At 46.2% G+C, this 60,302-nt stretch overlaps 1 protein-coding gene and 1 long non-coding RNA gene across 2 annotated transcripts; one reads left to right on the forward strand and one right to left on the reverse strand.

The window, feature by feature from the left end:
- Positions 1-3,099: 3,099 nt before the first annotated feature.
- Positions 3,100-27,789, reverse strand: LOC115083619 (oocyte zinc finger protein XlCOF6-like). The gene is made up of 4 exons (XM_029587541.1): positions 27,559-27,789; positions 26,083-26,209; positions 19,058-19,177; positions 3,100-5,344 (listed from the first exon to the last, which is right to left on the reverse strand). Exons 1-4 carry the CDS (start codon positions 27,580-27,582, stop codon positions 3,390-3,392), a joined length of 2,226 nt encoding a protein of 741 aa, XP_029443401.1. The 5' UTR covers positions 27,583-27,789; the 3' UTR covers positions 3,100-3,389.
- A 10-nt stretch (positions 27,790-27,799) lies between these two features.
- Positions 27,800-53,610, forward strand: LOC115083620. Its single transcript, XR_003854370.1, has 3 exons — positions 27,800-28,078; positions 30,061-30,117; positions 53,265-53,610. It is a non-coding gene; the product is annotated as an uncharacterized LOC115083620 (long non-coding RNA).
- Positions 53,611-60,302: the final 6,692 nt, after the last annotated feature.

A 60,302-nucleotide genomic window follows, 5' to 3' on the forward strand; every position in this document is an offset into this window, starting at 1 on the left:
CTAGCAACGGTAACATAGAAAAGACAGTATGGCATGTTATGTCCTTAGGTTATGCGCCCGGCTCACCGCTGTGCGCACGGCTCAGTTAAGCGGACAGGAGGGGGGGAATGGTGCCCCCGACTACGCAGGCAAGATGGCGACCCCCCCGGAGGGTCTCCACATGGGAGGACCCTCGTACCGGATCGGGGTCTAGCCCGTACGGGGCTGATCAACCCGATAGGACAGACGCCGGCTGGTGATCTGTGCGGCTATCCGAGCCTCGGAGACCGGAGACTTTAAGCAAGTTTTCTACCTTACCTGGTCTCGGCGTTTCCTGGTCTCGGGCCGGGCGGTCTCCGGCTGCGGGGGAAGAGGGAAGATTACCTTCACCGCCACGCTCGGTATTGCACCCACTGTCTCTTAGCCACTCCCGTTCCTTGGGGCTAAGTCTACGCCAGGAACCAGCTACCGGTCCGAGGCAACCGCTGAGGGATCTCGGAAATCACCTCAGGAATTCTCTAGTGGGGGAGGGACCCTTAGATATCACCGCAGGAGAGCGGGGCTCATCTTGTAGAGGTAAGATCTTTTTTTCTTTCTTCTTTGGTTTGGATTTCGTCTAACGCTGTGCAAGTGTGTGTAGAGTCCCAAACTGCTAAGGAGACGGAGAAATACTGAGGAGCTGCACTTCCTGCAGGGGTATATGTACTAGGGGCTGACGTCAGATTGAAATCTGATCCGTCTCCAACTGCTAACAGGAGTACACTATACCCATTGGTCCTGAGTCCATCTGCTACACCCTAGGAAATGAGGGATTTGCTCCTGGTCAGTCGCGCAGTCTGGCATGTTGCTGGACTAACCTAGGTTGTTCCCGACTGGAACATGTATTAACGGGAGGGGCCTTCCGAGACTTCTCAGATGCATCGGAGCAATTTGATCTCTTGCCTTCAGATCAATATTTTTATCTACAACTGCGGCACTATGTTTCCCAGCCCCAGATTAAGGCTGACTTGGCGAGGGGTAAGTTGCCCTTCGAGGGCTTCTGTGATAAAGCAGAGAGATTCCCTAAGGTGATTTCAAAGAAGTATACACTATTGAATGGTGCCAAATCACATCCAGCCGAGCGCACTGTATAACCTGCACTCCCACGCAGGTTAAACAGGCGCTAATCTACCCCCTAATGCAAAAGGGGGATTGGCGCCTATTTAACCCGCGACAGACGCGGAGTGAATGCAATAGCGCTCATCACATGCAAATGAACGCAGGTAAAAGAAGTACAGAAAAGCAGAAAAAAACAGCTTTTCTGTACTTCTTTTCTTAAATTAAAAAAAAAACCCTCGGCAGACCACCGAGTTATGAAGACCGACGCAACTCGGCATCCGGTTTTTCATTACTGGCAGACGGCCGGTTATGAAAACCCGGCGTCGATCTTCATAACCGGCAGCCGCGTCGGGGGTCGTGTTAGGAAGCAGGCACCAGCAGAAAACCTCACCTCATTCACAAGTGCAGACCCTCACCTAACAAAGAATAAAGAGACCATAAAGCATAAACAGAAACATGCGGACCAAAACTGAACCGGAAACCGCAACAAGCCACAGAGACTGTAGGCAGTGTAAGAGAGAAACTTTACCAGTCCTCAAAGCAAATCAAGAAATATAAAATCAGTAGCAGTAAAGGCATACGAACCAAAAGGACAGATTTCAAAACAGCTGATGAGTGCAATATCCAATAATTGAAAACTCATATCAAAAATGTCTAGATACCAATGAAATATTTCAGAACAGCAGACCCAATAATGAAAAATAAGGATAAAAAATTGCTTTGCTCTGCATACCTGGGAATGTTTGATATCCAGGTGCCCTGAGATTGTTTTGAATTCTCACACACATGCATGCTTGTCTCTTTGTCTCACACACCTAGAGTCTCATTCACACACAGACACACATGGTCTCTCTCTCTCATTTAAACACAGGCTCTCAATCACATACTCACATGCTCTCTCACCTACACCAGCTCTCAATCATACACAGCACACATGATCTCCCTCTCACTTATACACACAGACTCTTAATCATACATACACATGATCTCTCTCACTTACACATACAGGTTCTCAGTCGTACACTCACATCCATGCTCTCTCTCTCACACTCAAAGGATCTCAATCACACACACATACTCGCTTTCACATAAACAGGTTCTCAGTCACTCACACATACAGGTTCTCAATCACTAACTTACATACATGCTCGCGCTCTCTCTCTCTCTCACACACACAGGATCGTAAACAAACATGGCTGCTCACTCTCTCTTTCCCCCCACCAAACTAGCGACAGTAGCAGCCTCCTCCACTTCTAGCCCTCGAGAAAGGACTCCCATCGACCGCAGGGGCTGACGTTGCTCTTTTGCTCCGCGCCGCTCTTCTTCGGGCCAATGCTGCACGCACCAGCACAGTCTCTTCTTCCCACGCGCACAGCCGCTGCATACCACTTCCTCTTCCAGGCCGCAGGGGGGGAGGGGGGGGGCGGGAAGAAGAGACCATGCTGGTGCCGCTGACTTCAGCTGTCCTGCTGCGTACCGCCCGGGCTCTCAGCGTTTTAAGCTTGCGCGGAGGATGAATTCCTATTTCGCTGGGGCAGGGGGAGCAGCTGGGTCAGTGGGGGACCGGGAAGTGTGGCGTCACACCTGCGTGTGCTTGGCGTCACACCGGTTGAGAACCACTGCCGTAAAGTATCTCCACCTTTTAGTCTTTAAAGTTCTGTTAAACCTCTCCACCATGGCCGCTTTCACATCACTGTTGGTCACAAAATGATACACCCCTTTGCTTTTTAACAATTTTTTCAGTGAGCTGTTTAAAAACTCTTTGCCCCTGTCAATCGGTATCTTTTTCAGTTTACTTCTGAGGCTAAATATCTTTTTAAATGCGCTCGCCACCTCACAGACATTCTTTGTTTTTAAATTCACAGCCCACGCATATTTCAACAGGATGTCTATCACTGTTAAAATATATTTGTAGTTGTTGTTGTGAATGGCTAAGGATGATTATATCCACTAAATCCACCTGCTATTGCGTGTCCACGTCTGAGACGATTGTTTTTTTTTTTTGTATTTAATCATTTTTATTGTCATGAGAAAATGTAACATGTCACCAACCAGAAGAAGCAATAAAGAGCATTATAACAACATGTGAACATGAACAGCGTATCACAAGTACGCAGAATAAACACACTGGCATGCCGCGAACAGCGAAAACGAAGGCCCTGGCGTGCCATTTCATAACCCAGGGAGATAATGAGAGCACTCAGTAGGTTTAATGCCAAACAAAAAGGAGTTACAGGAAATCACCTTGGAATATTCCTCGCTGGACGGTAATATTTCTGGTTTCTCTCCAGTGTGGATTCTTTCATGCCTTTTTAGAATTGATTTCCAACAGAAACTTTTATCACAGTGCATGGAAATAGTTTCTCTCCTGTATGCATTCTTTCATGTCTTTTCAGGCCTAATTTCCTACTGAAGCTTTTATCACACTCATTGCATATAAATGGTTTCTCCGCTTTGTGGATTACTTCATGCTTTTTCAGGTTTGATTTCCAACTGAAGCTTTTAATACACTGACTGCAGGAAAATGGTTTCTCTTCTGTGTGGATCATTTCATGATTTTTCAGGTCTGATTTCTTACTAAAGCTTTTATCACAGTTGGTGCATTTAAATAGTTGTCTTCCTCTGTGCATCATTTCATGCATTTTCAGTTCTGAATTCCTACTGAAGTTTTTATCACATTCGCTGCATGAAAATGATTTTTCTATTTTGTGAATCCTTTCATGGCTTTTCAGTTGTGATATGCTAAGAAAGCTTTTATTACACTCAGTGCACGCAAATGGTTTTTCTCCAGTGTGGATCCTTTCATGTTTTTTCAGGTCTGATTTCCTTCTGAAGCTTTTATCACATTCAGTGCATGAAAATGATTTCTCGCCAGAGTGGATAATTTCATGGCTTTTCAGTTGTGATTTACACCTGAAGCTTTTAACACACACAATGCAAATAAATGGTTTCTCTCCTGTGTGGATCCTTTCGTGGATTTTCAGCAGTGATTTACTCCTGAAGCTTTTATCACACTCAGTGCATGAACATGGTTTTGTTCCTGTGTGACTCATTTCATGCCTTTTCAGTTCAGATTTCCAAATAAAGCTTTTATCACATTCACTACATGTAAATGGTTTTTCTCCTGTGTGGCTCACTTCATGCCTTTTCAGTTGTAATTTACACCTGAAGCTTTTATCACACTTACTGCATGCAAATGGTTTCTCACCTGTGTGGATCCTTTCATGGCTTTTCAGCTCTGATTTATACTTGAAGCTTTTTTCACAATCATTGCATGTAAATTGTTTCTCTTCGGTGTGACTCCTTTCATGGATATTCAGCTCTAATTTACATCTGAAGCTTGTATCATGCTCGTTGCATATAAATGGATTTTCTCTGCTGTGTATCTTTTTATGCATTTTCAGTTTATATTTCCAACTGAAACTTTTAACACACTCAGTGCATTTAAATGGTTTTTCTACTGTATGGATCTTTTCATGCTTTTTCAGTTCAGTTTTCCAACTGAAGCTTTTATCACACTGAGTGCATGTAAATGGTCTCTCTCCAGTATGGATCCTTTGATGCATTTTCAGTCTTGTTTTTCTACTGAAGCTTTTATCACACTCAGTACAACCAAATGGTTTCTCTCCTGTACGAATAATTTCATGTATTTTCAAGTATGATTGGCTAATTTTATCACACTCAGAGCATGGAAATTGTTTCTTTGCTGTGTGCATGATTTCATGCATTTTCATTTCAGGTTTTGAACGGAAGCTTTTTTCACACTCAGTGCATGCAAATGGTTTCTCTCCTGTGTGGATCCTTTCATGTATTTTCATTTTTGATTTCCAAGTGAAGATTTTAGGATAGTCAGCATATAGAAATTGCTTTTCTCCTGCATGGAGCTTCTGGTGTATTTTCAGTTGTGATGGATAAATGAAGCTTTTATTACATTCTCTACATGGAAATAATTTCTCTCTGGTATGAATCTTCTGGTGAACTTTTATTACTTTACTTGCACATTCACTGCCTGAATAGAGTCTCATCCCAGCCTGTTCTCTCAGGTGTTGTGTGCTTTGCTCACAGGGAGTCACATTCTCAGTGGAGTCTCCTGCCGGGTCTCTCAGCCTTTCCTCCGGCTTGCACTGATTCCAGCAGTTTTCCTCCCAGTCACAGCAGGGGCAGATATCCGCTCCATCTTTCTCCAATACAATCTTAGTCACTGCCAGATGTTTAGTGGGTTCCTCAGGATGCGTCTCCTCATGTCTGCTCTTGGTCTCATCAAGCTCTGGATAAGAAAATAAAGGATCGACATTATTTGATCTGAGGAAAACTTGATCAGATAACAGTCAGGGTTTTCTCAACATTAACATTGCTCAGAGGGATCAGGGGTGTAACCTCTTTTCTGTAGCATTCTGGGATGAATCAGAGCACATCACTGGTTCTCAGAGGAGGATAAAGCTGAGGACTGAACATCTCAACACAGTCAGGTGTATAAAGTCTCTCAGCATGTTGTTTTATGTAACTCACACATAACAAAAACCACTTTGTAAACTAACAAATTATATTTACACAAGCCGTTAAGCCCGTTAAAATGGGCGAGATGTTTATTCCAAATGCCAGCTAAGCGTTGTCTGTGGAGGTGTCAGGATGTGTACTCTTCCCTCTCCACCCTCTCTCCCTTTGCACTCCCCTTGCACCCAATGCTCCCTCCTCCGGCTCCCCTCTCTTCTTAGTCTTCTGCTGCCCCATCTCCCCAATCCCCTCCCCCTCTCACTTTCCCACTACTCCTCCTCATTTCTCATTCTCCCAATGTTCCTCCTTTCTTACTTTCCTCTTACTATCCTCTTCCCCTCCACCCTCTCTCACTTTGCATGCACGTCTGTCAGAGCCACTCTGTACTGCACATTGAGCTCTGACCGACGGGCTCTGCGGGTCTCTCTCTTTCGTGCACCTCACTGCAGCCCTCACACGACTCCATTTCCTCTTGGCGCTGCTCTGCTCTGACCGATGTTCCTGCTGCCTTCAAACATTCTGTAATCCTACCACTCCTTAAAACCCTCACTGGATCCCTCCTGTCCTGTCTCATCCCTTCCATCTGTCACTCTCCCCTGCCACTGATCCTGCTGTAATCCTACCACTCCTTAAAAAACCCTCACTGGATCCCTCCTGTCCTGTCTCATCCCTTCCATCTGTCACATCCTCAATCTATCACTCTCCCCTGCCACTGATCCTGCTGTAATCCTACCACTCCTTAAAACCCTCACTGGATCCCTCCTGTCCTGTCTCATCCCTTCCATCTGTCACTCTCCCCTGCCACTGATCCTGCTGTAATCCTACCACTCCTTTAAAAACCCTCACTGGATCCCTCCTGTCCTGTCTCATCCCTTCCATCTGTCACATCCTCAATCTATCACTCTCCCCTGCCACTGATCCTGCTGTAATCCTACCACTCCTTAAAACCCTCACTGGATCCCTCCTGTCCTGTCTCATCCCTTCCATCTGTCACTCTCCCCTGCCACTGATCCTGCTGTAATCCTACCACTCCTTAAAAAACCCTCACTGGATCCCTCCTGTCCTGTCTCATCCCTTCCATCTGTCACTTCCTCATCTATCAATCACTCTCCCCTGCCACTGATCCTGCTGTAATCCTACCACTCCTTAAAACCCTCACTGGATCCCTCCTGTCCTGTCTCATCCCTTCCATCTATCACATCCTCAATCTATCACTCTCCCCTGCCACTGATCCTGCTGTAATCCTACCACTCCTTAAAAACCCTCACTGGATCCCTCCTGTCCTGTCTCATCCCTTCCATCTGTCACATCCTCAATCTATCACTCTCCCCTGCCACTGATCCTGCTGTAATCCTACCACTCCTTAGAAAACCTTCACTGGATCCCTCTTGTTCTGCCAACTATCCTCCCTTCTCCCTTCAAACTCATTGAACGAGCTGTTCACCGCCGCTGTCTTGACTTTCTTACATTTCAAACCATACTTGATCCATTCCAGTCTGGTTTTCATCCTCTACATTCAACTGAAACAGCCCTTGCCAAAGTTTCCAATGACTTATTAATGGCTAAAGCCAAATGTCTTTATTCTGTCCTTATCCTCCATATCCGTCTGCTGCTTTTGACACTGCTGATCACCACCTACTCCTTGAAACTCTGTTCTCGCTTGTATTTCAGGACTCTGTCCTGTCTTGGTTCTCTTCTTACCTCTCCCATCGCAGATTTAGCATTTGCTCTGGTGGTTCCTCCTCTACTGCCATTTCACTATCACTTGGTGGGGCTCAGGACTCTGTCCTGGGCCCTCTTCTCTTCTCCCTATATACTTATTCCCTTGGTGCTTTGATTTCCTCTCATGGCTTTCAATACCATTTTAATGCTGATGACTCCCAGGTCTACCTATGACACCAGAAATCCAATCCCGGATCTCAGCCTGCCTGTTTGACATTGCTGCCTGGATGTCCCGCCACCACCTTAAACTCAACATGGCCAAGACGGAGCTCCTTATCTTTCCCCCAAAGCCCACCTCCCCTCTTGCTCCTTTCGCTGTTTCTGTGGATAACATGGTCATCATCCCTGTCCCATCAGCTTGTAACCTTGGAGTCTGTTCGACGCCTCTCTCATTCTCTACACATATCCAAAACTCTGCTAAAACATGTCGTTTCTTTCTTTTTTTCTTTTTCTTTATATTTTTATTGAAGTGATCATGTATAAAACATTGCATATAACTGTTTTACACAACAATGCTTTGTCATTCATTGGTTTACAAAAGTTAACTGCAGTGGTATACGTCCCCCATCCCGTCCCTCCCCCTGTGAAGTGTGAGAGTAAAAACAACCAAAACCCAAGCCCAGAGCCGTACTATCGGTTCTAAAGCAGTATCAGTTCATCAAAAGATAAGATGCTCCTGAGGTCAATCCAGTGGTGCTGTTAGTCATCTTGTTCAACTCTGCTCTTCTTCTCCTGCCAGTCCCTGAATGGTTGCCATATCTCCTGGCTCTGAATCACATCCCAGGGCTGTGTACATCTCATCTTCTCATGCAGATGATTTAACTTACTTAACCGAGAAGAAACCTTTCCCATTGAAAGATGGCCAGCCCTTTTCCATTCTGAGGCTATTTCACACTTTGCTGCTGCTATGATAAAAGAGATGAGTTTTCCCTGAGCCACCGGGACATCATAAGGCAAGATTAGTAGTGTTTGCTCTGGAGTTAGAGTTACCTCTGTCTTTAATAGGTCCCTTATAACTTGAGCAATCAACGCCCAAAATTTCTGTATAAAGGGGCATGACCACCACCTGTGAAAGAACGTTCCCTGCATTCCACACCCCTTCCAACACTTGGCATTATAGGTAGAATTAAATCTGTGTATTTTAGCTGGCGTGCAGTACCATCGCAGTAAAATCTTGTATCTGTTTTCAGCTACCTGGGACTAGGGGGGGGGGTCCTCGTTTGGAATGAGGAAAACTTTGATCCCATGAGTCCTCCGTCAAGGAAGGTCCCCGATCTCTCTCCCAAGCCCTCATAATAAGGCTGTTTTTTGCTGTGGGTCTTTGTTAAGATAATTATAGACCTGGGAAATAGCTTTCCTCAAGGTATCAGCCTGATCACACCAGGCCTCAAATTGCGTTTTTCCCAGGGCCAATTCCCGCCCCACCCGCTCGGTCTGAAAAAAAATATGGCGGATTTGTAAGGAGGGATGTGTGTCTAGGCCGGATAGATCATATTTGGCTTGCAGGGTGGGAAAGGAGATAAGACTGCCAGCATCCCACAACTGTCCAAAACAGCTTCTACCCTTCATTTGCCACTGTTGGAAGGATCTGGAAGATGTGCCCGCTGGAAATAGGCTATTAGTCTGGATGCGAGAGCTATAGTAATGTCTCCTGGCTCCAGTCAATTGTTTATGCCATTGTTCCCATACCAAGAAAGTTGAGTTGAGGCCGAAATCTGGCACACAGGAGGAAGCGTATTCTTGGGTTGCCATATTACAGAATTGAGGGGGATCTTACCCAATAAAGCTTGCTCAATGGTCGCCCACTGTTTCTGTTCCCCTTTTCTATTCCAATCAAAGATGGCTCTGATTTGAGCCGCTGCGTAGTACCATTTTAAGTTGGGGACGCTTATTCCACCTCTCTCCTTTGGGCGATACATGACCATTCTGGACACCCTCGGTTGTCATCTTTTCCATATGTAGGAAAAGATACGTCTCTGCCATCTGGTAAGCATGGCGCGTTTGGTAGAGAAATAGGTAGTGCCTGAAATAAATAGCCTAGGCGTGGCAAAAGATTCATTTTTACTGATGTAATTCTACCGAACCACGAAAGGTAGAGCTCGGACCATCTGTCCAGGTCTTGGAATATTTTATGTATAAGGGGCGGGTAGTCAAGTTGATAAAGTTCTGCCAGGTCTTTGCTAATGTATACCCCTAAGTATTTAATTTTGGTGGGAGCCCATCGAAACTGAAATTGGGTTTGCAAGGCCACAAGCTCTGGGGCAGGCAGTGTAACATTCAATAATTCAGATTTTTCTATGTTGAGTTTAAAACCTGATACCGCACCAAAAGTTGCATAATTCTTCAAGAGCCCCCTTCAAGGAAGTTGCTGGCTCAGTCAAGGTGAACATAGACATCTTATAAAACACTTTCATCTATTGCAACTCCCGTGACCATGCTATTATTGCGCACTCTAATGGCCATAGGCTCCAAAAACAAGGCAAATAATAGAGGCGACAAGGGGCAGTCCTGTCTCGTCCCCCTCTGGATATGAAAGGCCTCTCAGTACACCCCGTTGACCTTTACCTTTGCTGAGTGCATAGTATAGGGCTGATGGAGCCAGGTTAAGAATTTGTCCCCAAAATTCATGGCCTTTAATGTTTGCAACAGAAAAGGCCAGTGCACCATGTCAAAGGCCTTCTCTGCATCCACTGACAGCAAAACCAATGGCATGGATTCTTTTTGGGCCCACCACATCAAGTCAATTATTTTGCGAATATTGTCCGCTGCCATCCTGGCCTGGGATAAACCCTGCCTGGTCGGGTGTGGACGAGTTTAGTCATGACCCTGTTCATTCTGTTCGCCATTATTTTAGCAAGTGGTTTAAGGTCAATATTTATAAGGGATATGGGCCTATAGGATCCGCAGAGAGAAAGATCTCTCCTAGGTTTTCCCAAGATCGTTATCCCTGCCACATTAGATCCTGTCCACAATGGCTTGCCATCCCTCATTGAATTAAACGCTCTCAAGGGTTCCAAGAGAGAGGTAGAACATTTTTTATAGAATAGGGGAGTAAATCCATCAAGACCTGACGCTTTATTCGCCTTGAGGTCCCCTATTGCCTGCTGAATTTCTACAATTGATATTTCCCTGTCTAGGATGTCCCTCTCTTCCTCAGCGAGGGAGGGAAGGGTAATAGCGTCTAAATATCCCCGTATTTGGTCTGGTGATATATGAGGAGGTGCTTCATATAAAGTACCGTAAAATTCCTGAAATCTACTGCGAATTGCTGGGGGTGATGTTAATATTTCTGATCGATAAGATCTGATTCTGCGTTTGCTTACGTTTCAAGAATCTAGCTAATATTTTCCCCGAGCGGTTGCCCCATTCATACTTTTCTACATTCAGTAAGAATAGTTGGGCCGCCATTTCATTTTCCGTTATTACTCTCAGGTCCTCTCTTGCTTTCTGCAGTTGGCTGTAAGCGCGTGCAGATAACGTTCTTTTGTGCTCGTGCGTTAATTGGGTTATCTCCCCCATTATTTTTTGTTTATCTTTTTGCTGGGAGCGTTTAACATATGTACCTCAAGATATGAATTTACCCCTCAACACAGCTTTTAAACAGTCCCACAGTAAGGCAGGTTCACCATCATTTAAACTTAGGTACTCCTGGATATCATTGCTTACTTGTTGGCAGAAGGCAGCATCATTCAATAATGAGTCGTTGAGTTTCCAAGATCTAAACCCTGTACCATCAGGATTTGTCTTGATTTTTATCGTTATAGATGCGTGGTCAGACCATGTGATTGGATTAATGTCTGTGCCTGGCCATCAATGTCCTGTCTATCAGATAATAGTCTATGCGGGAATATGTTCGATGGGGAGTAGAGAAGAAGGTGTAATTTCCGGTTAGTGGATTCAACCGTCTCCACCCATCTACAAGATTCCATTTGGACATCACAGATTTTAAACACTTCCGATGCGGTCCTGAACCCTCGTGCACTCCTTTAGAGTTGTCTACTCTGGGGTCTATGGTTAAGTTGAAATCTCCCACAATTATAACCATACCTTCCCCTTCTTTATCTAATAGGTTATCTATCTGCTGGTAAAATTCTTTCTGATTAATATTGGGAGTGTATACATTCGATAATGTGTAAGTAGTTCCCTGATAGTCAAAGCAGACCAGTAAATATCTCCCCAGATTATCTCCAACTTGTCTGCGGATTATATAATCCTGTCCTTGTCTGAACAGTGTGCAGACACCTGTGTACTTGGACGCTTGGCTGGCAGCGGAGAAGAATTTATGAGCAAACATTGTCCAGTTAAGTAAATGTTCAGAGCGTTTTTTTAGGTGGGTTTCCTGCAGGCAGATCATCATTGCCCCTTGTTCCAATATATCTTGCCTGAGGAGATGCCTCTTACGGGGAGTTTGCAGCCCCTTGACATGAAGAGAAAAAAATTGTAATGCCATCATGTTTTCATTTAAAGATAGCTTGGCTAATTAATGTGCCTTGGTACCATATGCACGGAGTACTACCTGCAGGATTATTAAAACGCTTCTCTGCCACTTGTGCTTTTACATTCCTATGAGCCTGCTGAAGTCGTATAGTAACTGTATATTCACAGTTATAATTACCCACCTTGACCTTTATAAATTGCTCTCTCACACTCCAATTTCCCTCCCTATCCCTCCCCCCCTCCCATTCCCTCCTGTAATTGCCATGGCTGCATGGCCAATCTGCACATGCAGATGAGATCAGTGGAGTCTTAATGACAGTGAACTCAAACTCCAGTAATGCCTTCAACTTTAATATATCAGTCAACCCTCTGCTCCGACACTTATTAACTCAGTGTGTCTTAAACCAGCAAAGTCAGTAACACAGTCAAAACAGAAACCAACTATCAGGGGGGCGCTCTCGCCGCGGAGCAAGATGGCCGCCTGACCTAGAGCTCCCGTGCAGCCCGGGCCGAATTCCGCCGACAACCCCACGAAAATTAAAGATACAGCCTGTAAACCTCCCGAAATCGCAAGCGGAAACCAGTGCCATGGCACAGCGAAAAAAAAGGACCAGATCTTAAGCACTTTGCGTTCTCTAAACTCCCCGACTTGGAAGAGGGGCCTGAGAGCACATTTGAAGCCTCGACCTCGAGTGAGTTGGAGCCCGAGGGGGAGAGCGAAGCGAGGGGAACGCCGATGGCAGTTCCTGACATCCCCACGAGAGATGATTTTCGCCGTTGGTTTGGGGACATACGTAAAGAAATGAAAGATAACAAAAAGGAACTTCTAGCTACAATCCAACAGCTAAAGGAAGACATGGCAGATATCGGGAGGCGTGTGGATGATTGTGATATGCGCTTGGATGCCCAATCTGAGGAAATAGACAGTTTAAACAACTCAGTGCACAGAGTTACACAGGACTCGGACTCCCTGCTAGCCAAATTGGAAGATTTGGAAAACAGGAGCAGGCGCAACAATTTGAGATTCAGGGGCATACCAGAAACCGAAATGTATGCTGATTGTGAGACAACGATCCAGAGGTTCTGCGCTTTCCTCCTGCAACAGAACTCCGCTACCGCTGCCAGTCAGGACTCTGTTGTGCAGGTGGAGTTGGAACGTGCACATAGGAATTTGGGACCCAGAACCCCCGGGAGGCCGCGAGACATCATAGTCTGTTTTACCAGATTCCCGGTGAAAGATCAAATTTATCAGATCGCAAGGAAGAAAGCGGCGTGGGACTGGGAATCTCACCAAATACAGATTTACACGGACCTTTCCCCGCTGACGCTGAAGAAACGGATGGACTTTAAGGAAATCACAGCACTACTTCGAAAAGAGAACATAAGATACCGCTGGTTATTTCCCTTCGGCACTGCAATCACTATTGATGGCAAGACTACTGCAGCCAAGAACTTAATGGAGGCTGCAGCCATCTTAAAATCAGCGGGCCATCAAGTGAATACTTCTACTACTACCAGAGGCCAGTCCTCTACTACATCTATGGAGACCCCACGCTGGCAGAGAGTCCGCAATGGAGGGAAGAGGCTCCGCCGAAACTCTGGGGACAGTTCCTCTGACCAGGATAAAGGGAAAGGCTGACTCTTTTAAGTGCAAGATAGGTGATATTCTTATTTGATGGACTCTGGTTCAAGAATAACAGTACTGATGGTTATAACTGTAATCTTATCTCAAGTTATGGTTTCAAATGGGGTTTATATACATTGTGATCTGGGGGGTCGGCGGGGTGGGCTCGGGATGGGGGGGGGAGCGGGCTCCGTGAACGATTCCTACCCCCACAGCCGTCACGGAATGTCGCTAGTACAGTCCAGTGAGGCAACGAGGCAGAAGTGGGGAGGATTTCAAAAAATTAATTACGGTAGAAATGCACAGAAACTTATACACAGTCGTGGATCTATTACATGCTATACTGCTGGGTCTGTCTACTCTGTTAGGAGTATTGCATACAGAGGGAGCCATTTTGTGACTGCTGACGTGTACAGAGGGAGATTCCTGTTAAGGGGGTGGAGCGCACGAGGGAACTTGTTTAGCATTTCATTATGATGGCCATTAAATTATGGTCCTTAAACGTGAAGGGCATCAATAGTCCTCAAAAAAGGCAACATCTTAAGCAGGAAGCGCAGAAATCACAGGCAGATATCCTGCTTTTACAGGAAACACATCTGCAGCAGAAATATGTTCATTTGCTTCAGTGGCCACTTTACCCCCATCAATTTCATGCCGCAGCCACTGCGGAAGGGAAATATACTGGTGTCAGTATTTTAATACGTAAGGACTTCCAGGGCACTGTAATCCAACATATAGCTGATCCCATGGGGCGGTTCCTGTTAATTCTGATAGCCGTTGATAAAGAAATCTATACTATTTTAAATGTCTACGCTCCTAATGCGTCTCACACTGATTATCTGGACAGGCTAGATAATATTCTTAATACTGTGGAGGAGAATCATTTAATTATTGTGGGTGATTTCAACCTAACTATTCAACCGCGGTTGGACAACTCATCTGGGGGAGGCCTGCTGAAGGCCGTAAACTCCTCAAAACATTTATTAGGGATAGGGATGTGATAGATGTATGGCGACACAGGAACAACAACACGTGGGACTACACCTTTTATTCCCACCCACATCAATCCTATTCCCACATTGATTATTTTCTACTGGACAAGACACTTAACTTCCGGGTTCGAGATTTGGGTATAGGCCCCATAACCTGGTCTGACCATGGTGCGATTTGGCCGTCCATACAGACACAAATTTCACAGTCCGGGATATGATATTTGAATTGAATGACTCTTTGCTGGAGAATGACATCTTTTGCCAGAGCATTCGATTAGCCATAGGGGAATATCAAAAATTTAATAGTCCCGACTCCCACCCGAAGCCTCTTTTATGGGAATGTTTAAAAGTAGTTCTCCGGGGCAAATTTATTTCTCAGGCCTCGCACCAAAAAAAACTTACACAAGCGAAAGAGGCGGAGTTATTGTCCAGTATCTCTGACTTAGAAAAACAACACAAGATATCCTTATCTTCCAAAGTTTATGGTCAGCTTCAGAGGGCCCGCACTGCCTTGAACGACCTACAAGCGCATGCTATTGCCCATAAGTTGCAACTCGTCCGACAAGAACATTTTGAGTGCGGTAACAAGACCGGTAGGCTGTTGGCATGTAAATTGAAAAAATTGGCAACTCAAAATCAGATCACTAAGATTAAAGCGGTAGACGGTTCTATATTGGATTCTGCAGAGATGATTCAGGGTAGATTTCAACAATTTTATGGAGAATTGTACACTGCAGACTAATATCTCTTTAACAGATATTGATGCTTATCTTGCCAACACCACTTTACCCCAGTTAACGGATGCGGAACGGCAATATTTATTTATTTATTTTTAATTTTTATATACCGATTTTCATGCATCAAATGCATATCAGACCGGTTTACAATGAAACAGTATAAGCAGGAAATAAAATTCTTTAGTCTAATACACTGAAATATCTGTAACAAAATAATTGTAAATAAAGCAAGAAGCTAAACAACATTACTAAAAGTTAAATTATTAACGAAAACATACATACAATTGTTTAAAAGGAGCACAAAGGTTAGCACGAAGGGGAGCACAAAGGGGAAAGCCCCTTTGTCGCGCCCCTTCGGCGCGCGACACCTGGCGGACCGGCATCGTTTACCGGCTGAAACGCTGAGCGTGCTGACATCATGGTGGGCGGTTCTCATTTTCCTTCAGTTGTCAATATCTTCTTTTTTCCCCAGCGATTTTTCTCTTTTTTTGAGTTTTTGTGATAGGGATTGTTTTTCAAGGTGCCCGATGTTGAAGGGCAGCCCCTCCGCTTCATTGAATACTTTGAAGAGTCCATAACGCCAGCTGAGCTACAACTTGCAATCAAAGCCCTTAAACTTAACAAAGCCCCGGGCCTCGACGGATACACTGGCCTGTTTTACAAAACATTTACGGATCAGGTATCCCTCTATTTACTTGAGACCTTTAATGCATTGCAAGAAGGCGGCTCCCTGCCTGCTGAATCTAACGTAGCCGGCATTACCATACTGGCGAAACCAGGCAGAGACCCGTTAGAGTGTGGGTCGTACCGCCCTATATCTCTAATTAATATTGACTTAAAACTACTAGCCAAGGTCTTAGCTACACGGATGGCGAAGCTGACACATCCAGACCAAGCAGGGTTCATTCCAGGGCGAAAGGCGGCGGACAATGTACGGAAAATAATAGATCTACTATGGAAGGTTAAAAAAGACCATACTCCGGCCATATTGTTAGCTATAGATGCTGAAAAAGCATTTGATATGGTCCATTGGCAATTTCTATTTCGCACGCTGGAGAGGATGAATTTTGGCCCCAAATTCTTAACCTGGTTATATCAACTATACGATAATCCTAGGGCTAGAGTGAAGGTTAATGGGGCATATTCAAATCCCTTCCCGATCACTCGGGGCACTAGACAGGGATGCCCACTTTCTCCCCTGTTGTTCGCCCTGTTCCTGGAGCCCCTAACCACGACAATCAGGGGTGACCAGACTATCTCGGGCATTCAAGTAGGGATGGACGATTATAAGATGTCGCTATTCGCGGATGATGTGTTGTTCACACTTACCAACCCTCAAAAATCGCTTGCAGGCGTGCTAGACAGATTGAAAGCCTTTAGTTCGGTGTCTGGCTTTCGCCTAAATCTTGATAAGTCAGAGGTCTTGAACATCTCTTTACCTCCTGAACAAACTATGCATCTCCAGCAACAATTCCCCTTGAAATGGGCGGGGTCAAAAATTAAATACCTAGGAATCCTAATTGGCCCCAATCTGGCTGACTTGTTTAAATTGAATTACATACCACTCGTGTCTAAGATTTTTCAGGATCTGGATAACTGGACTTTGCTGCCGATTTCCTGGACTGGGAGAGTTGCGGTAGTCAAGATGCCAGTACTCCCTAAATTTAATTATTTATTCCAGTCGCTGCCGATCCCGATACCTTCGGCTATGTTAAAAAATTGGCAAAAACGCCTGTTTGCATTTATATGGAAGCGGAGACCTCCTAGGGTAGCGCAGGCTACTCTTTTTCGCCATAAACTCCGTGGAGGATTAGGGGGTCCCAAAACTCCAATGGTATCATGCAGCGGCTCAACTAGCAGCCATCCTTTCATGGCACAAACAAGGCAAGCGGCCTAGATGGGTGGCCTTAGAGCAAGACATTTTGGGGTCCTGTCCATTAAGAGCTCTTATATGGCAGCCTAGGCAATCTTGGAAAATTGACGGAAGCATTTCTCTTCCCCTCCAAACTACTTTACAATCTTGGGGTCGGTGGAAGCCTCTTAGTGGGTACGAGACGCTATTTTTTGAATACATATTTATTTCACTATAGGCCCTTCCCTCCGGGGTGGGACTCTGCGCTGTTCCATGAGTGGAAGAGCGTAGGAGTGACGACCCTGGGCAAACTTAGAGACAGAGATGCCATTATGTCATTTGCACGAATACAGGAAGTATACAAGCTTCCTCCCACTGCCTTGTTCCCATACTTACAATTACAACAATTTATTAAATGGGAAAACATACAGGGAGAGTTAAACAAAGGCAAGACTCAATTTGAAGGATGGTGTGATTTTGCAGGTCGCATATCCGGTGGTTTATCAAAAATTTATAACATGTTACAAAATTCACTGCCCAGCAGGCCTAAATATGTACTTGCATGGGAGAGAGACTTGGGGATACTGTTTTCTGACGAGGATTGGGATCACATCTTTCTCCATACTAAGAAATGTTCAGTTTCCTCATCCCTCACAGAGAATGGGTATAAAATACTATTCAGATGGCACCTCACCCCGAGTAGGCTGTATAAAGCTAAATTATGTGCTAATGACTTGTGTTGGAAAGGGTGTGGCCAAAGTGGTACTTTCCTACACCTGTGGTGGGGCTGTCCTCATGTACGGAGATTATGGTTGGATGTACAGGACCTTATCCATTGCACGCTGAAACGTCAGCTAGTTTTATCCCCAGACCAGGGTCTCCTGAATGCTCCCGTCGATGGCTCTAGATTTGAAAGTACACTCATTAATCAGTTCTGTTTGGGGGCACGATGTCTTCTGGCGTCTTCCTGGAAACAACCAACAGTACCTTCTAGGGCTTCCTTAATACAAAAACTGGATGCTATGTGTGTGATGTATAAGATTACGGCCCAAAAACATAGACCCCTACCCAAATTTGCGAAGATTTGGTCACCACTTTCATGGAAAAGGGAGGAGTGGCCTACGAGTGAGGGGACCACCACCTCCACAGCGCCATAGTATGAGACCCACAAAATCAGACTGACTCAGTTGTTTGTTATGATGATATATTTAATACAGTTATTGCTCAGTTTGTTCCAGCCAAAATTACAGTTTGGTGATCTTTGATGATTCTCTGCCCCGATTTGAAATGTTACACCACCTGTGGATATTAGGCAGCTTTTCTTCTGTTACATGTGCATTTCATATCCAGTTAACGTTGTACGGCAGTATTATGTATTTTACAAATTTGCTATTGAGTATAGAACTGTACTCTTATTGGGAGTTTTTGCATATTATTGTACAACGCTTATAATCTGTGCAATTTCAATAAACATTACATTGAAAAAAAAAAGAAGAAGAAGAAATGGAGAAGCCAGAGTTCAGGGCAGGAAAGAAAATAGGAACGGAGATGGGAGGTGCCCCTGGTAGGAGGAGGGCAAGTGAAGGGGTTATAGGAGAACCCCTCAGAATACCTTAAAGGACGAGCTTCAGCTATCTAACCCGATCCTCCTTAAGGGACACCCAGGAGGGGAAGCCAAGGCACAGAGCGTTTCCCTGGGGAGAAAAATAAAGGATCAGGCCCAGGGAGGAGCAGAGAGGCCCTGGGAAGAGGAACAGGCAGCTCCTACGTGGAGACTATTTGTGATTGCTGCACCTTTTGATCTAAAGCTAAGCTAAGCAAATCTTTTCCTGCCTGTTTTCCCTTCTGCTGTAAATAATACAATTATCCTGTACAGAAAAGGTCAGGAGTCCAGACTGCTCTGACCTCTGACCCCTTAGTAAGTCAGGGACCGCTGGTACAGCATCACAGGATGTGACTGTGAGAAAATAACTCAGACACAAGCAATGCCTGCCACAGAAACCCTGTGAGAGAGTAAAGAGATCTGCAGAGGAGCTTGTGAGGGGTCTCCTCACTTCCCAGCTGCTCCTTCCACTCCTCAGCTCAGCAGTTTTACCCCGCTCCCTCTTATTCCTGCACTCACCTGAGCAGCTGCTTTTCCCAGCTCCTCCTTCCTCTGACCCCGGCTCCTCCCTGATGTACGGCTCTTCCCCTCGTTCAATGCGGAAGATAATCTCAGGGGTGATGGTCGGGGAGCCTGTTCCTGGGGTAAGAGCACTGCATTAGGTTTCTCACAGTCACTCAGTGATAATTTCAGGAGAAGGATTGTACGGAAGGGAAAGATGCATTGATAGAGACATTCAAATACCTGGAGGGCTGCACCAGTGCACCAGAATGGGGCAGTTTCAATAGAAAAAGACTCCCGGCACAGAGGTGGAAGGAGGGAGGCTCAGGGGATACAAGAGTAAAAGAAAATTAGTTCTTACCTGATAATTTTCGTTCCTGTAGTACCAAGGATCAGTCCAGACTGCTGGGTTATGCCTCCCTTCCAGCAGATGGAGTCAGAGAGAACTGAAAAAGGCGCCACCTATATACCCTGGTGTGCCACCTGCGAGCCCTCAGTATAATCGATATCAAAGCAGAATGACGTTAAGATATGGTAACAACCTGTGATTAGATCAAGTCAAACATGAACTTTGGAAACAAGGAAACCAGTCTGAAGTGCCAAAAGACATAATGATATAGCACCTGTCCAAGTGCTCTGAGAAATCTGGAACAAAAAAGAAACATCAGAAACAGACAAATAGACAAGCGGGACTCCTACTCCTTTGGGCGGGCGTCTGGACTGATCCTTGGTACTACAGGAATGAAAATTATCAGGTAAGAACTAATTTTCCTTTCCCTGTACGTACCAGAATCAGTCCAGACTCCTGGGAAGTACCCAAGCTGCCCTAAAGGGGGTGGGATCTGGAGAGTCCCGCTCGAAGCACACTGCTGCCAAACGAGTCCATCTTCGGATCCCGAACATTCAACCGGTAATGCCTGGCAAATGTGTGCAAAGATTTCCAAGTAGCCACCCGGCAAATTTCTTGAGGTGAGACACATTCACTCTCTGCCCAAGACGCCGCTTGAGATCGTAGAGAATGGGCCTTAAGTCCCTCCGGAATGGCACGCCCATGACAAAGGTAAGTGGAAGCAATCGCATCCTTCAACCAGCAGGCGATCGTAGACTTAGAAGCCTTACTCCCTTTCTTAGGACCACTCCACAAGACAAAGAGATGGTCAGAGAACCGAAAAGGATTGGTAACTTCCAAGTACTGCAAGAGTACTCTCCGAACATCCAACCGCTTAAGCTCCTTCTCTCGAGAAGCATTGCCATCGTCCTTAGGGAAGGCTGGTAATTCAACCATCTGGTTGACATGAAAAGCTGAAACTACCTTTGGCAAAAAGGAAGGAACGGTGCGAAGAGAAACTCCCAAGGCAGAAATACGTAGGAAAGGCTCCCTACAAGACAACGCATGAAGTTCTGAGATTCGTCTAGCTGAGCAAATAGCCACGAGAAACACCGTCTTGAGTGTTAAATCCTTGAGCGTAGCTCTCTTTAGAGGTTCAAAAGGGGAAGCACACAGACCATGAAGAACCAAATTCAGGCTCCAAGATGGACAGATAGCACGCACCGGAGGCCGTGTTTGACCCCCTTCAAAAATCTGGCGATGTCCAGTGTAGAGCGATGGAAATACCATCAATCTTACCACGATAACATCCCAAGGCTGCTATCTGCACTCGGCGGGAACTGTACGACAAACCTTTCTTCAGGCCCTCCTGCAAAAAGGCCAAAATATGAAACACAGTACACTGTCGCAGGGACATCTTCAGCCCACGGCACCAAGAGTCAAACACCTTCCATACCCACACATAGGTAACCGAGGTGGATGTTTTACGAGCGTGTAGAAGGGTAGTAATAACCGCCTACGAGTATCCCTTCTTTCTCAACTGCCGCCTCTCATAAGCCAAGCCACTAGACAAAAGCGATTGGCCTGGTCGAAAAATACTGGGCCCTGCTGAAGCAGGTGAGGCAGATGACCGAGACATAAGGGGCAAACCACTGCCTCCTCGGCCACTCCGGTGCCACCAGAATGACCTGTCCCCTGTGGGATTCGATCCGACGCAATATCTTTCCCACCAGTGGCCATGGTGGAAACACGTAGAGGAGAACATGTGCGGACCAAGGAAGAACCAGAGCGTCCACGCCTTCTGACCCATGCTCTGTTCTGTGACTGAAGAAGCGAGCTGCCTTCGCATTCAATCGAGTTGCCATCAGGTCCAATCGTGGACTCCCCCACCATCGAATAATGAGCCGTAGCGCCTCGTTTGACAGCTCCCATTCCCCGGGATCTAGCTGCTGGTGGCTGAGGAAGTCCGCTTGAATGTTGTCGACTCCAGTTATGTGTGATGCTGCTATGCGAGACAGGTGTTGCTCCGCCCAATCCATCAACCTGCTCGCTTCGGATGCTACTAATCGACTTCTGGTGCCCCCTTGGCGATTGATGTAAGCCACTGTTGTCGCATTGTCGGACAGGATACGAACTGCCTGGTGTTGAATCAGGGGAAGAAAGAAACGATTGATGGACCACTTAGTCTTTGGCAATGTCCAAAGACCCTGGTGGACCAAGACTGACAGACTGCTCCCCAACCCATCAGGCTGGCATCCGTCGTTACGATGATCCATTGAGGGAGTTCCAAATCCACGCCTTGGAGTAAGAGACCAGTAACAACCACCAATCCAGGCTGGATCTGGCCAGTTCGAGGATCGGTAAGGGTAACTGGAACTCCTCCAATTTGGGATCCCAATGAGAAAGTAGCGCCCCCTGCAAAGGTCACATATGAGCAAATGCCCAAGGAACCAACTCCAGAGTGGACGCCATATACCCAAGAACCTGCAAATAATCCCACACCACCGGCGAGGGAAGAGCTAATAGGCGACGAACCTGAGACATTAGCTGCTCCATCCTCACCTGTGGTAGGAAAACCTTGCCCAATTTGGTGTCGAAACGGGCTCCCAGAAACTCCAACCTCTGGGATGGTACCAGCTTGCTGTTGGGATGGTTGACAACCCAGCCGAGGAAACTCAGGCAGTTCAAAACTGACCGTACTGCATCCTCGCAAAGTACCCGTGATTTGGCCCGAATGAGTCAGTCGTCCAAGTAAGGGTGTACCAATATGCCTTCCCTCCGAAGGCTCGCCGCTACCACCACCATCACCTTGGTGAAGACCCTCGGGGCCGTCGCTAGACTGAATGGCAAGGCACAAAACTGGTAATGGGACCGCATGATCATGAACCGCAGGAACCGCTGATGAAATTCCTGGATCCTGATGTGAAGATAAGCCTCTGTTAGATTTAAAGAAGCCAAAAATTTGCCTTTGTGGACAGCCGCAATGACGGATCGCAAGGTCTCCATCCGTAAGCGTGGGATCCGTAACGCTCTGTTGACTTGCTTCAAATCCAATATCGGGCGGAAAGTGCCCTCCTTCTTGGGAACGATGAAGTAAATGGAGTAGCGACCGGTCTGTTGTTCAGCTGTGGGAACCGGAACAATGGCCCCCAGGGCCTGCAATCGAACTAGCGTTTGCAAAATCACTTGCTGCTTCATTGGGGACCCACTGGGAGAAATGAGACAGATCGCGCAGGGGTCGTGCAAAATCCAAAGCGTAGCCGTGATTTATAATGTCGAGGACCCACTGGTCGGAAGTAATCTTGGCCCATTCCTCCCAAAAGTGAAAGAGTCGTCCCCCGACTTCCGGAACTGAGGGATGGACCAGTGTCCCCTCATTGGGACGCCTTATTGTTGGTGAATGCATGAGATGCGCCAGTGCGTGGGGGCCGTCTGCCACGAAAGGAATGCATCCACGCTTGTGATCTTGCGGGCGGCTGTCGTGGAGCGCTTGACGAAGAGCCCCTCCCGGGGCGAAAATGGCGCTGACCACGGAAACGTCCGCGGAAGGCGCCCGTGGAACGGAATGATCTGGACTTGTTCTCCGGTAGCTTGAAGACCTTGTTCTCCCCCAAAAAGCGAACAAGTTGCTCCAATTCGTCTCCGAATAAGAGCTTACCTCGAAAAGGGAAGGAACCGAGCTGCGCCTTAGAGGAGGTGTCTGCCGCCCAGTTTCACAGCCATAGGAGTCGTCTCGCCGAAACTGCAGAAGCCATGGAGCGGGCCGAGGTGCGGAGGAGATCATACAAAGCATCCGCAGTATATGCTACCACGGATTCTATGCGGTTTGCTTGCTCAGGTTCCTCCGGAGGTAGATCCTGAGCCGTGAGCAGTTGCTGTATCCAGCGGATGGTAGCCCTCTGCATCATGCTGCTGCAAACCGCTGCCCTCACTCCCAAGACTGAAACGTCAAAAATCCGCTTGAGCAAAACTTCCAGTTTCCGATCCTGGAGATCCTTAAGTGCTGTGCCACCTGTAACAGGAATGGTGGTATGTTTGGCAATGGCCGTGACCGCAGAATCCAACTTGGGGACCTTAAGGAGCTCCAAGGAATCAAGAGGAAGCGGGTAAAGCTTTTCCATAGCTCGGCTGACCCACAAAGTAGCTTCCGGAGTATCCCACTCCCGGGATACAATCTGAAAAAGTTTGGGATGGAAAGGAAATGCCTGCAGCGGAGCCCGGACAACACTGAATCCCCTGGCGAAGAATCTGGGATTGCCTGTGGAACTGGGATCTCCAGTTCCTGAAGGACTTGTGCAATTAAGGGGTCTAGTTCCTCCTTGTGGAACAAGTGGAGTATCTGCGGATCGTCACCCTCTACTGGATCCGCACTACCCACGTCATCCCCCGTATCCTGAGCGTGGGGGTCTTGAGAGATAGGATCCATAGCCGAGCCCTGATTAGGAGTTCCAGTAGCCGGGACCCTGCAAGGCACCCCCGATCCCAGGCCTTCCTGGCCTGTGGAAGATTTAAAACACTTAGCTGGGACAGGAGACCCCTGTTCCCAGTCAACTTCGGCTTCCATATAAGCCTTATGGAGTAATAAAACAAACTGGGATGAAAACGGATGTGGTCTCTTCAAAGGGCCTCCCGTTGTGCCCAACGGAGGTAAATCAGTGTCCGTTAGCAAATCGCGGGGTCGGTGAGGGCTGAGTGCCGGTGGGGACAAAGGGGGAAGCTCCTCTCCTTCCCCCATAGAATCTGCATCGCCATCGGGCTCACTTAAGATGGCCGCCGCCTGATCAGAAGAAGGCAAGATGGCCGCCGCCCCTGAGATCGGGAGCGAGCCTAGCCTCTGCCTGTGAGGAAAAGAAGCCGTTCCGGGAGCCTTCTGACGCGGCAGGGCTGCTCCCCTGCCCGAAACCGGCCGCTGCGAAGGCCCCTCGCCCCCTGGAATGCACCGGCAGCAGAGGCCTTCGCGCGAGAGCCGGTACCCCGGCTCCCCACACGTGGTGCAGAGAGCCGGGATACTTGGCATTGCAAACAGGCGTGAAATGGGGTCGGGTGGTCAGCCACCACTTCCGGAGGCCCAGGTGAGAGAAGGAGACGCGGGGCAATGAATAAACCCCCCCTTTTTTTTTTCCATATTCTGTATCTCTGTCACCGAGAAAATATTCTTTTTTTTTTTTTAACTTTAATAAGCACTCTCATTTACATACAGAACTTTGGAGCCTGCAGAGGGATTAAAACTCCTCTGCCACAAACATCTCCGAGGGATTCAGCGTCTCTGGAGGTGGGGGGGGGGGGAAGAGTGACCGGCCCACCGATGAATCCTCCCCCTCCTACTCACCGGGCAGTGGACCAAACGTACTCCGGGAAAAGGCTCTAGGGCAATGCCCTGCCTTGCTTGCTAGGGCTCTTTTTTTTTTTTTTAAGTTGATCCCCATATAATTTAAATCAGACCTGACAGAGGAACCCTTCCCAATTTAGAGAAGATCAGGACCGCAGGTTATGCTCTCTCACTCTGCAGGAATCAGAGAAATACTGAGGGATCGCAGGTGGCACACCAGGGTATACAGGTGGCGCCTTTTTCAGTTTTCTCTGACTCCATCTGCTGGAAGGGAGGCATAACCCAGCAGTCTGGACTGATCCTGGTACGTACAGGGAAATATTTCTTTACTGAGAGGGCAGTGAAGGCCTGGGAAAGGAACATAAACCAGGGAATACAGCAGATTCTCCGTATCTTCCTCAGAAACTGTACAATTACACAGCAGGGCTCCCACAGGAACTAAGCAGGTCCTGAATGCAGATCTCGGCCTTTCCGCCCCACAGCAATCCTACAGGGGTCAGGGTCTCCAGAGACTCCGTGCACCCCCTGAAGAAAGGACCTCTGGGGTCTGAAAAGCTCACGCACCAAATTCATCTGTCAGGAGAGGGTCTGTCTGTCCTTCACCATCCGCATCACAAACTCATCTCTTCATTTACTCCTCCTCACTAGAACTACTAAGAAATACTCCCCTCCGTCATTTATCCCCATCCCCTCCTCTCCCTCACTGCAATCACTAAGAAATACTCCCCTCCCTCATTTATCCCCATCCCCTCCTCTTCCTCACTAGAATTACTAAGAAATACTCCCCTCCCTCATTTATCCCCATCCCCTCCTCTCCCTAAGAAATACTCCCCTCCCTCATTTATCCCAATCCCCTCCTCTTCCTCACTGCAATTACTAAGAAATACTCCCCTCCCTCATTTATCCCCATCCCCTCCTCTTCCTCACTACAATTACTAAGAAATTCTTTAATTTGCTTTCTTTTTGTGACCTGAGACTTTTCTCCTGCTCCTTTGTACTTTCAGTTCTGTTAGAACCAGGGTTGGATGTGGCGCTGTGAGCCTTCAATCCCAACTACCAGGGAATTTCTCCCCCATTTTAAATCCCTCCAAAAGCATCAAATCTGCTCATTGCAGCAATAGTCCTGGGCTGTGGGTGAGCATCACCAGGGCAACTTCTGTAACTCTGCAGTCGTGGGTCCTGTATACAGCCACTAGGGGTCACCCCTGGGCAATGACCCTGGCTCCCCGTGCTCCCCGGGGGCAATGAATGCTGCCCCTGCATAATTACCCACCCCAGCTTCAGCAGACTCAGGGAGCAGAAGACCCGGCATTCACTCAAGAATGTAATAATATTCTGTTCTCGCCTCCCAAAAATATGAGTTTCTTAAAAAATGTCCCTCCTTACCCAGTGAGCTGAGGGTCTGATAATTCTCCTTCATCACATCCTTGTAAAGCTCCTTCTGCCATTCTTCTAAATACTCCCACTCCTCCTGGGAGAGACAGACAGCGATGTCCTCAAAGGTTAATGAGACCTGAAACACAAACCAGAGACACTCAGCACCTTCTGCATCAGGAAACCTCCCAGTGCTGGGACTCAGCAGGGCAGGAGGAGGGGTTTCTGAGTGTAAATAATTCACGATGTGCAAACGGTTGTCGGTATATAAAACATTTTAAATAAATAAATAAATAAAGTACCGGCTGATGTCCTTACCTGGATGAGTACTGACTTTTCTGGCTATCGTGCAGCTGCTTCCCACTTCAATGTGCATTTTGTGTGTGCAAAACTTACTATCGGGCCGATACAGTAAAAACGCGGGAGAGCGGGCCACTCTCCTGTGCGTGCGATTCAGTATTTTAATTAATTTTAATTAGGGCTGACGGTAAAAAGAGGCACTAGGGACACTAGCGCGTCCCTAGCGCCTCTTTTTTGACAGGAGCGGCGGCTGTCAGCGGGTTTGACAGCCTACGCTCAATTTTGCCAGCGTCGGTTCTCGAGCCCGCTGACAGCCACGGGTTCAGAAACCGGACGCCAGCAAAATTGAGCGTCCGGTTTTCGCCCCGCGAGCCGCGGGCCTATTTCAAAATTTTTTTTTTCTATTTTTTTTTACTTTCGGGACCTCCGACTTAATATCGTCATGATATTAAGTCGGAGGTCCCGAAAGTAAAAAAAAATAGAAAAAAAAATAGAAAAAAAATTTTTGAAATAGGCCCGCGAGCCGCGGGCCTATTTCATCATGATATTTCGTCATGATATTAAGTCGAAGGGTGCACAGAAAAGCAGTTTTTACTGCTTTTCTGTGCACTTTCCTGGTGCCCGGAGAAATTAGCACCTACCTTTGGGTAGACGCTAATTTCTGAAAGTAAAATGTGCGGCTTGGCAGCACATTTTACTTTCTGTATCACGCGGGAATAACTAATAGGGCCATCAACATGCATTTGCATGTTGCGGGCGCTATTAGGTTCGGGGGGGTTGGACGCGCTATTACCCCTTACTGAATAAGGGGTAAAGCCAGCGCATCCAAAACGCGTGTGCAATCGCGGGGTAACAGTGCGGTCCACCGGAGCGCACTGTACTGTATTGGCCCATATGCAGGAGGAAGTTTTGCACATAGAAAACATGCATTTCCAGAAAGGACTACTGCGCAGCGCCCTCACATGGTAAATGAAGGCATTAAGCATTACCCCCAATCAAGAGAGACTGCATCTGGCCAGTGCACCTTTTTTTTAACACTGGAAACGTGTCCTCTGGTTAGAGCTGTTTTTAAGTTTCCAATGATAAGAAGAAAAAAAAAAGAGTAAACAAAACCCAGCGCCCAGATTTCTGCATCATGCTGTTAGTGTTTATATAGAAAGGACAGGAAGCTGGGGGGCAATCTCCTACCTGAGCAGCAGCTCCTGCAGGCATTTTCCTCTCTTCTGTTGCTACTTTTAGGATTAGCAATGAATTGGGTTTCTTTCTCGGGCTGGGGAAGTGCTGAGTGCCTGCCTTCTACTGTTACAGGGGAAGGGGAAAGCTGAGGAGAGCTCGGGAGCAGGACATTTGCTCCTTCCTCCGGGATCTGACTTCCATCGAACCGTGCAGAGCAACGGCTCCACCTCCTGCCGGGCGCAGACTGATGACATCACGCAGGGGAGCTGCAGACTGAAGGCGCAGACTGATGACAATCTCAGGGGGGGAGCTCCACACTGATGACATCACTCATGGGCGCAGACTGATGACATCACGCAGGGGAGCTGCAGACTGATGACAATTTCAGGGGGAGCTCCACACTGATAACATCTCTCAAGGGGCGCTTTACAATGTGGGTGCACGCTGATGACATCACTCAGGGGAGCTTCACACTGAGGTTGCAGACTGATGACATCTCAGTTGGCAACGCTGCTGAAGAAAATGCAGAGAGGTTTCTAAGTCACAGTTTCTCAGATCAGAATCTGATATTCCCAAGGAGAATAAGAGTTTAAGAACATAAGAATGGCTAAGCTGGGTCCCTCCAGGAGATTTTCACCTCATAGTTCCCCCCACCTCTCCCCTAACTATTCTAAAAGAGAAATCCCTTCTTTAGCTTGGAGGGCACAGGGCTGGAGAAGAGCAGATACTCCCTGCCTCTGCCTCCCCCCATGACCCAGCCCAGCTTGCACAGACATCATCAGACTGAAAATAAAGCAATTTTCCAACTTGTGTGTCTGTGGTTCCCTTTCACCTCACTCTGTTTACTATGAGTATTTCACTTTATCTGTGCTTCCTCGATCTTTTCCCATTACAAATAATGTATCTTCCTCTTTACCATATCACATAATTTTTATTGTGTTTCAATAAAACAAACAGACTTTTCTACAACAATTGTGGAAATATATTGACTAAACAATGTTGACTAAATAGACCTTGATGCATCATTAATAATTCTCTCCAGCATTATAAAGAATTTCCACCCCTTCCCACTCTGTTACTATCTGTCAGGCCGATACAGTACCTGTTAACCCGCCATTGGACGCGCGTTTTCCCTTACCCCTTATTCAGTAAGGGGCCGAAAACGCGCGTCCAACCCGCGGCACCTAATAGCGCCCTCAACATGCGAATGCGTGTTGATGGCCCTATTAAGTATTCCCGTGCGATTCAGAAAACAAAATGTGCAGCCAAGCCACACATTTTACTTTCAGAAATTAGCGCCCACCCAAAAGAGGGCGCTAATTTCTTCAGGCACTGGGAAAGGGCACAGAAAAGCAGTAAAAACTGCTTTTCTGTGCACCCTCCGACTTAATATCATGGCGATATTAAGTCAGAGGTCCCGAAGGGTAAAAAAAAAAAATTTGAAGTTGGCCGGTGGCTGTTGGGTCGAAAACCGGACGCTCAATTTTGCCGATCTCCAGTTTCCGAGCCCGTGGCTGTCAGCGGGCTCGAGAACCGACGCTGGCAAAATTGAGCGTCAGCTGTCAAACCCACTAACAGCTGCCGCTCCGGGCCAAAAGGAGGCGCTAGGCATGTGCTAGTGTCCCTAGCGCCTCCTTTTGCCCATTTCTACCGCCAGGCCTCATTTAAATACTGAATCGCGCGCACAGGCGAGTGGCCCGCTCTCCCGTGGACTTTACTGAATCGGCCCGTGTGATAGCACAAGAGGTCATCCTCAAGAGCCCACAGAGACAAAAACGTCATCTTCCACTTTCAGGGAATAATGAGAACACAAGTCCTTTTGCTTCTTTCTAACAAATGTAACTTTTTACTGATTCTTGTTGCAGTCAGAGGGAGGAGGAAGTAGCTCTGTGAGGAATAATAGAAATCTTAGAAAACAGGAAGTTCCAAATAAGCTCAGTTTTTATGAGTAAAATCAAATTATAATGTATTTAATAATGTAATCCTCTACAGCAATTTAGTTAGGGATATTCACCAGAGATCTTCAAAGATCATATGCAAACAGAAAGCGAGATCTCTAATGATCCTTACAGATAATGCTCAGAATGTAGACAGAACCTTCAGTCCAGCCGGCCACAAGAATTTCTGAAGGTAAGGATGCTGATGAAGGAAGGGGCACAGACCAGTTTTTGCCAAGAAATTCCTGCAGGATTTCTCTGTAATGATGTCTCCATGGTCTTTTGGTCTGGGCCGTCCTTACATCACTTGCCTGTCAGTCACAGGTGAAGTATAGATTAGGGGAGTGCACTTTGGATTTTTTCAGAAATGTTTCCACTCGGCCTTCTTGTTGTGAGGGCTGTGTTTTGTTTTGCTCTCATCTTTTACAAGTTCATATTGTAATACATAGGGGTAGATTTTAAAAGGTGTGCACAGGAGTAGATTTGTTCGCGCAACCCGGTGGGAACATATCTACTCCTGATTTTATAACATTATTTTTACCTGGAATCTGTAAGCTATTGATTTTTAAATTTACAGAACAGCATCCGCAAGCTCGATGACCAGGAGGTCGTTTATCAATGCGGTTATTTACGGGTAAGGTGGATGAGGAAACAAATTCTTTTATATTCTTCTCTCTTTTATTAGCTATCATTAAGCTTTTATTTTTGAAACAAGGTAATAGTTGTAAAATGGACCAATGCTTCTTGAGAATGTTTGTAATATGAAAGGACATTTTTTCCTTGGGAGTACGTTTTTTGAATTTTTATTTTAAAGGAATAGTTATTGGCTTCAGCTCTTGGTTAATTTATTTGCCATTTTTAATTTTTATCAGATGTATCGTTTTTATTATTAAGTTTAGTGCCGCATAGTCATTTTGCTTTATTACACATTTACAGACTCTTTGACAATCTATATGGTATGAGATCAAAATCATAAAAAAATCAAGAGAAATCACATACAGGTAAAATCATACATTTTTTGACACACCTATACCACCTTGTTCTGTTTGTCATGTTCTAATTATTCCATTTTATATGTTCCAATTTATAAGTTACCATTTTTATGTGCATATATTTTTAATTGATTTTTGTATGTCCTGTATTGTTGAGTTATATTTGATTTTTGTGTATTGTAGCCCCTGAGGCAGCCCCATTGTGGGGGCGAAACTCGGCCTGAGTCGGGCTTTACATTGGATGAACGAGTCTCCATAATAAAGATTCTAAACGGACATTTCGTGGCATCTAACCCATTTTGTTGCCCTCACGGCTTTGTTAGATCACCTACCCTCTTTGTTTTATCGGTCCATCACTGTTGAGGACAATGTCCTATTCACCTTTTTCCATTTCTCCCTGTCTGTTAAGCACCAGATAGTGCTGTAGCACTTCTGAATAGTGTTTGGCTTTCTCATATTCAGACATACCAGAACTTTGAAGTATACCTGTCATTTCTTCATCGAGTCTTTGAGCTGCGGTGGTTCTAATATTTTCCTCAAGAACTGAAGGACTTCTCAAACGATCAAGTTGTTGACTAGGCACTAAATACATTTTTTCTGTGAACTGCATTAGTGTTTAGCTCAAAAGACCTGTGATGTGTGTCAATATAAAGCTTAGCAGAGGACCGATAAACCCCCCTAACTGCTTCACCAGCTTCTTTTTTTTCTTTAAGTGTTATTCTTTTATCATCCAGAATCCTTATGGCTTGACATTTCCTTTTCAAGATGTTTATCTGCTGTTGTGATAAAGGAATATTATATTTCAGAGTGTTTAATGCAAACTCCGATATGACCCCTACTAAATTGTTAGAAGCGGCATTTAGGATAGCTTTTCTCAGCTGCGGAGAGGCTTGAACTAAAAGTTTTAAAAGGACTAGGTTCCGCTTTAAGTGAGCAGACATGGTCTCTGGGACACACAAAACAAATATGTGGGGGGAGAATATATATTCACTCTTTTTATGGAGGGGCTGTGTTTTTTCACAATATACCTTGGTCCATTCTGGTGGAAAGATGTTTGTCATCAGTCTGTAATGCTCAGGAGTCCCATGATGAGATATCCATGTGGCTTTCTGGTGGCATCCTCAAAGGCTTCTAAAAAGACGCGTGACATACCAGGGTACATCTGTCTGGCTAAAACAGCGACTTGCAACTTGTCTCTAGGTTTCTTAAAGAGCACCATATATTTGGTATTTATGGCTATAGTTCTGCTTGTTTTGCCTTGACAGAAGACATTTTGGACAATATATATAATACTCAGATTTCTGTGATGCACGTATTGGGGTAGATTTTAAAAGGTGTGTGCGGGAGTAGATTTGTTCGCACAACCCGGCGCAAACAAATCTACTCCCGATTTTATAACATGCCCGCGTTTCTAAGAACGGGATTCAAATGGACCCCAAGAAATTGGAGAGTATCCGAGACTGGCCTCAACCCACAGGCCTGAAGGCTCTGCGTCGCTTCTTGGGCTTTACAAATTATTATCGATCCTTTATTAAAACTACTCATCATTGACAGTCCCTCTAACTGCCATGACCAAGAAGGGAGCCAATCCTGCCAATTGGTCTCCAGAAGCCATATCAGCCTTTCTGACGCTCAGAGGCTTTTCAAAAGAAGCCGTGTCTTCACCATTTTGACCCACATCGTCCATTCATCATCGAGGTCGATGCATCAGACGTTGGTGTGGGGGCGGTTCTAAGTCAGTATAGCGAATCTAATGTGCTCCATCCTTGCTCCTTCTTCTCAAGGCGATTCTCGCCTGCCGAGAAAAACTATGGAATCGGAGACAAAGAGCTACTCGCAATCAAGCTGGCTTTTGAAGATGGCATCCTTGGCTGGAAGGTGCACAACACCAAATAGTAGTGTACACCGATCACAAGAATCTGGAGTACCTCAGACATGCTCAACGACTCAATCACCATCAAGCAAAATGGCCTCTGTTCTTTAACAGATTTGACTTCCTTCTGAAGTACCATCCGGGAGAGAACACTCGGGCTGGTGCTCTGTCATGATCCTTCTCCCCTCAGGTTGTGCCAGATGAACCCCGTCATATCATTAATCCCGAAAGAATGGTTCTCGCAGCTACTCATACGGTACCCACCGGGAAGACGGTAGTGGCCAGAAATTTAAGGAGGAAGCTGTTGAAGTGGGCACACGATTCCCATCTGGCAGGCCATCCGGGACAGAGTCATACCCTAGCTATGTTACAAAGGTACTATTGGTGGCCCACTATGAAGAAAGACATACAAGCTTATGTGGGTTCCTGTGCTGTCTTTGCCAAACAGAAACCACTACCCGGGCATCCTTGGGGTCTGTTACAGCCTCTACCATCACTGGACGAACCCTGGACACATATAGCAACCAATTGTTATGGTTTTGAGGTGTTGGAGTGGATTCTTGGGTACTGCAGTGATGGCCACTCCCACGGGGAGGAGCCCCGTGAGAAACTGCAGTACTAGGCTAGACTCTATATACGCAGACACAGAGAATTTATATTTATTATACAGCTTGGTGGTACTGCCCGAGGAGTGGACAGTAGTGAGGTAACCCAGTAGACGTAGTCCAGGGGTCCTCAGCAGAGGAGACCAGTCCTACCCTTGAGTAGATGATAGGCAGCGCAGGGTAGCAGAGTAAGGTCCTGGATGAAGACTCCGAGCACTGAAGCTGAGACAGACTGACAGGGTTTGTACTCACTGAAGTAGATAGCTGTATTGGTGAAGATCCCAGCAGGCAGAAGTAGTTCAGTAGTAGGCACCAGAGTAGGGAGAGCAGGCCCTCGAGGAGCGAGTGCCCGATATCCCAGATAGGTACCTGAAAGAGAGCATAAAGGCCCCCGAGGAGCGGGTACCCAGGTTAGCGATGAATTACCCCGAAGGGCAGAGAGAGAGCTTCTTGCAGCAGAGCAGCTTAGACCGGAGGCATTCCAATCCAATCCCATCCTTGCTAACTCAGTTTGTTAGCAAACGAAGGGCAGGCTAAATACCAGGATGTGATGACGTCACTCGGAGGGGATGCCCCCAAGGTTCCCGCCATGACGTGGATAAAGACGTGGTGGCATGCGTGCGTGCACCTTAGGAGGCCCTCAGGAAATCATGGCGAACACTGTCGCCATTGCCATTCCGGGGACGCCGGAGAGAGTGGCATGAAGATGCGGCAGCAGCCATCTTCCCAAGGCTTGAGAAGAAAGAAGGAAGAAAGGTGAGGCACAGAGGACGAAGCCATCTGAAACAGACAGATGCAACACTGATTTCATGGTAGACCTGCCATCATCCAACACATTTTGTAGCATTACCAGGACTACCCTCTGCTACAGGCATTAAACCCCTCCGCCCAATTCATTAAACCCCTCTCTAATTGATTCAACGAACTATGATTAAGTATGTGCTACGACTAAGAATGCCTTTTGACCACCGATGTATGCCTTGTGCTCTTATGACTACTGATGCCATGTATATATGTATATAGTTTTATATATGTTTATATTTACAGTTTTCAATATTTATTGATCTATTAATTTGCATCGCCTAATCCCCCTGTTATTCTGTACTATTATTTCGGTTTTATGTAAGGGCGCCACCCAAAAGTTTTTGTTCTTTGTGAACCGATACGATGTGCGAACGGATATCGGTATATATGAGACCTTAAATAAATAAATAAATACATACATACAGAGTTAGCAAAACTCTTTATTAAACACATCTTTCGCCTTCATGGGATGCCTAAGCATAACCTATCTGACAGGGGAGTGCAATTTACTGCAAAGGTTTGGAGAGCCTTATGCCAAAAATTTGACATCGCCTTGGACTTAACCTCCGCCTACCATCCTCAGTCTAACGGTCAGACTGAGAGGATGAATAGAACGCTGAAACAATTTCTATGATCCTATGTCAATTCTAGACAGAATGACTGGGCTGAATTACTGCCTTGGGCAGAATTTTCTATCAACTCGCATCCTGCTATCTCAGTGGGGGTCTTCTCCCTTCCAGCTCTTCTACAGAAGACAACCACTGCCTCCTCTGCCAATTCCACTATCAGTGGCCTCTCCTGCTGCCCAGACTACCGAGCAGAGTTATCCCAACTTTGGAAACAAATGAAGGAGCTTCTCCTCAAGGCAAAAAGAACCTATGATGCTCATCATCAAAAGGCACCACAGTTTCAGCCTGGAGACAAAATCTGGTTAAGTACCAAGTACCTGTGACTTAAACTCCCTTCAGCGCGATTTGCACCTCGCTATGTTGGACCCTTTGCTATCCTTCGGCGACTACCTCCATCAATGAAGATACACAGTGCATTTCATGTATCTCTACTAAAGCCAGTGATGCGCTCCGAATTCTCCAGGAAGATCCCAGAACCTACTAGTCTGGATACCGAGGATGACATCGAATATGCCGTGGATGATATCCTAGATATACGTAAAAGAGGCAAGACATGGGTGTACCTCATGTCATGGGAGAATTATGGACCAGAAGAGAATTCCTGGGAACCACTGGCCTACATTACAGATAAGGAGATGGTACGTCAATTCCACCTGGCACACCCACGAAAACCCAGACCACCTGGAAGAGGTCTTGGAGGGGGGCCCTATGAAGGGGAGTACTGTTGCGTCCGTCGGTCGCAGATGGCTGTGACCGCTCTGCCTTACCTCTTTTCTTTCTTCCCTTTTCCTCCTCCTTGGGCAAGATGGCTGCCTCTGGTGCTGAGTGCTGAGGGCCTCGGCGTCTCCAGCTCAGCATGGGCGTTCCAGTCACTATGCTCATTCCCAGGGCCTCCTAGGGTGTGCGTGCACACGTTGCCTACGCTCAAACACACATCATGGCGGGAACCTCGGGGGCGTCCCCACCGCATGACATCAATACCTCCGGGTATTTAAAGCCTCCACTTCGCTACCATCATTGAGTTAGCAAGGACTTCAGTTTAGCTACTCTGACTGCTCTAAGCTGCACACTTAGACGCCTCTCTACACGCCAGGCCTCGCTCCTTACGAAGCTCTAGGCACCCGCTCCTCGGAGGTCTCTCGCTTCCAACTCCCTTCGGGGCCTCTACTAACTAGACAACCGCTCCTCGGGGGTCTCTCCCTCTTTCTATTTCAGGATCTCGTTCCTTGAGGGCCTATCAGTTTGTGTATCCTGCACCTCGGACCTTCGGTCCCACCATCTTCATTACCAGGAAGACGCCTACACTACGCTCCTGTGAGTACCTCTACGATCCGGTGCTCCAACTCCATCCACCAGGCTCGGCATTACCCACACTGCGGGCTCCCACCTAACTGAACATCTGAGTGAGACTTCAACATCAGAGACTGTTGAATGTATTGGCACCTCGCAGACTGCAGTGCCTTACCTTCCCGCTTCGTACCATCTATCTACAGCAGTACAATAAAGCCTTCCATTTACTACGTGTCTGCTATCTGAGTTTAGCCTATCACTGTGGTTCCCCACGTGGCCCCTCCCCGTGAGAGGAGTCATCTCCACAACAACCAAGGGTCCACACAATGCCACAAATACAACAGTATTATAACACAAAACTGTCTGCCCTAAACTGTCATGTGTTGAACAACTGTGTTGTCTACAGCAGCCCCGCCACACCTTATGGGAAAGGCTTTTCTCTCTTGAATGGCTTGTCATCCAGGTCTCTTTGGACTGCCTCTGACACCCTGGAAAAATTAAGGGCCGCTTGTAACAGGTTGTGCCTAGAACGGGTTTTGAATCTTATTGTATTAGCAGCATATAAAAGAGGCATATTAAGTCTACACAATGACGATTTGAATCTGGTCATAATTCTTATACATAGCGTGAAAACTGCTCAAAATCCTGTAGAAAAACTAAACAGCATGCTTAGACCTACAGATGAGGTTTTAATGATAAAATATATAAACGCCATCATGTATGGGAGAAAGCACCAGTCCTTTTTTAAAAATGCATAATAAAACAGCCTTTGTTTGCTAGTAATGTTTTTCTTGACTGTAATTTCAGAAGTGTGTATTGACAATGAAATACTTTGTGATATTTAATAAATATTGCCATGTTTATAGATTAGTTAATAAAAACAACTAATAAATATCAGAATTAACAAAATGTGTCAATCATGATTTAAGGATCTATGGAAGGTTTTTGGAGGTTTTTACAAAAGGGGGGGATATCTTATGGTTTTATTAAGTCTTATTGATAACAATGCACAGACTGTAAAATGTTTGATACAGCAACTATTTCATTAACTAAGGAATGAACATAGCAATGACCTAAGGGGCGGATTTTCAGAGCCCTGCTCGCCTAAATCCGCCCAAAACCGGGCGGATTTAGGCGAGCAGGGCCCTGCGCGCCGGGAAGCCTATTTTACATAGGCCTCCCGGCGCGCGCAGAGCCCCGGGACTCGCGTAAGTCCCGGGGTTCTCCGAGGGGGGGGGGGCGTGTCGGGGGCGGGGCCCGGTCGTCGCAGCGTTTCGGGGGCGTGTCGGCAGCGTTTTGGGGGCGGGTACGGGGGCGTGGCTACGGCCCGGGGCGGTCCGGGGGCGTGGCCGCGCCCTCCGTACCCGCCCCCAGGTTGCGGCCCGGCGCGCAGGAGGCCCGCTGGCGCGCGGGGATTTACGCCTCCCAGAGGGAGGCGTAAATCCCCCGACAAAGGTAAGGGGGGGGTTTAGACAGGGCCGGGCGGGTGGGTTAGGTAGGGGAAGGGAGGGGAAGGTGAGGGGAGGGAACGGGGGTAGGCTACGCGGCTCGGCGCGCGCCGGCTATACAAAATCCATAGCCTTGTGCGCGCCGATCCAGGTTTTTAGCAGATACGCGCGGCTCCGCGCGTATCTACTAAAATCCAGCGTACTTTTGTTTGCGCCTGGAGCGCAAACAAAAGTAGGCTATTCGCGCGCCTTTTAAAATCCGCCCCTAAGTGTGGGGGGAGGTTGTCTGGTCTCAAGATCTCTAAATGGTTAATCTAATCAGGATGAGACATTGTGTAATGTGTAATCTTTGGAAGAAAAAAAAACCATAAGGTCCTCCTGACTCGGTTCATCAATGAGACAGCCGTCACAGTCATCATGGCGAATGCCGGCCAGACACTTTGTAAGAATGCTGTACACAGCCACCCTTACGATTGATCTAAATGTTGTTTTTCGAAAAAGGCCATGTGCCGGCGGGGGTTTTGGAAACCCTATATAGCTCCACCAGCTGAAATCATGCACATCTTCAGGTTTGATTTTATTTTATTTTTTTATCACCTTCTGAGTCTGGTGGTTCTTTGATGTTTGGGCAAAAACAACACAAACAGGTCATTTTGATATCTGGTGTGTCCCCATATTCTTCTGTTGTAAAGATCCTTCATTTTCCTATAAAACATAATGTAAACTTTAAATTAAAACCTCTTCTAAACAAGCTCTCTATTATAGATAGCTCCCAAACACCCCACCCCTAAAATGCATAATTAGAAGGAAAGAGATTTTTCTTACCTTACACTCAAGCTTTTCCAGCAAATAATCTGCTTCAGCATCTAATGCGGCTGCAGAGTCCATAGCATTTTCATTGACCAAGTCTGGATCCTGGGAATCAAAAAGCTTTTGTCCCAACGGAAGTTCATCAAATTCTGGCTCTGTGATTGTTCCATTCGTGCCTGCTTTCGCCCTCGCTCCACCCTCTCTACCTCTGTGGCGACTCCCTCCGTGCCTGATGGACTGCTTGATGTCGCGGCGTCTCCATGCTGGCTCGACGCTGCGGATCCGCCATGATCCTGATGACGTAGGGCGCGCTCCGAAGTATGTACCAACAAGGGCGCGAACCTCAGGGGCATCCCCCTGTATTGACGTCATCCGCTTCCAACATAAAAGGTCTTTACTTTTGCTAACAGATCGAGTTAGCAAGGACTCCGATTGGACTAGCTTTGGCTGTCCAAGACTACTTGCACTCAAAGGATTGTTTGCGGGATTTCCTCCGGACCCTCTTCACTCTTGCAACATTGCCTCTGCGGACCTACTAGGGGTACCCGCTCCTCGGGGGCCTCATTCTTTTTCTCTATTTCAGATTACAGAAAGGAACCGGTACTCGCTCCTCAAGGGCCCATGTTCCTAAACTCTCTGAAGACTCGCCATTGCCTGGAAGCGATCGCAAGAGACAGATATTGTGAGTTCTTATTTCAGACTACCAATAGGAACCGGTACTCGCTTCTCGAGGGCCTATGTTCCTAAACCCTCTGAAGACTCTCTATTGTCTGGAAGCGATCGCAAGAGACGGACATTGTGAGTTATTATTTCAGACTACAGATAGGAACTGGTACTCGCTCCTCGAGGGCCTATGTTCCTGAACACTCTGAAGATTCTCCTTGCCCAGAAGCTATCGCAGGTACAGAGATTTGTGAATTACTATTTCAGAAGGTATATAGGAACCAGCACTCGCTCCTCGAGGGCCTATGTTCCTAAACCCTCTGAAGACTCTCTATTGTCTAGAAGCGATCGCAAGAGACGGACATTGTGAGTTATTATTTCAGACTACCGATAGGAACCGGTACTCGCTCCTCGAGGGATTATGTTCCTGAATACTATGAAGATTCTCCTTGTCCCGAAGCTATTGCATGTACAGACATTTGTGAGTTACTATTTCAGAAGGTATATAGGAACCAGCACTCGCTCCTCGAGGGCCTATGTTCCTGAACACCCTGAAGATTCTCTATTGACTGAAGATTCTCTATTGACTAGAAGCTATTCCAGAAACAGATTATTGTGAGTTACCACCGCTCTCTCAGAGCTTTCCCTGGAACCAGGTACTCGCTCCTTGAGGGCCTAACCCTTTCCAGCTACTGAGCCATCGAAGACCTTATGTGAGTTATCACCTAGTACTGGCTATGTATATCTGCATACCCTGTCTATTCACTATCTACAGTTTCTTTGCAGCTCAGCAACCTTGGAATCGCAGTTCCAGTATCTGAGGGACTTCAGCCCTGCCGGGCATACCAGCTCACTACTGCCACCTCTGGTGGTTATACTACCTATCTAATAAAAGAACTATCTGTGTCTGTCTCCATACTCCAGCCTAGCTGGTGGTCCCTCTAGGGACTCCCTCCTGGGGGCGCTGTCATCTGCCATCGGCCCAAGGATTCACCTATCTACTTTCTGTCCAGCTGAGCACCATCTCTAGTACTCCGCCGGTACAGATTGCCAACTCTGCAGACCCATAGGAGGTAGTACACTACAGATTGCTACTCCTCCCCTTTGGGGAGGGGATTCTATCAGATTGCTATTCTCATCTGCTAGCTCCTCCAATCTGCATAGCAAATCCCAACAGATTGCTAATCTGCTAGCAGATCCCACAACAGGAGCAGATCTGTAACAGTGATTTCTTCTTCTGCCCTCCGCTTCCTGCAAGAGTACGATTTGTGCACTGGTGTATCAACTTCTGTTTCAACATCTTTAAGAAGGCCTCGTCGTTTAAGGCACCTCTTTAGTTTTGGCTGCTGCTCACTTTCCATTTCCAGCCATTTAGGTGTCTCATACACATCCATTATTTTATTTTCAGGATCACAAAGCTAAAGCTTTTCAGGAACAACTACAACCCTTCTGCCTGGAGATTGTTCTCACGTGACCACTATCACATGCTTACTTCTATATCCGGTCTTGCAAGTTTGGGCGTGCCTATGCAAAACATATTGCATGTAGTTCACCACCTTTTGTTTCTTTTAAAATGTACCCTAGTAGGTTTCTGTAGCAAATAAGCATCTTGATCTGTAAGCCAATCAATCATTTGTTTTTAAAAAAACCCAACCCAAATCCTTGAGTACAGAATGAGCCACAGTTTCCTGCCATCTCACAGCTTGTAACTTTTAAAAACAGAGGGGCTAGGAAAAAAGCATGCTTCTGGCTCTGTCATCATTAAAAAGCATCAGGAACATTTCTGCTGATGTTCTAGGGTCGCATTTTTTGGGGATTTTGGATTTTGTATTGTACTTCCGGTGAGATCACCAAAAACAGCCAGAGTCCATTAATTCTGTTGTCATTAAAAAAGCGACAGGGTCCTTTCTGATGACTTTCTAGGGGGTGTGTTTTTGGGGTGGTGGTGAGGGGGTGGACTTCTGGTGATGTCATACCCGTGACATCATAGGGGGTGTGCCTTGGGGTGGGGTGTGGGCGGGGCAACCAGTGACATTTGGGGTCGGTTTGGGGGCGGGGCATGGGAGGGACATCTCCATTCACTTCTATTGGGGGAGAGGAGCATGGGTGGGGTCTGGGGTGGAGCTAGGGGCAGGAGGGGGTGTGGCCAGGGGCAGGAGGAGCGGGGTTAATGGTGGGAGGATGCAGGAGTGGGCGTGGCTATGCCCCCATTCACTTCTATGGGGAGTGGGCAGGGAGTGGGTGGGGCTTAGACCAGACCTGATCGCTGATTGGCTGCTGTCATCCTTATCTCACATGTAAATCAGTTTGTGTACCCATAGACTACTCACATCTCATCCGATTCACCTCTCTCCCCCCTCCCTGTGGTTCCCATCTCTCCTGCCTTCACCTCTCTCCCCCTCTCCGTGATTCACATTCATCTGATTCACCTCTCTCCCCCTCCCCATGGTTCACATATCAATACTTGGAATAATAGGCGATATGTAAATAAACCCTCAATACTTTATTATCAAACAAATGAGATTAGTATGTATCACTAACACTCGGAGAAATGAACACATATCACCTGTCCTCAAGGAATTACACTGGCTCCCTATTGCCTCCCGTATCCAATACAAGACCCTCTCCATCATCCACAAAGCATTACATAATCCCGACATGAAATGGTTCAATGACTCCTTCCTACTCCACACCACTTCAAGACCGACCAGAAATCAATACCTGGCCACCCTACGTACCCATACTCCAAAACTAATTAACCTTGTAATCACAAAAGCTCGTGCCCTGCCCTTAACCGGACCTGCTCTATGGAACACTATGCTAGTTGATATACGCCTAGAACTCTGCCCAAAGAAATTTAAGCAGAAACTAAAGACCTGGCTGTTTAAACAGGCATTTACCTAAACCCTGTCCTCCCCCTGTTAATCTGCTTACCCTTTCCCCTGCCTCCCTTGGCTCACTCCCCCCCATGAGTTCCGTGTTTCTCTCTACACCTATTGTATTCCCCCCTACCTACCTGTACTTAGTATGCAAAGTCCGCATTTCCTCCTAACTTTGTATAATCCAGCTAACCTGATAACCCCTTACACCAGTGGTTCCCAACCCTGTCCTGGGGACCCCTCAGCCAGCCAGGTTTTCAGGATATCCACAATGAATATGCATGAGAGAAAATCTGCAGGTTATGGAGGCAGTGCATGTAAGTTTTCTTTCATGCATATTCATTGTGGATATCCTGAAAACCCGACTGGCTGGGGGGTCCTCAGGACAGGGTTGGGAATCCCTGCCTTACACTGTATGTAATTACCAAGCTTTCCAGTTACCACTGTATTTATTTACCTAGACACCCAATTTACCATCTTGTTGTATTTCTCTGTAAAGTCATTTATCCTTGTACATAGTTAACTAACTTTACAGTTTATAATTTCTTTGTATTTATACAGTTCCCTGTAAAGCATGTTAAGCTAAGTTCTTGTTGAATGTAAACCGATGTGATACTTCCAATGATTGTTGGTATATAAAAGCTTTAAATAAAATAAATAAATAAATAAAATAAATCATAAGCTTCACATACTTTTCAGTAACATGTACAAACTTTAATCTTTATGCTTCCTCAAACCCAAGATTTTTGTACAGATACAATGCAAGATATAACAATGAATATAAGAATGCAGTTACATTTTTTATAAACATTACATACATGATGGGGTAGATTTTAAAAGAAGCGCGATCAGCCTACTTTTGCTTGCGCATCAGACTCAAGCAAAAGTACGCTGGATTTTAGTAGATACGCGCGGAGCCGCGCGTATCCACTAAATCCTGGATCGGCGCGCGCAAGGCTATCGATTTTGTATAGCCTGCGCGCGCCGAGCCGCGCTGCCTCCCCCCGTTCCCTCCAAGGCCGCTCCGAAATCGGAGCGGCCTCGGAGGGAACTTTCCTTTGCCCTCCCCTCACCTTACCCTCCCTTCCCCTACCTAACCCACCCACCCGGCCCTGTCTACACCCCCCCCTTACCTTTGTCGGGGGATTTACGCCTCCCGGAGGGAGACGTAAATCCCCGCGCGCCAGCGGGCCTGCTGCACGCCGGACCGCGACCTGGGGGCGGGTACGGAGGGCGCGGCCACGCCCCCGGGCCGTAGCCACGCCCCCGTACCCGCCCCCAAAACGCTGCCGACACGCCCCCGGAACGCCGCGACGACCGGGCCCGCCCCCCGACACGCCCCCCTCCGAGAACCCCGGGACTTACGCGAGTCCCGGGGCTCTGCGCGCGCCGGGAGGCCTATGTAAAATAGGCTTCCCGGCACGCAGGGCCCTGCTCGCGTAAATCCGCCCGGTTTTGGGCGGATTTACGCGAGCAGGGCTCTGAAAATCCGCCCCGATGTCCCTAATAACATGAAAATGAATACATAGTGTACCCATCATACACCAATTATAAAAAAATCTCATTCATCCAATATACATCCTCACTATTCATACACATGCATCCAACTAAAATCATTCCTCACTCAACATATGTCTCTCAAAGTTAATGTCACCAATAAACTTCAATATGCCAGAGGTCCTTGAACGATGTTATAAATTTCTTCTTTTTCCATCGGTGATTCTCTAAAGTCAATACTGCTCATACGAACATTCTCCACAGCTTTTCTTTCAAAAATAATTTCAAACAATCAAAAAAATCCCTGACAAGAGACCCTCGTTTCGCTTCATTAGGCTTTTTCAAGGGGTAAAATCCCTGTGGCATGAGAAAATATATACAATAAAACCACCATGCTTTCCACCACGCAACAAAATTCTCAAGATACTAATCTTAATATGCCCCTAAATACCCTCACCATACACCAACAATATGGATATCAATGTTTAAGCAAAATGTATTCAGATCTGTCTCCAATATGTTCTTCAATCATTAACACCTGAAAATCCCTATAAGATTTCAAAATATTATATCAAGTCTTAATCATATGATGAGTGAGGTAATCAAATTTGCAGATGATACAAAATTATTCATAGTTAAATCACAAGCGGATTGTGATAAATTGCAGAAGGACCTTGCAAGATTGGAAGATTGGGCATCCAAATGGCAGATGAAATTTAATGTGGACAAGTGCAAGGTGTTGCAGATAGGGAAAAATAACCCTTGCTGTAGTTACACGATGTTAGGTTCCATATTAGGAGCTACCACCCAGGAAAAAGATCTAGGCATCATAGTGGATAATACATTTAAATCGTCAGCTCAGTGAGCTGCAGCAGTCAAAAAAGCAAACAGAATGTTAGGAATTATTAGGAAGGGAATGGTGAATAAAACGGAAAATGTCATAATGCCTCTGTATTGCTCCATGGTGAGACCGCACCTTGAATACTGTGTACAATTCTGGTCGCTGCATCTCAAAAAAGATATAATTGCAATGGAGAAGGTACAGAGAAGGGCGACCAAAATGATAAGGAGAATGGAACAGCTCCCCTATGAGGAAAGACTGAAGAGATTAGGACTGTTCAGCTTGGAGAAGAGATGGCTGAGGGGGGATATGATAGAGGTGTTTAAAATCATGAGAAGTCTAGAATGGGTAAATGTGAATCGGTTATTTACTCTTTCGGATATTATAAGGACTAGGGGCATTCCATGAAGTTAGCATGTGGCACATGTAAAACTAATTGGAGAAAGTTCTTTTTCACTCAGCTCACAATTAAATTTTGGAATTTGTTACCAGGTGATGTGGTTAGTGCAGTTTAGTGTAGCTGTGTTTAAAAAAGAACATAAGAACCTGCCATACTGGGTCAGACCAAGGGTCCATCAAGCCCAGCATCCTGTTTCCAACAGTGGCCAATCCAGGCCATAAGAACCTGGCAAGTACCCAAAAACTAAGTCTATTCCATGTTACCGTTGCTAGTAATAGCAGTGGCTATTTTCAAAGTCAACTTAATTAATAGCAGGTAATGGACTTCTCCTCCAAGAACTTATCTAATCCTTTTTTAAACACAACTCCCCCTTAGAAAAAAACATATAAAGGGAAAATTAAATTAATGCATGCAGAGATATTATTGGTGGATGCATATCTCAAAGGATCAAGGATGATGAAAGTATTGAGGAACAACCAAATCATAAAGCTAGGAAACGCTGCATTAGCAGAGGAAGACCTTAAATGTATATTATTTAATAATAAACTGAAAATAACAGCGGAAGCACAGAAGCTGTGATGATATGAAAAATATACAGAAAGGAGAAACACCAAATTAAAATATTTAAAGAGAACCCAAAGTAATTCTATAGGGTTTGGGGATGAACATTACTGCATTTGAAACACCACCAACAAAAGAAGAAACAGAGCAGTTTTGGAGAGATTTATGAGAAGATCCTGTAGAGCATAAGAGAGAAGCAGAATGGTTACCCAGCATAGAGGGGAATATAGAACAGGCAAACATCAACACTATGGAATGACCTTAAGTTACAACACTAGTATTTAGGGTATACATCTTGTCAAACCTTTAGTTCTGACAGGTGACCACACCCACTTTTAGGCTAATCCCGCCCATTGACCCCACTCAGCCAATCAGCAATCACTTCAAGGTTAAGCCCCACCCCTTTGTTGACATTCGTGATAGCCCCACCCACACGCCGCACTTTTGGGTCCCTTTTTGATGAAATCAATTATAGTTGCACCCCCCTGTCTGGCCTTTGTAGAGGTCACAAGGTGGAACCAGAAATACATTTTTCAAGATGGTGGCAGGTGCCTGGAGACAGAAAATATCACACATCCACGATGGAGGCTATTGTGGTGGGGACCAGAAAGGGACAGGAAATGACAACACGACCACGCATGCACAGTAAAACCAAAACAAAGCAAGTTTTAATTGTGCCATTGTGAACCATGCTGCAGGCAGCCATCTTGGAATGACATCACAAGCCATGACATCATGCCTGCGCATGCTCAGATCTTTTGTTCACAAGGAGTGAGCATGAAGGGCAGCCATGTTGGAAGGAATGAGCATGCTCAGTAAGCAGCTGCGAGGGATTTGAAAGGGTAGTCGATAGCCATTAAAATCCTTATAATTTTTCTGTTAAACTAAACCCTTAACTAAAAATAGAAAATATATTTGCTTTCTTTCTGCCAGTAAGCATACATTTGTTTTGTGCCAGTCTATTCTTTTTTGTTTTTATTAAACAAAGCTGTTTGAGAAAAAGAGAGAAAAGTCACCATTTGTAAATTTCATCTCAGCAGAATATTTCTGTAGCAGAGAAAAGCGACTACTCCCAAAATCATCACTCCCACTTCCACCACACACGCATCAGTTAGCACAGACGGCGTTGAAGAAAAAGAGAGAAATGCATTTTTTTTAATCCATGAGAGAGGGACCCTCACCTCTTTTTAATTTTTTTTTAAATGTTTGAAACTGAAAAACACAGACCCCAGCCAAGATTATAGTTTTTTTAAGCAGTTGTATAGTTATAAAATATGAGTGGAAGCCAGGATATTTTTTTGTTTATTTGTAACAGCAAACCAGTAAAAGAAATGGAACCAGCACACTGTGCACAAGCCCACTGGGGCCGAAGCAATACAGTGCGCTCAGCCGAGCGCACTGCATAACCTGCACTCCGACGCGGGATAAACAGGCGCTAATCTGCCCCTTAATGCAATAGGGGGATTAGCGCCTATTTAACCCGTGTCGGACGGGGAGTGAATGCAATAGCGCTCATCACATGGCAAATGCACTCATTCACTCCGCATGCAAAAAAAAAAAGTGTGCGTCTCAGACGCATATTTTGCTCTCAGATATTAACACCTGAGGACTAACATCCTGCTGTCCTGTGAGAACACCTGTTACAGGTAAGCAACATTTGCTTTCTCACAGGACAAGCAGGATGGTAGTCCTCACATATGGGTGAGTACCGAGCTGAGGATGTCCGAACATGCACCAAATGTACCCAAAGGCGTGCAACAGGCACAATAACTGGGGTGGAATTTCGTAGAGGGCATCCTGAACCCCACCGGGCAGGCGGAAGGGTGTAGGTACGTCACGTTGTAAACAAGTTACGAAGGACAGACTGGCCGAAGATGGAATCTTGTCTTCCGGCTTTGTCCAAGCAATAGTGGGCTGCAAAGGTGTGGAGAGAACTCCAGGTGGCAGCCCTGCAAATGTCAGGAAGCGGCACCGATCGTAGGTGTACTACTGAAGTTGCCATGGCCCTGACAGAGTGTGCTTTAACACGGTCTTGGAAAGGAATGCCCGCTTGCTGATAGCAAAAGGATATGCAGTCCGCCAACCAGGAGGAGAGAGTCTGCTTACCGAAGCTCCAGAAATTTATTTGGTGTTTGGCTTTCTCTGGAAACCAAGATCCTTGTGTCTGCAGATTAGCCACATGGGCTCCCCATCCGAGGTTGGAAGCATCGGTGGTGAGAGTTATTTGAGGGTCTGGAGCCTGGAAGGGCAAGCCTTGGAGGAGATTGTTCTGATTTTTCCACCAGGCAAGAGACTGATGGAGTGAGTCGGTTATGTGGACAATGGTCGACAGGGGCTGAATGCTTTGAGTCCATTGTGACCGTAGAGTCCACTGCATGATTCTCATGGCCAAACCGGCCATTGGTGTGACTTGAACTGAGGACGCCATGTGTCCCAGGAGGATGAGGAAGTGGCATGCAGTCGCGGAGTGCTGGGACTGCAGCTGGTGTGCAAGAGACATGAGAATGAGAGCTCGCTGTCGAGGCAGAAATGCCTTTGCCTGCAAGGTGTCCAAGTCTGCCCCAATGAACGATAAGGTTTGAAATGGGACTAAGTAGGATTTGTCGTAGTTGATGAGAAATCCTAATGAAATTAGAGTGTGTAAGGTTAGATTGAAGGACGACTGAGCAGCTTGCTGAGTGGGAGCCCTGATTAACCAATCGTCTAGATAGGGGTAGACGTGAACACCCTAAGTTCTTAGGAAGGCTGCAACCACTACGAGGCATTTCGTGAAGACTCATGGCGCAGAGGCTAGGCCGAATGGAAGCACTCGGTATTGATAGTGCTTGGGGCCTACTAGAAACCTCAGGTATTTGCGATGAGATGGAGTTATCGCAATATGAGTGTTTGCGTCCTGGAGGTCGAGAGAGCAGAGCCAGTCTCCTCTTTGTAAGAGAGGAAGAAGCGAGCCTAAGGTTACCATCTTGAATTTCTCTCGCTGGAGGTACTTGTTGAGGGCCCATAGGTCCAGAAAAGGACGAACGCCTTTCGATTTTTTGGGGATTAGAAAGTACCGGGAATAGAACCTTAGGCCGTGCTGAGAGTAGGGTACGCGTTCTATTGCCCTGGACTGAAGGAGGAGGGAGACCTCCTGTTCCAGAAGGATGGAGTGATCGGATGTTCTCCACATCGGCAGAGGTAGGGAGTCCGGTGGCACGGAGAGAAAGTTCAGATGGTAAACCTGGGCAATTATCGCCAGTACCCATTGGTTTGAGGTGACTGAGTGCCATATGTTGTTGAAATGGCACAGTCGGCCTCCCACTGGTACGGGAGGCAACAGTGGCTGGTTGCTGCTCTCTAGGTGGAAGTCAAAAACCTGAAGCAGGACCTGGTTGAGGAGCTGCTTGCGGCTTTTGTTTCCATGTCTGACGAGACTGGACTTTTTGAAAAGGTCTCGTGGCACGGGATCTGGTTGGTGGCACATAGGACTTCTTTGGCTGGAAGAAGGACTTCTTAGAGTCCTTTCGGAAGGGCTGTTTTGAAGAGTAGTCAGTAGGTATCAGAGAGAGCTGTCTGAGAGTCTCATGATGGTCCTTAAGTTCCGCCACTGTCCGTTGAATCTGTTCCCCAAATAGTTTATCTCCTACACAGGGTAGGTCAGATAACCTGTCTTGTACCTCAGGACGAAGGTCGGAAGACTTGAGCCAGGTCCATCTCCTTGCTGAAATAGCTGCTGAAGATACTCTGGTAGCAGAATCCAAGATATCATAGGATGATCTGATCTCATGCTTGCCTGCCTCAAAACTCTTGTTTACTAGGGTTTGAAGCTGATCTTGGAATTGTTGAGGCAGGGTATCTGTCAAATCTTGCATCTGCTTAAAAATTACCCTATTATATTGGGTCATATAGAGCTGATAAGCAGAAATCCGGGAAATGAGCATTGAGCCTTGGAATACTCGGCGGCCAATGGCATCTAGAAACTTCTGTTCCTTGCCAGGGGGAAAAGAAGTGTGAAGCTTTGATCTCTTTGCTCTTTTTTGTGCAGATTTAACAACTACAGATTGATGATCCAATTGAGTTCTCTGAAAGCCTGGAGCTGCCTGCACCAAATAGGTAGTGTCAGCTTTTCTATGCACTGGAGCAATGGAGCCAGGATGTTCCCAGTTCTTCTTGAAGAGATCCAGAAGAACCTGATGGATAGGGATGGATGTTATTTCTTTGGGAGCATCCAAGAATTGGAGCAACTCCATCATCTGTCTGTCATCCTGTTTAGTCTACAATTGGAAAGGAACCAATTCAGACATTTCCTTCACAAAATTTATAAAGGAGAGCTCCTCTGGAGGAGAACGCTTCCTACTTTCAGTGGGTGAAGGTGGTAAAGGTAAATCATCGGTGTCTGGGGATGAATCATCAGTCCAGGTATCGTAGGGATCAGCACCTGTCCCTCTAAGAACTAGAGGGGGATGGTGGGATACCTGAATGTCCTGGTCTAGGCTCCGAAGGAATCGGAGGAATTATTGGAGGCACCAATGAAGGCATCGAAGGCACCGGCACAGGCATCGAGGGTATCGATGGATGGCTTGGTGGCACCGACGGATGTATCGGCACCAATGGTTGGATCGGTGGTGAGGGACGGATCGGCATCGATGGCTGAGGCAGAACTCCCGATGGAGGGATGCAGAATGGTGTTTCTCCTCCCGATGACAATGTAAGCGGGGAGGGCACCAGAGACCCGGGGTCCATCGGTGGAAAAGCAGCAATGAGCACTTCCATCCTGGAGATCAGCGGTGCCAATGCTTCCGGAATCGGGTCAGTGGACGGTTCCTCAATCGCTACCGATGTCGGAGGAACCTTGAGTCATTGCATCACCTTGTCGATGGCCTCCTGAACCATCCGGTCCAGTTCTTCTTGGAAACCTGGAGCAAGCAGCCCCGGCTCCGGAACAGAAGAAGGAGGCAGAGGCATAGCCGGAGTCGTGGCTCCCGATCCCCCGTCGTGTGAGGGTTGCCTCGGTGACCCGGTCGCCGAAAAGGTCGGTGCCTTTTCTGGATGGGGTTTCTTCGACGGCGGCTCAGACGATGGCGAGGTCGATGATTTCGCTCCCTCGATGGTCCAAGTCTTACGGTGTCGATGGCGATGTTTGTCTCTACGATCCCCTCGGTCCTGAGGGGGAGTAGAGGGTGTCGATGGCCGAGATGTCGTCGATGCCGGACGGTCACTGGCCGGTGGTCGATGCTGGCGCGAAGTTGATGGTGCTGGTTCTGACGATGTCCATGCAATGGAGTCGGGGTTTGAGCACGGAAGAGAAGTTCCATCTTCTCCATTCTGGCCTTGCGACCTTTTGGTGTCATTAGGGCACATTTGGTGCAGGTCAAGACATCGTGCTTGCGTCCTAGACACATAACACAGACTTTATGGGGGTCTGTGATGGACATGGTGAGATTACAGTCCGGGCACCGACGGAACCCCGATGCCAGGTCGATGGCCAGTTAGCCGCAAGGGCCAAACTCGACGGTAATCGACGGAAAAGAGGTAAAAACTTACCGGAGTACCACGGTCTGAAAAAAGTTAAAGGAGGGACCCCTGTGGGGCAAATTAACTTTTAGTAATTCCACGAGGAAAATTCTTGTCAGGAATCTCTGCAGAGCTCCTTTACCGCGCGAGGCTACTGCTGTGCGGAAAAAAGAAGACTGAAGGGGGACCCCTGCTGGCTGCAGGGTTAGTGCCATGCTGGGCATGCCCAGTAGGGGTGAGTCAAAGTTCTAGAAACATTGACAAAAGTGTTCCGTGATTGGGCTCCATCCTATGATGTCACCCATATGTGAGGACTACCATCTTGCTTGTCCTGTGAGAAACAGGTTTTCAAACACACACTTACACATACAGATTCTCACTCACTTACATACATGCTCTCTCTCTCTCACACACACACAGGATCATAAACAAACATGGTTGCTCACTCGCTCACTCTCTCTTTCCCCCCACCAAACTAGCGACAGCAGCAGCCTCCTCCACTTCTACCCCTCGCGGCCTCGAGAAAGAACTCCCATCGACCACGGGGGCTGATGTTGCTCTTTTGCTCCGCGCCGCACCAGCACAGTCTCTTCTTCCCGTGCGCACAGCCGCTGCATACCACTTCCTCTTCCAGGCTGCAGGGGGGCGGGAAGAAGAGACCGTGCTGGTGCCGCTGACTTCAGCTCTCCTGCTGCGTACCGCCCGGGCTATCATCGTTTTAAGCTTGCGCGGAGGATGAATTCCTATTTCGCTGGGGCAGAGGGAGCAGCTGGGTCAGTGGGAGACCGGGAAGTGTGGAGGAAGTGACGTCAGCCGAGGCAATGGCTGCTTAACTTGTGAGCTCCTGCTTCCTTCCCGGACAAAAGCTAAAATAAGCGGGGCAAACAGTGGAATAAAGATTTATATAGAGAGCGTTTGCTGGTGGCTAACGATCGCGATGGCAGCGAAGAGAAAATCTGTAGACTTTCAGTGTTATTCGTACCAGAAGGCGGGGGGTGCGGAGGCGGAGGCCTCGGCACAGACCGCGGCTATGGCAGCGCTGTCGGAGCGCACAGAAGGAGATGAATTTAATATTACTTCAGATGAGGCGCCTACCAGATCCGAATTTCGGGAATGGTTCTGCAGTATACGCCAGGACTTGAAGAGCTATAAAAAGGAAATCAAAGAAATGATGGATGACTTTAGGGAAGAACTGAGTGCTATGGGCAGGCGGGTCGATGATCAGGAAGGCAGATTGGATGCGCAAACAGAGGCGACAAAACAGCTTCATAATATCTGCACGGAATTACAAGGAGAAAACGTGGCCATGAGGGCCAAAATGGCCGACCTGGAGAATAGAGCTCGGCGTGGGAACCTCCGTTTTCGCGGGTTCACAGAAAATACTGCCAACAATAATTGTGAACAGCAGATTGTTCGCTTTTGCTCTCATCTTTTATCATCTGACGGTCAGGCTACTTCTCAAGGGGCAGAAGAAATAAAACTGGACAGAGCTCATAGAGCATTGCGCCCGCCCAGAGCGAATACCCCACGGGACATAATAGTATGTTTCCACAATTACTCCCAAAAGGAGAAGATAGCTGCTGCAGCGCGTAAACAGATCAACAGATCAAATGGTCCTGGGAGGGCCAGGAAATCGCGGTGTACGCTGACTTATCGCAAGCTACGTTGCAGAGCAGATTTGAGTTCAAGGAGGTCACCCAGTTTCTTCGACAGGAGAATATTAGATATCGCTGGATGCATCCCTTCGGACTCACTTTCACTTGGGAGGGGAAGACATCGCAGGCTTACACTGTGGCAGAAGCAACTGGCTTTTTGAAAGATAAAGGATTTTCTCCTTCAGTCAGTGCTAGCGTCTCCACCAGGAAACCTACATACCAAGGGCAGCCTCCAAAATGGCAGAGAGCTACATCCCGGAATAGCAGGCTGAAGAGGCATTCAGATACAGCCAAGCAAGTAGCAGGGAATACCTGAGGAGCGAAACTGTGCATTAGACTGTTGGTTATTAAAATGTTATAATTCAGTTAGGCCTGGAGCTACAACTTCCGAGAGCTCGTAAGCCACAGATGTTTAACAAAGTTTATTTTCTTAGTACAAAGCTATAATTCTTCTATCCATGTTTGTTACTGCTTTTCTGGATCTATATAAGGGAAGGGGGAGCACAGTTCGATACTTTCTTCCTCTACTGGTACAGATAAATTTGATCTACTGGGAGGTGTGAGTAGATCGTTTCAAGGGAGGGGGAGGGGGGAAGGGGGAGGGGGGGCACGGTTCAGAAATAGTAGGGTTTCACACTCGCTACCAGTGGTTCATTACCATAACCAGTAGGTTATGGTAATGGTAGTTTGCTGGAAATGTGGCTGATTGTGAGAGGGGCGGGGACTTGCTTTCCAAGGGCATATGGGATAGAAGGAGATGGCAGGTTAAAATGACAAATATATGCATAGCCTCTATAAATGTGAAGGGGCTGAACACTTCTTACAAGAGGCGTTTACTGTTTAGGGAACTGGGATACCTGAAAACAGATGTCGCTTTTCTACAGGAGACTCACCTTAGGGCTAGATATGAAAAGCTGATGAAATCCTCTGACTATCCCCACCAATTCTTTGCAGCAAGCTCTAAGAATGCTAAATACGCAGGAGTGGGAATTTTGCTAGGCCCACATGTGGTATTTGAATGTCAGCGTTGTATCAGAGATCCAATGGGTCGGTACCTTATACTAATTATTTCAATCGATGGGGTGGATTATACTCTAGTGGGAGACCGGGAAGTGTGGCGTCACACCTGCGTGTGCTTGGTGACACACCTCTCCACCATGGCCGCTTTCACATCACTGTTGGTCACAAAATGATACACCCCTTTGCTTTTTAACAATTTTTTCAGTGAGCTGATTAAAAACTCCCCTGTCAATCGGTATCTTTTTCGGTTTACTTCTGAGGCTAAATATCTTTTTAAATCGCTCGTCACCTCACAGACATTCTTTGTTTTTAAATTCACAGCCCACGCATATTTCAACAGGATGTCTATCACTGTTAAAATATATTTGTCTTGGCTCTTCCGTCAAGCTTTCCCAGAGAGCTAAAGCAAGAAGAACAACAACCACCCTTGTCTTACAACAATAATGTAATGTCCATATTGCTTATATTACTTCAGTTATATGTTCCAAGTTGTGTTCTAAGTTGATCTTAGTTGTTTCATAATTGATTGTACTTTATTTTAGATTATCCATTTATTATATACGATATGTTCCTTGTAAACCGCCTTCCCGGCGATAGTTATCTCTGTTAAATGTGAACCGGAGTGATATGTATTGTATACAGGAACTTCCGGTATATAAAAACCAAAAATAAATAAATAAATAAATTTGTAGTCGTCGTTGTGAATGGCTAAGGATGATTACATCCACTAAATCCGCCTGCTATTGCGCGTCCACGGTCGGTCTGTGTAAAGCGTAAGCGTCTTGTCCCCTGAGCCATTCTGCGACTTGTTTTCTATTCACATCTTTACTGAGTTTCTTAACGGCCTGATAAAGACCTGTCAACCCCCCAAACTGCCTGCCGCCTCAGGATTATAATAACGTTTTTCAAACAACTTCTTGTACATCTCTGCTTTCCAAAATCTTGGCTAAAATGTGTGTGCTTGGAAGTTAAACCTGTGAAATAAAAAAAAAACAAAATGTGAAAAAAAAATATGGTGGTTCACCTTTAAATATCCTGTTAAGAAATGTAATATTCAAATTACTATTATTACCCTCACAAAAACTGCATTTAGCCCTGCATTTTATACTGCCCCTGCCCTCTGCTCCTGAAAGGCATGTCTACGCATGCCCTTCTGTATGGGGAAGAGGAGCACTGCTGTGTTAAAATTAATCAGACAAGGTGCCTCCCCTTTAAGCCATAATATCATTTCCAGTGATGTCATCAAAGATGGTGGCCCCTGTTAGCCATGATGTTATCCAAGATGGCATCTCCCAGTCAGCCAAAATGGCTGCCCCCATGACAAAAATAGGGCATAGCTTGGATGGAGCTAGGATGAATGTCAACAAAGGGACTGGGCTAAGGTGGAGGAAGGGGAGGGGCTTAACCTAGAAACGAATGCTGATTGGCTGAAAGGCAGGACCCATGGGTGGGACTTAACCGGAAGTGAGCACTGATTGGCTGAGGGTGGGAAATGCATGGTCACCTGTCAAAACAAAGTTTTGACAAGATGTGTACTCTATATACTACTTACAGCAATTGACCTGGAAGCCAGGACACAATGACCTCCAAATTGGAAGTGCCTTGGCCCTGATGAAGTGACCACCTTCTGGCTCAAATATTTCATATCTGTACAACTTCAAAAACCAATTGATCAGAAAAATGGAATTAACTCCACAATGGCAAACAACAGGAAGAACATTTCTCCTGCCAAGACATAGCCAAACAATGTCCCTGAAAACTATCCACCAGTAACCTGCTTGCCTACAATACATAAACTGTTCATTGCACTCAATGTGGATAGAATATATCACCACATTGATTCTATTAACATCTTGGCAATAGAACATAAAAGTAACAAGAAAGGAGCCTATGGAAGCAGAGACCAGCTGATGCTGAATAAAGCCATAACTGAAACCTCAGAATAACATGGACTGACTATAAGGCGGCCTTTGAAAGCATCCCACACTCTTGGATAATAAATTGCTTTGAAATATACAAAGTGAATCTGAAACTAATTGAGTACATCAAGTTCATCATGAAAATGTGGCAGACTACACTTCTCCTGAATGATGAGGATGGACAACCTGTCATCTCCAATATTAAGATCCAGCGGGGAATATTCCAGGCAGATTCCCTGACACTGCTTTTGTATTGTCTGGCATTAAACCCACTGAGTGCTCTCATTAACTCCTTGAGTTATGGAATTTGATTTAATCCTAGAGTAACCAATCCCCTACAGAAGGTTTCCCATTTACTATTTGTCAATGATTTAAACTCTACAGTTCTTGTGATGATCATTTAGCACACAATAGCTTCTTACAATCCTTATCCCCTTGTTTACAGATAATCAGACTCGGTACTCAGTCAGGTTAGAAGCATTTATTAGTATGCAAAATAAGACAGAGTATCGGGAAGGAGGGACAAATGACCTAACAGTCACTGTTGGAGCTCCTTCAGTTTTCTGCTTGCACATTAGCTGTTTATATAGAAACTTTTCTGTTTATCAGTTTCCTCTTATCTCAGCATCATGACAGTTGGTTCTGTTTCTTTTCATCTTGGCCTACTATTGCCCCAATATTAGTATGCTATCTTTTCCCACAGGCTGTTATTTCTCTTCTATTTAGGAGTAGCCTAGTGGTTAGAGCAGCGGGCTACAGGCCAGGGTTCAAGTCCCACTGTTGCTCCTTGTGATCTTGGGCAAGTCACTTTACTCTCCATTGCCTTAGGTACAAACTTAGATTGTAAGCCCTCTGGGGATAGGGAAATACCTAAAGTACCTGAATATAATCCACTCTGAAGTACTGAAAAAAGTGCAAAAAGCAGAATATATATAAATAAATATCTGAGTTTCAGTCTTACCATGGCACCAATGGTTTCAATGAGTCTCTTTTATCTGCTTCTTAGATCTCCCTTCTAGCAATGTTTCTTTTTATGCTATGGATCATGAGCACCACAGCTTCAGCTCTGTGCGCACACATTATGTCTGCTAGAGCTGTCTCTCGCTCTGCAGATATACAGACTCCGTGTGCTGAAGAGTTTATCAGGAAAATCAAGCAAAACTGAAAACATCTCCCTGACTGATGATTGCAATATAGGAGAACTGGAGCAGGAGAGCATATATAAATATCTAGAACTAGAGGAAGGTGGAAAAATCCAACATAAAGTATTGCGAGAAAAGCTCAGAAAAGAATTCTATAGGAGGGTGAAGCTGATATTGACGAGTGCCTGAACAGCACGAAATAAGATAAAAGCTATTAAGCAGCTTTACTCCTGGGGGAATTCTGCGCAAAAAAATTTAAAATTCTGCAAACTTTATATTGGTCAGAATAACACAATTTACATGACAGTCTTTAAGTAATAACAATACACAATACAATACTAGAGGAAAACCTGCAAATTAGCAGAGGTAAAAAACTTTTTTTGTTATATTAAACTCAAAATACCAACACCTATGGGTAGCGGTATCAGAACAATTAGTGCTCCAGTCTCATGGGCTCTTGCCCTTACAGGGCTACAACCCCTCTCCTGTATTGGCACTGTTCGATCACGTCACCTACCACTTCCCATATTGTGCTATGATACTTTTTTTAAATTTTTTTGCATACCACCCAATACTTGTGTAATAAAACCTCCAAAACCCTTTTTTAAAGCCTTTTTCCTAAAACACACAAGGCTAAGGAAATTGTGTTCGACAGTGGGAGAATACAAAGAAAGGGCAAGGGAGATGAGTCAGAGGTTTGTAGATAGAGGGTATCCAATAGCTGTAGTGAAAAGAGCATGTAAGCGAGCAAGATGGAATCATAGAGAGCAGCTATTAACATCAAAACAAAGACAGGTTGAAAAACGTTTGACATGCGTTTTGCCATACTCCCTGGGAGTGAATGAGGTGGTACGTAGCATTAGACGCCATTGGAACATATTACAAGTTCATTCAATTTTTGACTCACAGCCTTTGATAGCCTTTAAAAGAGGCAGTAATATTAAGGATTATGTGGTCAAATCACACTTCAAGGCACCAACTATGAGGGTCATAGATGGAGAGGGACATTCCCCATGCGGCTCCTGTGCTATGTGTCCACTAGCTCATTCAAATATTAATTTACCTTTTGACAAATTAAAAAGGTTCAAACCAGTTGTAAAATCTTCTTGTATTTCCAGTAACGTTGTTTATGCAATCTGGTGCCCTTGTGGGCTACTATTTTTTTTTTTTTAATTTATTTATTTATTTAATTTTATATACCGGCAACCGTTTGCACATCGTGCCGGTTTACAAGTAACTTACAACAAAAGATATATAGGCGTAGCCTTTACAGAGAACGGTGTATAACATAAACGCAGTAGTAGTAGTAACAGAATAAATAACTAAATAACTAATAAATAACTAAATAACTAAAGGGAGGGATGGAGGGGGTAGTCGAGACAAATGGGGGGGCAGGGGGAGGGTGCAAACAGACACAGGGGATAAGATATGAATTGGGATTCGAGGGAGAAATATGTACACTTGTTATATACAAAATTGTATGAATCATTAGAAGGGGAGGGTATTGGGTGTAGGACCTGAACGGGGGATGTTGGAGAGAGATGAGGGTTGGGCTAGCATGTTAGTTGGTGGAGCTGATGAGGAAAGGGGGTAAGCTTGGAGGAAAAGCCAGGTTTTGAGTTTCTTTTTGAAAGTAGGTGTGGAGGTTTCGGTACGTAGGTCAAGAGGCATAGAGTTCCAGAGGGAGGGGCCTGCAAGGGAAAGGGCTCTATTGGTGGTGGAGATGAGTCTAGTGGATTTTATGGAGGGAGGGATAAGGGTTCCACGGAGGGAAGCACGGGTGGGTCTTGTGGAGGTACGAGGGAGGAAGGGTGGGTTTAGCCAGTTGTAGTGTTCGTTAGTAATACTTTTGTGGATGAGGGTGAGGGTCTTGTAAATAATTCGTGAGTGAATGGGAAGCCAGTGGAGATCAATGAGGGTGGGAGTGATGTGGTCTCTCTTATTGACATTGGTGAGGATGCGAGCAGTAGCGTTTTGGAGGAGTTGTAGAGGTTTGATGTGGGTAGAAGGGAGTCCAAGTAGGAGAGCATTACAATAGTCAATCTTTGAAAAAATTATGGATTGGAGTACTGTACGGAAATCGGAAAAGTAGAGAAGGGGTTTGAGTTTTTTGAGGGTTTGTAGTTTGAAATAGCAGCTGCTAAGGATAGATTTGATATATGGTTTGAAGGTTAGTTGGTTATCAAGTATAACACCCAGGTTTCTTGTGTCAGAGAGAAGGTTGGGGGAATGTAGGGTGGAGAGAGTGGGTGTGGCTGCATGTCTAGAGGAGACGAGGAGGAGCTCAGTTTTTTGCGGATTGAGGGCTAGGTGCATGTCAGTGAGGAGCTGGTTTATTGAGGCGAGAATGGTGTTCCAGTTTTGGATAGCAGTGAGAACAGAGTTTTTGAAAGGGATGAGGATTTGCACATCATCCGCATAGATGAAATGTGTGATACCAAGGTTGGAGAGGAGGTTTGTAAGGGGGAACATGTAAATATTGAATAAGGTGGAAGAGCGGGAGGATCCTTGGGGAACGCCACAGTCGAGATTAACAGGAGGGGATGTAAAATTGTCTGTGAGGACTGTGTAGGTACGGTTTTGGAGGAAGGACTTTATCCAAGAAAGAGCAGTACCTGAAATTCCTATACTGATGAGGGTGTTGATGAGAATGTTGTGATTTACGGTGTCGAAAGCGGCGGAAATATCTAGCATGGCAATGAGGTAGGAGTTACCGGCATCCATTCCTTTGATGATTGTATCTGTAAGGGAGAGGAGTAGGGATTCCGTACTAAGGTGTTTTCGGAAACCGTATTGTGTTGGTAGGAGTATATTGGATTGTTCTAGGTATTCAGAGAGACGGGAGTTTACTAGTTTCTCAATGACTTTGGAGAGGAAAGGGAGATTGGAGATAGGACGGAGGTTAGATAGATTGGAGGGATCAAGGGAGGGTTTTTTTAGAATGGGTTTGACCACAGCTTGTTTCAGTGAGTTAGGGACCAGGCCGTGTTCTAGGGAGCAGTTCACGATTTTGGAGAGTGTGGTGGCTATTGTTTTAGGAATAGCGAGGAGAAGTTTAGTTGGGATGGTTTCCGAGGGATGGGAGGAAGGTCTCATCTTTTTTAAGATGTTCTCTATTTCTAGAGTTGAGGAGGGTTCAAACGAAGGGAGGATGGTGGCTGTGTGTGGGGTGGGGGGGGTTATGCTGTTGGTGTTAGGGGAGTTTTTGGTATTAGGGGTGAACTTGGCAGTGATGTTGGATATTTTGTTCTTCAAGAAGAGGGCAATTTCATTGCATCGGGTCTGTGTGGAGGGGACTTGGGGTGTAGACATGTTGGGTTTGGTGAGGTTTGAGACTAGGGTGAATAGTGCCTTTGGGTTGAATTGGAGGTGGTGAATTTTTTTTGCATAATATTCATTGGTATACATTGGTAAGACTACAAGATTGTTAAAAACACGTTTGATAGAGTGCATTGAAACGTAATAAATTAGAGGCACCACTGGTGCAACACTGTGTGGATAATGATCATAGTTTTGACAGCCTGCGGTGCACTGTTTTAGAGAGTGTAGGACGAGATGAGCGAGGAGGGGATTTAAATCGCCGTTTGTTACAGCGAGAGCAAAGGTGGATCTTTAAGTTAAATACAGTAGCCCCCGCTGGGCTCAATAAGGAAGTGGATTGGTCGGTGTATTCGTAGGGAGAATGTGATAGGTTAATTCCTTATTCTTGGAGCAGCTTATATAGCAGATTTCCGGTAGGCGCAGAGAGGAAGTGTTTACGCGCCATGTTTGAAGAGCACAAGCTGTGGAGAGAACTCAAGAGAAGTTGGAATGCAAGTCCCGTTCTGTTAGCCGCATATATACAAAAAAAACGTTTTGTGAAACTGAGAAAAGAATGTTGAAAATTGTTCCTTTTTTTTTGTAGGATCATAATTAAGAGCCCCTGAAGCAGGCGCAGTGGGTGCGCCGAAACATTGTCAATGTCGGGCAGGTCAATAGAATAACGGGCAAGGAAGAAGATTCCATGCAGAGATACGAGCTAAGTTATCCGTTTTATTAGTGCAGTAGGAGATAGTTATAAGAGTTCATGAAAAGGTTTCAATGGGAGCGTGTGTTTTAGGAAAAAGGCTTTTAAAAAGGGTTTTGGAGGTTTTATTACACAAGGAATGGGTGGTATGCAAAAAAATTTAAAAAAAGTATCATAGCACCATATGGGAAGTGGTAGGTGATGTGATCGAACAGTGCCAATACAGGAGAGGGGTTGTAGCCCTGTAAGGGCAAGAGCCCATGAGACTGGAGCACTAATTGTTCTGATACCG

The sequence above is a fragment of the Rhinatrema bivittatum genome, chromosome 2, assembly GCF_901001135.1.
Source record: "Rhinatrema bivittatum chromosome 2, aRhiBiv1.1, whole genome shotgun sequence".
Classification (NCBI taxonomy): domain Eukaryota; kingdom Metazoa; phylum Chordata; class Amphibia; order Gymnophiona; family Rhinatrematidae; genus Rhinatrema; species Rhinatrema bivittatum.

What these genes read in the sequence shown, in the direction of transcription:
- LOC115083619 (XM_029587541.1), bottom strand. Translation starts at nt 27,582, where the DNA reads ATGCCTGCAGGAGCTGCTGCTCAG. An exon ending in TCAGACCCTCAGCTCACTGG is followed by an intron (nt 19,178 to 26,082) that starts GTAAGGAGGGAC and finishes CTCTTACCCCAG; the next exon opens with GAACAGGCTCCCCGACCATC. An exon ending in TGGGAAAAGCAGCTGCTCAG is followed by an intron (nt 5,345 to 19,057) that starts GTGAGTGCAGGA and finishes TTTCTTATCCAG; the next exon opens with AGCTTGATGAGACCAAGAGC.